Below are 72,089 nucleotides of genomic sequence, written 5' to 3'. Positions count from 1 at the left end.
ATTTTTTTCCTCTCCTGAAGATTCTCTATCTGATCACTTATTAAGATCATATTTTCTTTCAATTTTTTAAAGATGTGATTCTTTGGTTCTTTGAACATCATTCTGTTAACTGCCTCAAAGTCTGTATTTAATTAATCCGATGTCTGTTGGTGAATTGGAGTCATCTCAGGTTAGATTTCCCTTGTTTTGTTTTGTTTTTTACAATGAGTTCCATTTCCCCTTTTATTTATATGACTAGAAATTTTTGATTGTGTACTGGACATTGTTAGTGGACTATTTTTAGAGAATTTGAGTTCTGTTAATTTCCTTTGAGGATTGCATATTTTTGTTCTAGTAGGTAGTCCAATTACCATCTTGAACTTATTTAGGCTTTATTTCATGCTGTGTTAGAGTAAATTTGTTGAAAGACCAAGGTGTTTCTCAAGTTCCTCTAACTTTTGGGGACTTAACTTCCAAAATTTGTCTCCTCTGTTTATGTTGTTAGAGTTTGTTTTGAGGCATTGTTTGGAGAGGCCTAGAATAAGCTCTTCTTTAAAACATAGTCCTTATTCCTATGGCATGGCCTTTCTGATTTCTCAGCCAGATACCATGTATGGTAACATGGTCTCTTTTCTCTGGCTGAGCCAGAAAATCAATGTCTCCAACACTACTTAATATCAATATTTCTGTTTCTTTCTCAACCTCATATAATCCACTTTCTGGTGAGCTTCTTCTAGTCTCTATGTAGACAGAGGTAGCCCAGCTATCTGCCAAGGACTTGGTTGGAAAACCCCCCACAGTCTTGTGGACTTCCCTCTCCCCTGTAGATTCCAGCTACTTCAGCTGCCACAAACCATGGGTCCTTGCCTCCTCATCTCAATGTGATCACCAGGTTTTGCTTGAATTACAGATCACTGTGCCACAGCTGGGTTTTTCTTTCCAAGGCAGAGAATCAGCATATTTGGAGAGCATGGCTTACAAGTTTCCTTTACTAAGGAATTTAAGTTTTATGCTTCCTGTTGTCCTATACCTGAAAATAGTTGCCTCATATATTTTGTCCAGTTTTATGTTTGCTTATGGCAAGAGACCTAGTCTGGTACTAGTTATTTCATCATAGCTGGAATGCAACTTCAGCAAAGGATTTTAAAAATTAACTTCACATATTTTCAAACTGGGAAATATAACATAAAAATCTGGATTTCTGCCTTCTCTTTGAAAACGTGGCAAATATTTTTTCTGGCGAGCCCTAACTAGACAAGAGTAGCAGCTGCCTCTCTTAAGAAGAGCATGATCTCTGCAGCTTACCACAACCTCCAATACTGCCTACAGACACTGCGTTTGAGTTTCACCCATCTTTGGATTGCATTGTTGTTTAATTTTCATCTAGCCCATTTCACTTATTCTTTTGTACCTGAGCGTGCCTTTGGGTTGTTGAATTTGAAAACCTTGTCATAAAAAAAGAATGTTTGTTTGGTAATATTTTTTATGACTCCATATCAATGCGTTTTTATTATACTATATTGTCTCTCCTCATCTGAGTTCTATCCCACAGGAAGCCAGACAGCACCCCATGATGTTTTCCATGAGAAAGGTATTTTTCGTAAGCAAATGCTAAGATTATAATCTGCCAAGCTAAACTTTTACAGTTATATTTAAATGTGCTATTTTTTCAATGTTTTGGGCTTTGGGTTGTTTTACCATGCTGCATAAAATTCTGTTACTTTCGTAATCTGAAGGTTAAAAAAAAAAAATTGCATATGTGAGTTTAAAAAAGTGAAGACAAGTATTATTTTAGTTTTAATATGACAACAGAGTTTGTAAGTGATTTACTAGCTGCAAACTGAGTACAAATATGCCTTTCTATGCTACTATGCTACTCTGATAAGATCTAAATTAAAACAAGTGTTTAATAACATCACACTGAATATCTATAGCTTTAAGGATTTTTTTTTTTTAAAGATTTTATTTTTTTCCCTTTTTCTCCCCAAAGCCCCCCGGTACATAGTTGTATATTCTTCGTTGTGGGTCCTTCTAGTTGTGGCATGTGGGACGCTGCCTCAGCATGGTTTGGATGAGCAGTGTCATGTCCGCCCCCAGGATTCGAACCAATGAAACACTGGGCCGCCTGCAGTGGAGCGCGCGAACTTAACTGCTCGGCCACAGGGCCAGCCCCTATAGCTTTAAGGATTTTGAAGGACTTATAGGATTGGACATGTCTCTTCTTTCACTCCTGGTGCCAACCTCAAATTTTGCCATATACAGAAATGAGGATATTCCCATACAAAAGCACTGAATGAATCTTGATAATATATAGAGAGAGCAATATTCCTCAGTGTGAGAGAAAAAAGTTACAAATAAGTAAGGAAGAGAGATTAGAATGAATCCTATGATTATATTACAGCCAGAGTTATTCATATGAACTCATATATATTTATGTATATGTATTATAAGGGATATAAATCATTAATATAATATTCTATAATGTACTATATTTTAGACAGTAGAGCCTAGAGCACCTTATAACGCCAGAAAATCATCTCAAAGGAGCACAGGAATAAACCTAAAAGAGCTCACAATGGTCATAACTGGAACAGTTTCAGAAAAAGATGATAGATAGATAGATAGATAGAGTTATAACCCAAAGAATAAAATAAATTTGTGCATAAGTACTGATATGAATAAATGATTGAATAAAAAAATAAGGAAGAAGGGACAAATCTTCCCAATTGAATAATTCCAAATTATACAAGTAGATACTTCCCCCTTTGGAGATGGAACTTAATTTTCCTCCTCTGTAGTGTAGGCTAGACTTACTTACTTACTTACTTCCCAAAAATAGAATATGGAAATGAAAAAGGTAATAACATTACAGTAGAAAAATGTGGTAGATACTACCTTAACCAAGTGACCAAATTTAATCCCACCAGTGATAATTCGTGGTTATCTGTATGCCCTGATAGGATGCAGTGAAAAGGACACTTTACCACCACTTCTGTGGTATTCTTCCCCAAAACTTATAACCTGACTCTATCATGAGAAAATATCAGACAAACCCAAATTAAGGGACATTATTCAAAACATCTGAACAGTATTTTCTAAAACTATAAACGTTATGAAAAACAAGACTGAGAAACCGTAACAGACTAGAAGTAGCTAAGGAGATGATGACTAAAAGTGTGTTGTATACTGGAACAGAAAAAGGACTTTAGTGGTAAAATTACTAAAAATTGCATAAAATTTGCAATAGAGTTAATAGTATTGTACCAATGATAATGTCTTAGTTTTGATAACTATACAATGATGATTTAGAAGTTAACATTAGGTGAAATTAATTGGAGATTATATGGGAATTATATGTACTATTTTTGCAACTTTTCTGTAAATCCAAAATTGTTCCTGTATTTAAAATTTAAAAACGAAGGTAGAGATGTCTTATTCTTCAAAATTATCAATGTCATAAAGAACAATGAAAGCTGTAAATATTCCAGAATAAAGAAATCTAAAGTGACATTGACAACTAAACACAGTATCTGATCCTAGATGAGATCCTGTATTGGAGGGGAAAAAATGCTATAAAGAACATTATTGGAATGTGAGTGGTCTATTAGATAAAATTAATGCATCAATATTAAATTTAGAGAAGTTGATTAGTGTTCTGATTATTTAAGAGAATATCCCTATTCTTAGGAAATACAATCTGAAGTATTTATGGGTATAATGTCATTGTGTAAGCAATGTACTCTCATATGATTCAGAAAAAATATTATGTGTGGCAAAACATTAACAATGGTTGAATTTGGGTAAGGGGTATATAGATATCTTTTTGTGAATCTACTCTTGCAAATTTTCCATAAATTACAATTATTAAAAAAATGTTAAAGATATATTTTTGCTCCTGATTATGATATTTTGCTCCTGATTATGTCAAGATATATTCTTGATGCCTTATTTTCAGCATATATATATATTTCATATTCATATATATATATATATGCTGAAAAAAATGTATACATATATACTTTTGCTGAGGAAGATTACCCCGGAGCTAGCATCTATTAGCATCTGTTGCCAATCTTCCTCTTTTTTTTTTTTTTTTGCATGAGGAAGGTTCGCCCTGAGCTAACATCTGTACCAATCTTCCTCCACTTTATACGTGGGTTGCCACAACAGCATGGCTGATGAGTGGTATAGGTCTACACCAGGGGTCCGAACCTGCAAACCTGGGCTGCCAAAGCAGAGTGTGCTGAACTTAACCACTACACTGTGGGACAGCTCCCTCAGCCTATATATTTTTAAGGGAAATTGATGGCACTGAAATAGATCCAAAGGGATTAGGGTTTAGTAAAGAAGATGTGAGATCTAGAAGCAATGATCTAGGAAAGAAGTTGTGCACTTCCTCCACACAGAAAAGACCAAGACGCTGAACTGGAAAGGGACTGGATATAAAAGATGGCAAGAAGCTCAAGCAATTATCTTTAAAGATTTCTTACTGAGAAAGAAAGGAAAGAGGACTGAAGTGTTTGACGTTCTACTAAAGCCACCATGCTTCCCTAGCTGCCTATTTTAAAGTCAAAAGAAAATGATATCAATTACCCTTATAATTGGACGCCCAGATCAGAATTTACTAGTGCACTCAATCCTGAATGCCCTGTCATTGGAGAACTAGAAGCTATGCAGGGCAGTCTACATAAATACAAAATAATGTGAAAGGTGTGACATAGGAAGAGGATATTAGACCATATAAATGTTTAGTTTATAGAAAAACACACTGAGAGAAACATCAAATATTTGAAGTATTGTTATCTGAAATCAGCAAAAAAAAAAAAAGACCTATCTTCTTCCAGACAATATACAATATTTCTCTGAAGTGTCACATCAACCTTAAGATGTAGGTATTATCCTTGTTTTATAGTAGAGAGCTTAGGACTCAGAAATATAAAATCACATATATAGCAAATAGCAAAATCCAAACCACACATATAGCAAATGGCAGAATTGAGATTTAAATATTGTCTGACTATAAAATCTAATTCCTCATTACAGAAAACACATTAATCGTATATTCAGAGATTAGAAAGGGATGAATTGATAACAGTTACAAAAAAGTAAATTTCAAATCGGCTTGAATAAGACTTTACTTTTGATTAGGGGAAGCCATTAATAGAATACACAATTCTGTAATCTGATTTCTGATGCTACATGGAAGAGAGGCTCACCCTAGTAATGTTTATGGTATTGTTGCCTTTGCTTATAGGATCACATACACCCAAAATGAGACACCGCATATCCTGTGCAGAAATTCTTTCTGAAACATAGGTGTCCCCTCAGCTCTCCTTGGGAGCATCCAGTGATAGTTCCATCACTCTTTTCAAAAATAATCTTTTCCAGGGTTTTCAGCATGTCATTCTTACAATATTATCAATTTTGCATTTTCAGTGGCAAGTCTCACACATACATATGCATGCATGCACACACACATGCGCAGACCACCTAAAAAGATTTAAGTAAAATGGGAAAGTTGATGAGCTAAAGGAACAAATATTCCGAGGTAGGCCTAGCTTAATTTGGGCCCAAAGTCAAAAGCTCTTTTTCCACTGAGTGTATTTTACTTCAAGCTCCTCAAGGCAACCTCAGCACCTTTTGCCAGCCATCATCATCACAGCTCCTCCTTCAGGAGAGAACTTTTCACAAAAGTCAAAGAAAAGTCCCAGAATTGAATCTCTGGGGCCTGATTAACTGGCTACAGTCCTGTGTCCATTCCTAAATCAAGGAACCTATAGCGTGAAGGCAGCCTTATTGGAAGCAGATGGGCTGAGATAACCAACATTTCCGTCGCCCCTCAAATTTTTCTCATGCCCCTTTGTAACCTAATTCTGCTTGTACTCCTGCCTTTAGGCAACTGCTAATCTTCTTTCTGTGATTATAGAGTGCATTTCATAGAAATTTATAAAAATTCAATCATACATATGTATTGTTTCTAAGATTTCAATCAAGATAATGACTTTCAGATTCATTTATATTGTTGCATGAAACAATACTTTACTTTGCTTTATCACTTTGTATCATTTCAACATATAGGGACACACTACAATTTGTTTACCCATTCACTTGTTGATAGACATATGGATTGTTTCCAGTTTGGGAACCAGTTGCTATGAACATTCATGTGAAAGTCTTGGTATGGACATATATTTTCACTCCCCTGTGTAAATAACTAGGAAGAGAATTATTGGATCATTTGTCAAGTATATGTTTAAACGTTTAAAGGAACTGTCAAACTAAGTCCATCTGGTCTAATGTGCCATTTAAGGCCAATCTTTCCTTATTGATCTATTTGGAAGATCTATCCATTGATGTAAGTGGAGCGTTAAAGTCTTCTACTATTATTGTGTTGCTGTCTATTTCTCCTTTTAGGTCTGTTAATAATTGCTTTATTTATTTTGATGCTCCTCTTTTGGGTGCATAGATGTTTACAAGTGATACATCCTCTTGTTGGATTCTTCCCTTTATCATTACGTAGTGCCCTTCTTTGTCTCTTGTTGCAGTTTTCGTTTTAAAGTTTATTTTGTCTCATATAAGTATTGCTATCCCAGCATTCTTTCATTGCCATTTGGATGGAGTATCTTTTTCCATCCCTTCATTTTCAGTTTGTGAGCGTCTTTAGGTCTGAAGTGTGTCTCTTTTATGCAGCATACATATGAGTCTTGTTTTTATATCCAATTAGCCACACTATGCCTTTTTATTGGAGCATTTAGTCCCTTGACATTTAAAGTAACTATTGATAAGAATGTGCTCATTGCCATTTTGTTCTTTTTTTCCGAGTGTTTTAATAGTTCTTCTCTGCTCCTTTTTTCTTCTTTTGCTCTCTTCCCTGTGGTTTGCTGTTTCTTTAGTATTATGTATGGGTTTCTTTCTCTAAATTTTTTGTGTATTTATTATAGGTTACTGGTTTGTGATTACCATGAGGTTCATATATATTATCCTACGTATATAGCAATCTATATTAAGTTGAAGGTCTCTTTAATTTGACTCTTGCTAAAAGCTCTAGTCTTTTACTTCCCTCCTCCCACATTTTATGTTTTTGATATCATATCTAACTTCTCTTGTGTGTGTGTGTATCCATTACCCTTTTATCACGGCAATGGGTAATTTTGTACTTTTGTCATTCGACCTTCATGTTAGCTTCATAGGTGGTTGATTTGCTGCCTTTACTGTATATTTGCCTTTACCAGTGATTTTGTTTGAGTTCTTTTGGATAATTTTCTTATTCCTATTTGTGTCCTGCTGCATGTGCATGTCCCAACCCATTGAAGCAGAGCCAATCACCCCACTGCAGAAGCCCCACACACTCTACCAATGCAGGCCCACCCCTTGCTCACACCCTGCCCCACAGAGGTAGACTCACTAGCCTGGTTCCAGGCACCCTGCCTATGCAAGCCAACAAGTCGCAGGAGGGCTTGCTGTTGGGTGGGTCCTGTCCGTTGAGTGAGCTGCCTGACCTGGCTGAGCTGGAGTAAATTGGTGCTTTAGTGGGTGGGTCAGGCCCCTGTGCTTACAATTCCAATGGCATCTGCCAGTATCCGGGTCAGCACACCTGTACCAGGTCACAATAATAGCGGCTGCCAAAGTCTCAGTCCCTAGGGAGGTGGTTCCAGCTTGAGGAGGTCTTAGCTCTCACTGAGATGCACCCAGAGACTATCAAGTGAGTCTCTTTTCACCAAAGGTCTGTGAACCTTTCTTTTGTGTGATTTTAGGTGGGTTTCAAAAACAGGTGAATTTGTGCATGGACCCTTTAAGAGCAGGCTTCCCCCACCCCCTTCATGTCTATAGCTTTCCTGGGTATTCCCTGTTGTGGTTAATAGCCAGCAAAGCCAGATATTGTGACACTTGTCTCCGTTGTGCAGAGTCCAAGTGCTGCTTATTGCGATAATGCTCCCCTGCTCAGATCCCCCACTCCTCAAGGAAATGCTACATACCTTAAGATTGCTCCCAGCTGGCCTTGAAGTGCTGTGACTAGAAAGTGGCCTTTTTCTCTCCAGAAAGGAATTTCTGCATCTTCTGCCTCAGTCAGTACTGTCCCTTGTTATGAAGGTTCTTTTTATCCAGTTTTCAGTTCTCTCTCAGGGGTAATTATTCCAAGAGTAGTTGTAAATTTGTTGTGTCAACGGGAAGAGGTGAGTTCAGAGTCTGCCTCTGCCACCATCTTGACACCATCTCTCTTTTTCTTTGATTATAATGTATCTAGGCATAATTTTCTTTAAATTTATCCTTTCTGATGCTTTCTGAGATTCTAGAGTTGTAATTTTTTTCCACCAAATTTGATATTTTTTTGTCCTTTATTGCTTTAAATACTTTTTTGGCCCAATCTCTTTCTCCTCTCCTTTGATGACTTCAATTATTCATATGTTAAAATTTTTTTACATTATTCCACAGGTTCCTGATAATTCCTTAATTTTTTCACAATCTTTTTTCCTCTGTTCTTTGGAATTAATAATTTCTATTTTTCTATCTTCAAGTTCACTTATTTTTTTCTCTCTCATTTCCATTTTCCTAGTAATTGCATTTACACAGCTTTTAATCTCATACACAGTATTTTTCAGTTCTAAAACTTTTATTTGGTTCTTTATTAGTGTTTCTACTTATATTCTAATCTTAGTTTTTCATTTATTTCAAGTGTGTTTAACTTCTCTGCATGGAACACAGTCATAGTTGTAGATTTAAAGTCTTTGTTTCATAATCCTAACATCTGTGTCATCTCAGAATAGGCATTTGTTGGGTGTCTTTCCTTTTGAGAATTGGTAATGTTTTCCTGGATATTTTGACGTGGAGGATATTTGTATTGTATTCTATGTGTGGTAAATGATATGTACTAGATGTGTCAGGTACTGTCATGATCCTCTGAAGAATGTTGATGTTTCTGTTTTCACAGGAAATCAATTCACTTTAATTCATACCATAAGTTCTGTCTCAGTTTGTATATTAGTATAACTGAGTTTTATATTAGTCTTTTCAAGGTGCCATACAAAACTCCATGGACTGAGTGACTTAAACAACAGAATTTTGTTTCTCAACAGAAATTTACTTCTCACAGTTCCGGAGGCTAGGAAGTCCAAGATCAACATACTGACCCATTTGGTTTCTGGCAAGAATTTTCTTTCTGTTTTCAAATGGGTGCCTTCTTGCTGTGTCCTTACATGGTCTTTCTCAGTGTGTGCACATGCAGAAAAAGAGAGAACAAGCTCTCTGATGTCTTTTATTATAAGGACAAGGATCCTGTCATGAGGATTCTACCTTCACGACCTCATCTAACCTTCATTATCTCCCAAAGGCCCCAACTCGAAATATCATCACATTGGAGGTTAGGGCTTCAATATACGAATTTGAGGATAAGGGACACAAACATTCAATCCATAACATTCCACTCTTGCCCCTCCCCAAGCCATGTTCATCTCACATGTAAAATACATTCTTTCCATTTCAACAACCCCAAAAGTCTTTAACTCATTTCAGCACCAACTCTAACGTCTAAGGTCCAAAGACTTTAAAATCTTGAAATATCATCTAAATCAGGTATGGGTGAGACTTGAGGTATGATTCATCCTGAGGCAAAAGTCTTCCCTAGATGTGAACTTGTGAAAACAGATGAGTTATGTGCTTCCAAAATATTATGATGGGACGGGCATAGGATAGACATTCCCGTTGCAAAAGGGAGAAATACAAAGGAGTTAAGGGTCTCAAGCAAGTCTAACCTAGGAAGGCAAATTTCATTAGATGTTAAAGCTTGAGAATAATGCTCTTTGACTTGACTCCATAACTTGCGGACCCATTGGAGTGATGGTCCAACCTCCTGTAGCCAAGGCTCTTCCAGGCAGTGACCCTGCCTCCACAGCTCAGCAAGACAGTCTCACCCCCAAGGCTTTGGTCTGAGGCTGTCTGGTCTGTTGAAGTCTAGGTGATGGCCCCATTCTTTGAAATCAAGGAGGCAGCTCTGATAATCTCTGAATCACCTTCAAGTCATTCTTCCCTTTTCTTGAAGAATAGCACTGAATTACAATGAAATAGTTCTATGATCCAGTCCTATAGGATCTAAGATGTCCAATAGTCTTCTGTCAACTTGTTCCGCTTTCTCCCTCCCCTTTAAATCAAACTGTCAGTGTCTTTGCTGGTATAATTCCACCTCTCTTCCTGGCCTCTGCTGAGATGGCTGATTAAGTTCAAGAGGCACACCTATAATCTCTTTCAGCCACAGGTGTTCAGTCCCACCCTTACTACTCTCTTCAGAACAAGCTTTCATATGTTTCACAATATAGATAGACTGAGAATTTTCCAAATCTTCAAGCCCTGGTTCTTTTTTGCTTAAAAATTACTGTCAATTCATCTCTCTCTTTTCGTATTTTACTATAAACAGTCAGGAAGAACGAAGCCTTTTCTTCAATACTTTGCTTACGAATCTCCTCTGCTAAATGTCCAATTTCACCACTTACAAGTTCTACATTCTACAAAATATAAGAACACAGTTTAACCAAGTGCTTTGCTACTTTATAACAAGGATCTTCTTTCCTCTAGTTTCCAATAAGATTTTTCTCATTTCCATCTGAGAGCTAACCAGAATTGCCCTTAACATCCATATTTGTAGCATACACCTCTGAACTCTTCCAGCTTTTACCCACTACCCAATTCCAAAGCCACTTCCACATGTTTAGGTTTTTGTTACAGCAACATCCTACTTCTCAGTATCAAAATTTGTATTAGTCAGCTTTCTCCAAAAAAAAATGTACCAATGAGATGTGTGTGTGTGTGTGTATGTGTGTGTCCAGATAGACAGATAGATTGAATTCTTGTAAGGCATTGGCTTATGCAATTAGGAGGATAAGAAGTCCCAAGACTTACAGTCAACAAGCTGGAGACCGAGGAGAGTTGACGGTATAGTTCCAGTCTGAAAGCAGACAGGCTCGAGATTCAAGAAGAATTAATATTTCAGTTGAAGTCCAATGGCCAGAGAAGACCACTGTCCAGCTCAAATAGTCAGGCAGGAGGAGTTTCCTCTTACCTGTGGGAGAGTCAGCCTTTTTTCTTTTCCAGTCAGGCCTTCAATTGATTGGATGAAGGACATACATATTACAGAGGGCAATCTGTTTTACTCAGACTACTGATTCCAATGTTAATCTCATTCTAAAATAGCCTCACGCACACATCCAGAATGTTTAATCAAATATCTGGGTACCTCATTGCTCAGCCAAGTTGACACATAAAATTAACCATCACAGTTCACTTCTCTAATCTCTTTCTATATTGGTTTGTGTTTATTCCATGCACACATAGCTTATTGGTTAGTGTGAGACTTGTGCAAGTGTGTCACATTTCGGTTCAGCTCTGTGAGATTTTTCTATGCTAAACTGGATCTGTCTTTTATTCATATTGCTCAAGGGTGGTCAGTTTGAGACTTACATCATTTCATACTCAGAATTAGAGGATCTCCTTCTCTGGATGCCAGCTTACAATGGTCCTTTTTCCTTGTTTCTCTTGGACTTTTTCCTTTACACTCTAACATCTTACACTCTTAAGTCTTTCCATGGTGAGGGATCACCTTCAGGGCAAAGGCACAAGAGAAAACAAACAGGGGAAACACATCTGTACAGGTTGCTTATTTAAGTTTTGATTTCTCTCTATAATTTACCTACTTTTGTTAACTTTCAGGGCCTTCAGGGTGTTGCTTTTTATTTTGTTGGAATTTTCAGTTGTAATCAGCATTGGGCTGCTTGGGCTGTTGTGGGCTTATAAGCTCACAGAAAACCAGAACTCTATACTCCGTTGGTTGTTTTAGTGTTGTTTTTCCGCTGGAAAATAAGAACTAGTATCTGTTACATCTATTATTGTTTCTCCAGGGCTAAGAACAGTGTCTGGATACTAGGAATCCCTCATAAAAGTACTTTCAGGAACAATGCTTTTGAATTAATATTTCTTATGACATCCACTGCTCAATACTTACCGTTCAAAAAAATATATAATGTACACAGCAAAAACTACACCAATAAAATGTTAGAGTGGGGATAAAGTATAAAATTTTTGTTCTGAGAAGTCTTGTTTAAGTTATTAATCCATAGATACAACCAACTATATTTTATATTTAAAAAAACTTAAATTATGGAGCACAAAATGAAATGGGTTTAATAAAATTCACAGATGAAGAACTTTTTTCTTCTTTTAGGCCATATTTATGTTTGTACAATATGCAATGGGAGCTATAAACTACATAGTCTAGAACTCTGCATGTGCATATCTTGCAGACATTTCAAAGGCTTCTAAATAACTATCAGTACCTGTTGGTCACATGACATTCTTTTGGGGCCCTAATTTCTTTCATAGTAAAATGAGAGGGCCTGGAGGAAAAGATGTGAGTATGCTTTAAAATGGTATGTATGTAGGATCTAAAGAAACCAGGAAAAATCCAAAAATGATTAAATTTGAGAAGTCCAGGTAAAGATCAGCTTGTTCATGCCCCATAGTAAACAAGTGAAATATCTTCCCATTAATTCTCAATAAATTTTAATTTCATTACAAAATGTAAGTGTGTTAGACAAAACACTGCCCTGATTTTTATTTTTCATTACAAAAAAGTTATAATTAAATCTGCTATTTGAATGAGGTAACATGGGTATTCTTGTTTGATCATGAGAGTATAATTTATAATAAACATTTTTTTAAAGTTTTATGAGTGCATATCTGAATCTACATTTATGATATAAATATGTACATATATGAATTTATCAAAATATAGCTAAATATATATGTGAATAATGTATAATAAATAATAACTATATTGATGTAGTAAATTATATAAATATATAACAGTAATATGAAATAAAAAGATCAGTGCAATCCTAGCAAGTAGCTTGGCTGAAATCCAATGCAAGACCTTGACTCAGAACCCCCCAGTTAAGCTGCTTCCAGGCTCCTAACTCACAGAAACTAGGAGATTATAAATATTTGTTATTTTAAGCCCTGAGGTCTGCTGTAATTTGTTACATGGGACTAGATAACTAGAATTTCCTCTACCTAATAAAGAGCATCTTTGAAAAATATACAAGTCATAGCATGCTGATTGGTGAAATATTGAATCTTTCCTCCTACATGAGGAACAAAGTAAGTATGACTGCTCTCACCAACTAGAGTTTACAACTAGTGCAATAAGTTACAAAAAAGAAATATAAATACCCAGATTGTAAAGGAAGAAGTCAAACTCTAACGTGGTTTTTCTTTTCCATGTAGAAAATGCTATGGAATCCATAAATAAGCCAGTAGACATAATAAGTGAGTTTATTAAGGTTGTAAGATACAAGATCAATCTGTAAGAGTAAATTACATTTCTATTACTAGCAATGAAAAATGAAAAGTTGACATTTAAAAAATATCATGTACAAGAGCATCAACAATATGAAATATTTAGAGATAAATGTAACTCGAGGTTTGCATACTAATACACTGGAAACTACAAAACAGTGCTGAGAGAAATTAAAGACCTAAATAGGTGAAGAGATATATAGTGTTCATGGATTAAAAGACTTAATATTGTTAAGATGGCAATTCTCCCTAAATTGATCTATAAATGCAATGGTTTACTAGCCAAAATCTCAGCAGAATTTTTTTGTAGAAATTGAAAAGATGATTCCAAAATTCATATGGAAATGCAAAGGACCTAGAATCCAAAAGAACGTTGTAAAAGAGGAATAATGCTGGGGGATTTCACCACCCAACTACAAGATTTATTAAGGACTACCAAAGTCCAAACTGTGGTGTTGGCATGTAGATAGAAAAATAGATGAATGGAACAGAATAAAGAGTCTAGAACTACACACAGACACATACAGAGTTGATTTTGGCAAAAGTGCAAAACCAATTCGGTGGAGAGCAGTCTTTTAAACAAATGGTGTCAGAATCTTTGGATATCCATATACAAAAAAGGAACCTAAATTTATACCTCACATGGTACATAAATTAAGTCAAAGTGGATTAAAGACCTAAATGAAAATCCTAAAGCTGAAAGAACTTCTAAAGTAAAACATAAGAGAAAAACTTTGTGACCGTAGATTAAGCAATGATTTTTTTACATAGGACACTAGAAGCGTGATCCACATAAGAAAAACATTATAAATTGAACTTCATCAAAACCAGAAACTTCTGGGCCTGGCCCAGTGACATAGTGGTTAAGTTTATGCGCTCCACCTTGGCGGCCCGGGGTCCATGGGTTTGGATCCCAGGTGTGGGCCTACACACCACTCATCAAGCCACACTGTGGCAGCATCCCACACAAAACAGAGGAAGAGTGGCACAGATGTTAGCTCAGTGACAATCTTCCTCAGGCAAAAAGAGGAAGCTTGCCAACAGACGTTAACTCACGGTCAATCTTCCTCACCACAAATACAAAAATTTTAAAAAATTTAAAATCCCAACTTCTGTTCTTCAGCAGATACTGTTAAGAGAATAACAAGACAAGCTAAAAACAGGAAAACAAATACTACAAACCCCATATTTGATAAAATTCTTACATCTTGAATATTGTCAGAACTGTCAAAATTTATCAAGGAAATAAACATTCCTATAAAAGATGGGCAAAAGATTTGAACAGACACCTTTCTAAAGATGATATACAGATGGCAATATGCCCATAAAAATATCCTCAACATCTTTAATCATGAGAAAAATTAAAATTAAAACCATAATGAGAAAACTCTGCAAACCTATCAAAATATCTAAAATTAGAAAGACTGACTAGACCAAGTGTCAGTGGAGACATAAAGGACTTCAAAATCCCATGCACTGTTGATTGGAATAAAAGCGGTGCAAGCACTTTGGAAAACAGTTTAGCAGTTTCTTAAGTATTAAAACATCCACCTACCATACGATAAACATACTATCACTTACAAATGCTACTTCCAGATATGTATACAATAGAAAAACATGCAAAAGGCATGTGTAAGAATGTTCATAGCAGCATGATTCAAAAAAGCCAAGAAATTGAAACATCTCAAATGTCAAACAACAGGACAGATTCATACGTAAATTTTTCTTATTAATATAATCAAATAAAACGTAGCCATGAGAATTAATAAATGCAACACACAGATGAATCTCATAAACATAAAGTTGAAGAAAATAAATCAGACATAAATGCACAGATTGAATAATTTAATTTATATAAAGTTAAAAAATAGACAAAACTCATCTATGGAGTTAAAAATCCAGGGGCCTGGCCTGGTACGTAGCAGCTGCGTTTGCTTGCTCTGCTTTGGCGGCCCAGGCTTCCCTGGTTGGGATCCCAGGCGCAGACCTATGCACAGCTCATCAAGCCATACTGTGGCAGGGGTGTAAAATAGAGGAAGATGGGCACAGATGTTAGCTCAGGGCTAATCTTCCTCCAAAAAAGAGAAAATCCAGATATAGTTACCCTTGATGACATGGGGGAACACAGAGGCAGGGAGGAAGCGTGATGGGGGTTTGTCTGTACAGATAATGTTCTGTTTCTTCATCTGGATGTGCATTACACAGATCTTGTACATTTTAAAACAAAATAATCCTATTAAAATGCAATTCGCATACGATAAATGCAAATATTTAAATTGTACAATTGGATAAGCTTTGACATATGTATAGATCAATGAAACTATCACCACAATCAACTTAGAGAACATGTTCCTCCCTCCTGTCCTTCCCTTCCACTCGCCGGCATCAACTGATTTGCTTTCTATCACTAAAGAAATTAATTTGTTGGGCCAGCCAGTGGCCTAGTGGTTAAGTTCAGCATACTCTGCTTCGGCTGCTGGGGCTTGGTTCCTGGGCACGGACCTACATCACTCTGTTAGCGACCATGCTGTGCTGGTGGCCCACATACTAAAATATAGAAGAAGATTGACACAGATGTTAGTTCAGGGCAAATCTTCCTCCGCAAAAAAAAGAAAAAAAAAGTAGTAGAAATTAATTTGCATTCTCTAGAGTTTTATAAAAATATAATGATTCAGTATGCTCTTGTTTTTTGTCTGACTTCTTATACCCTGTCTAATTATTCTGAGATTCATCCATGTTGTTGCATGCATCAATAGTTCATTGTTTTATTTTATGAATATTATTCTCTTATATGAATATATCAAAATTTGTTTATATTTTCACCTGTTGATGGACCTCTGGGTAGTTCCCAGTAAGTGGCTATTACAAATAAAACTGCTAGGAAAATTTGTGTACACATCTTCTCATGGATGTATATTTCCCTTTCTCTTGGATAATTCATGTTTTGAAAATTCACCTTTCAGTGCGCTTATAATTGTGCTACCTCTGTATGCTATATTTTAAATAAAGGTTTACATTAACAAAAAGACTTCATGAGAAAGCAATCAGAATATTTAGCACAGAAGCAGTAATGAAGACATGCTTTAAGAAAATTTCTAGAACTAGAAAATAAAAATAACTATAACTGAGTATAAAAATGGAAGCTATTCCATTTCAATAGAAGTATTTTACACAAAACAAAAATTACACTCTTGTTTTTAAAAACTAGCAAAATATTTGAATTGCTCTAATAAAGAATTTTCTATAGCTGGTATACAAAACACTCACAGACACAAAATATGATGGACAGGGCGCCATTAGATGGATGAACCCTTAGATGGTCCCAGGTGAGTCCAGCCTTCCAGTCATCACCGCCAAGATGCCTGACAGGTGAGTAAAGCCGTCTTGGCTCCTCCAGACCAGCACATCCTCCGATAGAATAACTCCAAGTCATCTCTATAATGTTGCATGTAATGAAAGTTCTCCGCATTGAACTCTGCCCAAATTCCGAACCCATAGCATCCTGAGAGAGGATAAAATGATTACTTCTTTAAAATAAGAATTTTTGATGTAGTTTACTCCAAAAGGTAGCTGGAACAAGAGGCTTGGATTGGGTTTGCATGATGGATAAGAGAAGGAGGGCAGTAAAGAGAAGAGAGCAGAAACAAGAGGAACAGAGCACTGATTTTTGACATTAGCAGAACATTGGAATGACTTAGGGAATTTTGTGTTTGTTTTTCAATGTGGATGCCTGTGTGCCACCATCAAGTTTCTGATTTAATTGGTATAGAGTATGGCCTGGACATTGAGATTTTTAAAAGCATTTGAGGAGATTCTACTAATCAGCCTAGGTTTATAACCACTGATATGGAGTATATTAATTCCTCATTTTTGAAGAGGAATGAAAATGTACATTTTATTATTTTATTTTGATAGAGATCAGATATTTGATATTTGATCAGAGAATACAGATTACATAATATCTGGGAAAAACTTAAAGCTAGATATATTTAAAAGTCACTGAAAAAAACATACTTTTTACAGAAAATAGTAGAAAAACATAAAAGGAAAAAGAGTAATTATGTAACTAAACCAAAATCAGATCTATAAGTTAGAAACAAAACATTCTCATAAAATGCTCTTGTGAAACAACAAGGATTCTCATAACAAATTGTTAAAAGCAAAATCCATCAAAGGTATATCCAGCACATATTTTTCTCAAGGAAATGGAGATGAATAGAAAAAAAATCAACATTAATTTTTAAGAGCCTAGACAATCCACAAAACAGCAAAAAAAAAAAAAAATAGATTATTCATAATAAGTAAGAGTAAAAAAAAAAAGGAAATATTGCTCCTTAAATAACAAATAAGAAAAAAGAAATAAGACTTGAATACATCTCATTGGTTTTTGTCCTAAGGAGACAAAAATTAAGAATGAAGAATTTGAATATTAGGACTAGTGAGTTTAAATTAATAGATACTACGTCAAACTTGATATTGAAATGAATTCAATTTACCCTTACAAACCTCAAGCCAGATATACTGAAGTCATCTCTGTAACTTTACTTGTACTCCACATCCTGTCAACCACCAAGTACAATGAGTTCTACAACCCAAGCATCTCTCAAATGTACCAGCTTCTCTCCACCTCACAGTAATGTGTCACTGTGTGCCCACACCACAATTAGCTCTCGAGTAAACCGGTTACCGCCTTTGTCCCCTCTCCGGGCGCTCCACATTTTGACTTTCCCCTTGCCAAATTATTCTCCACATTGAAGCCAAAGTGTTTTAGAAAGGCAAGTCCTATACCATCACTTCACTGCCATTTTCCTGTGATGCAGTAAAAGACAGAAACATAGTTATATATGAAATTTTTATCTAAGTGTTTTTTTTCCAAGTGAAAAGAATGGCCAGATGAATTTTCACCCAATTTTCAAAAAGAGTTTTGATGCTCAAACTTGAAAAACAGTCTCCATGAGATAGAGGAAACTCACTGCAGGGACGCTCCTCAGGGTACGGACCTCAGAGAAAGAAGCATCGTTCTCCACAGCAGCTTGGAGCATTGACTTGCTCTTGAGCCGATGCTACACGCTGCCCTGTGCATACACAACTCCAGGATCTGAAGCAGCAGGTTTGTGATTCTACTCAGGAGCTTTGCATGTCTATAAGATATAAGTTAAAAGACTTGAATGGGTCTGAAATATCTTCTACCAACAAAAGTGAATAAGCACTGATGTTTGAGCTGGAGTGTTTATTCATATTACATGTATATATACACACACACACACACACACACAAAAGCATTAAATGTTCTGAACACCTTCCTATAGTAAACAAGACAGATTTATTCTTGCCCTCATGGATGTAAAATCTAAGACTGGAGGTTCATTATATACAAATAATTGTACATATACTTTATTAAATTACAACTGCTAGGAAGGATATTTATTTAAATCCTGATTCTCAGCCATATTCTCTTCTAATGAAATTGCTGCATAAGAAACATTTACATGACTATCACTATATTTGTTGACGATGGCTAGGTGGGGCCAGAGGATTCTGGGCTTTCACAGAAAGAAGATAGAATTGCCCTATCCCCAAGCTTATTATATCTATTACATCTCTGCATTTGATCCTGCATGATGTGTCTCATGATACCATTATAATGAAAAGGATATTTCAGAGTAAAATTATGAAAAAAGCAAGCCTCATTCCAATTCTCTCTAAAGAAAATAACACAGAAGTGTAGAACTAGAAGAGGCATTCACAAAAGATCTTTTCCTCCTTTCATGGAGTAACCGAAGCCCAAAGTAGGGAAATAGTTTGCCCAAGATCACTCAGCTGTTCTGTAGCAGAGTTCAATTCCATCAAAATAAATATCATGGGACATTACTTTTGGAGGGCACGAGTATGGAAATAAGATTACTTTTGAGGATCTCTAATCTTAACTTTTTTTTTTTTTTGAGGAAGATTAGCCCTGAGCTAACATCTGCTGCCAATCCTCCTCTTTTTTCTTTTTGCTGAGGAAGGCTGGCCCTGAGTTAACATCCATGCCCATCTTCCTCTACTTTATACGTGGGACGCCTACCACAGCATGGTGTGCCAAGCGGTGCCATGTCTCCACCCAGGATCAGAACCTGCGAACCCCGGGCCGCCAAAGTGGAACGCGTGCATTTAAGTGCTGCCCCACCGACTGGCCCTAATCTTAACTCTTTAATCTATTCGTTGAATCAGTAAGTATTTACTGAGCACCTAAAAACAAGGTTCTAGGAAGGCTAAAGTTGAATGAGACCTGTTCTGTGCCTTTAAGGAGATTACAGTGTAGTTGAAAAGATAAATCAGCTAAACAAGCCAGTTTAACAAACTGGGGATTGAATAATAAACACACAGTTTATTACCACTGTAAACTTGGGCTCTTTTTTATTCAGCGAGGGTGTGAGAATTAAATGAGATAAAATATATCAAAGTGCCTGAAATAGTAGGCAATTATCAAATGTTTTTCTTTAAAGTTATTAATTGCTATAAAATCATTAAAAGATAAAAACAACAACAACAAAGTCTTAGTAAAGGACAGCATATCAAAGAAGTAGGTACCTATACATTTTAATTGAAATGCAGAGTTGAGCTTATTCTCCAGATAATTAAGCAGGGCAACATATAAATCTCAGTGATCTGGTCCATTTCCCTGCCTTTGAGGCAGCAGTTTCCCTCCAGAGTGGAGTCCCAGAGCTCCAACCTTCATTGTTTACTGATTTGTCTGATGGACAAGGCCTCAGCTTCCACGGTAATGCACTGATTGCTATTTGCTTCTAGAAATAAACGTGGCTTAACTGGGCTTTATTGATTGATTAGTTGGACTAGGCCCAAACTGACAATAAAGTCTGTAGGAGGAAAGCAAGGCAGCCCGCTTTCAGAAAAGGGAATGTTAAAAAGGCCCCTCTAGCTGTGTTGGTGCTGAAACAAATTTCCCCGTGCCAGGAATGCCTTGGGAAGCCCCTTTCACTTTTGTTTAAACCAGTCTACACAGTTGTAACAAGAAGAGAACAAATAATACTTGAAGACACAGAAACGCATTCGGCAAACTCCCCCACCACTTCGGAGGCAGGAGAGATGATCCTGCAGATGATAAATTGCCTGACATGTACACAAGCTGACAAGGGTTCCAACCTCCAATGATTATACAGAATCATTTTCTCTTTAATGCAGGATTCCCACTCCAGAACTTCACTTTATATCATTATTTGCTGTCGGGCTACTGTCAGCTTCAGGGCAGCACTGCTTACGAGACTATAGTGAGCCGCTTAGCCACAGCTGCCTTCAAAACCAGGAAATAAGATAAAAGTGGGGGATAACTCCACTTGTTCAGGGGATGAGCTGTGGGTTAGCTCAAGAGAAAGAACAAGCCAGTGTCAGGAAACATTACAGATGTCTCTCCATATTGAACTCTCCTGAGAGGACTGCAGACAAAGCAAGAGCGATAGTAATGGTAATATCTACTACATACTGAGAGTTTTCTATGTGTGAAAAGCTTTGCATCAATTATTTCTCATCCTTACTCAACTGTGTGAGATTGGTAGGATGATTCCCACTTTACACATGAGAAAACTGAGGCTCAGAGAAATGGCTCATCTCCAGCTAATAAGTGGTTGATCCTGGAAATAAACACAACCTATCTCATTCCAAATCTAATGCTTCTTTCAAAAGATCATATTATTATAAACATTTCTCCTATCTCGATGCACACCAAATTCAGGGGAGTGAATACCTCTGGGTAAGAAGGCAGATGGACAGATGAAGCTTCAACTACAATCTATAACGTTTTATTTCTTAAAGTCTAATAATATAAAACAAACATATGGCACAATATCAGTATTTACAACGGATTTTAGTTGTACTGTTTTCTATAGTTTTCGGTGGGCTTGAAGTATTTCATTTAAAAACTTGTTCCCACTAATAAATGGCAAAGCTGCAGTTGCTTCTTTGCTAATGGAATTATGTCAGGAAACCAAAACATCGCTCATAAATGAAAATAGGATGGCTCCGATAAGAAATTAAACCCCTTCTGTCCTCGTTCTACTGATCCAGATCAATAACTGCCGTGAATACAGTCAGCTCCCTTCACAAAGCATACAGGTTTTCTTTGATAACAATTCTTTAATGTTAGGCAGTTCTCACTTTGTGCAATGGTTGGTTTGTGCTTGGTCAGGATTGTTACCTCTCTGTGCATCAAGTTCTCATCTATAAAACGGAGAAATTAGTACCTATTCATCTTATCTCATGAGTTTGAGGGAGGGATAAAGTACAATAATGTACATGAACGTATATTAAATGAAAGATAAAATCAGATTCAAGACTCAATCTGCAGCTTGTTTACTGTGCAACTTTGGAGAATCCACTCAACTTTTATGACTTCTAATTTCTGCTGTGAAAAAATGAATATATTATTAATATCTAATTCACATGATTGTGTGTCAAAATATATATCTGATGTGAAAGTGCTCTGTTAAAAGCAAGCCCCAAGCAAAGTTCATTTCTGTTTTGGTGTACTTGTCATCATAGGATCTCTATCATGAACTTTTGCTGTGCCAGTACTTTCTTTTCAATGCTCTCTACTGGAACAATAGTACCAGATTAAGATTCCTTGGGACCACTGCTCTAAATTATGGTCCTCGGAGCAGCAGCAGCAGCAACACCTGGGAACTTGTTAGAAATGGAATAGTTGGGTTTCACATATCTAGATCCTACCAAATCTGAAACTCCAGATAATGAGCCCAGCAATCTCTGTTTTATCAAGCTCTCCTGATGAGTCTTAAACATGCTACAGTCTGAGAACCACTGCTTTAGGACAACTTTGGTTCTAAAACTTGCCTTCATATTAGTACCAACTAGAAGTGCTTTAAACAATATTGATACCTGAGTTACATCCTCTGATTTTAATTTAATTTGTCAGGTGCAGGCTAGATGGAAGGCAACACTTACAGACATAAAACAATAGTACAACAAAGTACTAAACTTAAATATTTGCCAAATTCCATAATGACAAGCATATCAGGGGTGCAGAGATTATGGAAACCAGGAAAAGTTCTTCAGAGAAGCTGAGATTCAACGTGACCTAGAAGGAAGGGTAGACTTTTTACGTGGAGAGGGATAGCTCTATACGGGTGCAGGAACATTGGCGTCATGAGGATACGAAATGACTCTTGAAAGAAAGCCACAAGGATATAAAATATATAAAGATATGTCTATTAGTCCATCAGTAATACAATAGTTGATAGAATTTATTCTGCATTGGTAAAGAAGGATTTTTTAAATTATTTTACAAAGATGCTTATAAGGCAAGAAGTTAGAAAATACAGTAAAGTCCTTTTTCTCCAACAGAGATATTGGACCAGTTGGGGTTATTTCAGGGATGTAAGCTTGTTTTAATATCTTAAAATTTATCAACATAATCCACTGTCTTAACAGGAGAAGAAAAATTCCATGAAAATATCACAACATAGAAAAAGCATTTGACAAAATTCAACACCCCTTTATAGCATAAAAACTATCAGAAAACTAGGAATATGGAGGAAATTTCTCAAATCGATGAAAAGCATCTTCAAAAATACTCATGCTACCATCATATGTATCTGTAAAAGACTGAATGTTTATCCCCTAAGATCAGAAACAAGGCAAAGATGTTCACTCTCACCGCTGCTATTCGACATAGAAATGGAAGCACTAGCCAGCATAGCACGACCAGAAAAGGAAATGAAGGCATGCAGAGCAGAAAGGAAGAAATAAAACAATCCCTATTTGCAGGTAATAAAAACATCTATATGAAAAACCCCAAAATCTACAATGAAATCACAAAATGTTATTGTAAATCCTAGCCAGTATCATAAGACAAAGAAAGAGAAATGAAATGTATCATACTTGAAAATAAATCAACAAAAATGCTCCCTATTTGCATAAAACATAATTTCTACAAAAATGATCAAGGTAAGACAGGAAAATTTAGAGCATTCACCAGTCTTTCTGGTAAAATTTCACTCTTCAAATAACGATAGCATTCTTATTAGTCAGTAATAGCCAGTGCAATAATAATAACAATAATTCTGATTTACCAAGTAGCATCATTATGAGATGTCTACAAATAAATTCACAGAAAGATGTGAAGATTTTATTCAAGAACATAAAAAAAATGAACAAATAGAGATATATATTATGTTCATGGAAGAGGGGATTTATGTCACAAAGATGTAAATGTCTCAAAATTAATTAATAATTTTATGAAATTATAATTTTATAACACTGTAATTATAAATAAAATTAATTACAATTAATTATTACAATTATAAAATTAACTAAAATTAACACAATCATATAAAATTAATACAATTATAAAATTGTACAAAATTAATACAATTTTATACACTTGAAGTCTGAGAACCACTGCTTTGGGACAACTTTGGTTCTAAAACTTGCCTACATATTAGTATCAACTAGAAGTGCTTTACACAATATTGATACCTGAGTTACAGCCTCTATAAAATTAATAAAATTATAATTAATACTTCAATAGGTTATTGACTTTTTGGTATAGCCCCAATCATAAATTCATATAGAAGGTGAAAATAAAATAAAGTACAATTTAGAAGAATCAGGTAGTAGGGTTAATCTTACTAAATATCATTTTGAAATAAGGAGGCCAGAAAGAGAGCAACACCATTGTACAAATTTGATTTACAACATTAGTAGCATTAAAAGTTAGTAGGAAATTTCAGATTATTCAATAAAATATGTTGGTTATCCTTATGGAAAAAGTAACCATACATTTAAAATAAAGTATTTCAGATGGGCTTAAATATTTACTTTAGTATTTAACTGTTCATGTTTAAATTTTTACTAAGCCAGTATAAGACAACATTTTTATGATCTTAAGATGGGAAAGTATTTCTTAAAAAAGTCATGAATAGTAGGTCATATAAAGAAAAACATTAATAAATATCAGTACATTAAAATTTCTGTGAACAAAAGAAAACACTAAAACGTTTTAAAAATCAAGTAAACAAAGAATATTGCTAACAAAGGGAAAACGTCAATAATTTATTTTTAAATACTCTACAAATCCTAATGAAAAGGACAGACAATTCAGTGGAAATTTGGCAAGGACTAAAACAGGGCAATTTATAGAAAAGGACACCAGAACAGCTAATTATCTCATAAAAATATTTTAATTCCATTGATATCCAGGAAATGCAAACTAGACAAGGTGCAATATTTTTTAATATCTAGCATGTCAACAAAATTTAAAAGTCTGAACTTTTCAATTAATGAGGAATATATGAAGAAGTAGGATATCACATACATTACTAAAGGGGTTATAAATTAGTGTAATATTTGTGGAAAGCAGTTGGTCAGTAAATGGTAAAATGCAAGCATTTGTATCCTTAGACCACCTCTGTACCTGTGGATGTATACAGAAACCCTAGCACACATCTCCATGGAAATATGAACGAGGATGTTCATGTGGTTAATAATAAAAAACGGAAATGATTTAAATGCTCATTAAAAGAGAATGAGTAAATAATGGTGGCATATTAACCCAATGGAATAAAGTAGAGCTAATACGTCTGTACAGAGAATTCCAATAAACATTATTTAAAATGAAAAACTGGTATCAGTTTTATAAATTTTGCAAACATCCATTCAAAAACTGTTATGAATATGCAACATAGAATATCATATTGTATATTTTTATGGATATATGAGTATGTAGAAATTATATGTGGCCATAAACTTTGTCTCTCCCTTTCCGTGATAAACAAAATGAATTTAAGATCTTAAAGTTCTGTGAGGAAAACAGGAAATGAGACCAAGGAGGGTATCTTGTGGGTTTCACTTTGATATGTAGTTATTTTGCTTCTTAATAAATGAACCTGAAACAAATATGGTGAACATTAATATTGGAGAAAATTGAATGATAGAAATGTGAATTTTTGGTATATCACTCTCTGTTCTGTGTGTTTTATATATGTTATAATAAAAATCTATTAATAAAGAGAAAATAATAATTTAAACCTCTCCCATGAACCCATTTCTTTAAAATCTAAGTTTTGCCTTGTACAACATCCCCTTTCTTCCCTCTATAAAAGCCACTATGATTAGGAAGTGTGAGACTAATGCTGAAAAGCAAAGTTTTCTTTTTTTCTAGAGGCAATTAAATTTAACACCTGGCCGCCTGTTAATCAAAGCCTTGAGCTCAGCTGTTCTCCCGACAGATCTTTCTTCTCCGGGTTTCCCATTTCACATAGCAGGGAATCAGCTTTGCTGAATTCCACAACTAATTTCCAGAGCATAGCAGAACTGCTTTATCAAAAATCACACATAACCACTTTTTCTAACCCACAACAACAACAAAAGCTCTAACTCTTCACTCCAGTTTTGCTGCAAAGATACATGTTAATCACATCTATATGAAAATTGCGATAAGCAATTAACTTTCTTAAACAAACTAAACATGTCTCTCAGCTCTAACGCCAACACAACCCATGAATGTTTTTTTTTAATTTAAATTTTTGGTTTCTAAATTCATAAAACTAAGCTAGAGACACTGGTATGATTTCTTACTTTTATCTCTGCTTTATGCTCCTTATCCTGTCTTTCTGTCACAAAGTCCAATAGTAAGGACTTCAACACATATCACTGACTTTATCAGCCTCAAGCTAGAAGGAAGCCTAGGAAATATTGTAATACAGACATGTTGATTCAAAATTTCTGGAGTTCCTGGAGTGAAATCTGAAAGTGGCCCTCAAACAGAGGGCAGACAAGACTGAAGAAAAAGGCAGACCACCCCAGATCGGTAGGCGGCAGGTTTAATGAGCAAAGGAACTCATGAGGCTTGTCTAGGGTGGCTTCAAGACAGTAGACCTCCACACCCTCCCACCAAAAGTCTTGAAAGCTTATGCAGATGCCTTAACTGGGTTCAATTATGTATACTGTCGAGATGGTCTCAATAACACGAGGCTTTCTCAAGGCTGTGTCCTTGAAAACAGTTCCCTCTGTGGGAACTGTGGTGGAACATACATTCCAAAAACAGGGCAGAGGAGAAGCCTCTGATTGCATGAGTCCAGTTCATAGGTCAACCTCCTCCAACAAGACAGCATTTTGAAGATGGGCTACGTCCCAGAGAAAATAAATGGCTTGCTCTAGGATGCTCTACTAGATCAGAGCAGGGCCAGGGTTAGAACCCAAATAAATCTTCTGTTCCCGAGAATTACTCATTGCGTGACATCTTATATCTTCAGGCTTTTTTCCATACTCACAGCCATCGCCTCAAACTAAAATCAGTGTTTTAACGTCACTTTTAAACTTCCATATGGTCTGCCTCACTGCAGGCTACCCTTACCCTATACTAAATTTTTCCTTTTTATTCTATTACTTCCTTACTATAGTTTAGGCTCCTCTGTTAAACTGCCAAGGTCCTTTATAATCTTTCCCCAGACTTATTTCCCTCGTTTCTCTAGTCTCCTCCATCTTGAACTAAATGTTCTCTTTAGTAAGGACAATATTATGTATGACTTTACATTATATTTAATATTCTTTCCTGTAAATTCTGGCAGCTCTCCCCATCATTGTAGGCACATATTAATTCCTGTCCACTCCATGAAGTCTTCTCAGACAGTTCTCGCCCATAATTCTACTACCATTTAACTATCATACTGATAGCCTATGCTGCAGAATTGAATAATTTGCTTACTGGTTATCTCAAATGCATTGTTTGTTTGTTCCCCGACTATTGTCTAAGCTCCTGTAAACCTAGCAATATATCTTATGATTGTTTTGTAATCTCTTCAGGGTCAAAGCTAGTGATGATCCACAATAAGTGCTCAATTAATTGACTAAACTTAATTTAGAAAGTCAAATTACAGAGGATGACTAGTAAATGAAATGGACAGTAGATGCCTAAATTATTTGGATTAGCTATGTGTAACATAGCTAAGTATGAGAATCAATTTCCTTGCCCCACATAACTCCAGAGAAGAGCAGCACAAGTGAGCGCACATCTCCACTGAACACAACTGCTAACATCTAAATTTAACCACGTCTAGACACTCCATTAGCACAGTGGATTCTTCCACTTGAGAAACAGAACTAGAAGACAGATTACCCACACAGTACTGTGTTGTTCTATAGATAAAAATCCATGTATTGTTGAGGTCAGAGTTTGTGCCAAGACAAATCATAGCCACAGTCAAGTTATAGTTATGGGGAAAATGACATATAGAGTAAGCAGAAAAGGTGGTTTCCAGAAAGGAGAACGCAACAGACAAGCTCCTAGAAAAGGAGGGAAGGAAAGAAGAAAGGAAGGAAAGAAAGAAGGAAGGAGGGAAGCAGGGAGGGAAGGAAGGAAGGAAGTTATTTCCTATTATGTCATAAAAGGAAAGAAGGGAGACCATGGTGTGTTTGTGTGTGCCTGTGTGTGTGTGTGAGAGAGAGAGAGAGAGAGAGAGAGAGAGAGGGAGAGAGAGAAAGAATGAGAGAAAGATATTAGTTCCTGAGAATCTAATTCCAGTCCCATGAGGCCCAGCTATACTCTGTTCCTTGTTATTAATGTCAATGAGATTGTTTGTCATGTTTACATAATAACCCAAATCTCCCCTCATCCATATTTGAGCAAGTTTTGTTGTGTTTATTTTCCTTGCAACCTAAATTCCCTTATCTATATGCACTCTGTGCAATGGAAACTAAATCTGAGTTCTAAGATTATCTGTCCTATTTTCCCAGCTAATACTGATATTTAGGTGGATGTCCTGTCCAACGACTCACAATATTTCTTGGCTGTATATTTGTTTACAGCTAGTCCACTACTCCATCAATCCTCTTTATTATACCTTACCTCTGTGTAGGTAATGAAGGAGAAAATAAACAGAAAGCAAAGAAAAAATTGTTATGCCGCTTGCTATCCATTTAAATTTCGGAGGAAAATATTTGATATTAGCCCAAATTATTTAAATTTCATTCAGTGAAATAATTTTATTGAGGAGAATTATTTCCAATTCAGAGCCTCTGTCAAAGCATCCAAAACAGCAGGTTTAATTACCATGAACTCATGCATTTAGAAGTGCCATCCACTGCTTTAGATATTAGTCATTCCTGATATTTTCTTTATGAGTACTGTGTCAGTCATGTCATGACATCAGTTTCCAGAGTAATTTTAACACACCTTGGCTCAAATTAATATGCCTGTGTCATTTGGTAAGAAAAAAAAATTTCCCAGAATGGAAGTGTGTATGAGAGACTCTTGCAGATAATAACACAGATATGAGTCTGTGTGAGTGTATGATATTTGCATACATCGATGTGTGTATGCGTGCGTTTATAATATGTGAGTATACACACCAGCACACGCACACAAACGTGTACTGAATCTCACGGGCTTTTATGACTCTTTACTTCTATTCTTTCAAAAAGACCAGACTCCTTTCACAACTGATGGCACATGCAGAACTCCAAAATATACCATCTTTTCATTGAAGTTTTTGCTGGAAGAAATGAAGTTATCAGTGAAACGGTGAGTCCCTCTTTTCCCAGCTCTCAGATATCGGCAGAGGTCATCCATCTGTTTTTTAGTTCATACTGATATGTCAAGACTGTATCAGTCATTTTCTCTTGACAGCAGCTCTTTTCAAGATTTCAGCTTATGGAGAAGCATCTTTACTTCCCCATAAATTGATCATATGTGAGAGAATTTTCTCTGGCTGTAAACCAAAGCAGATAATCTTTGTTTTCTTCATATCATCACCATCATCACACTCAGCAACACAATCACATACATGGGTATAACCCTTTATCCTTAGTAAAGTATTTTCACCTACTTTTTTTGGAAGAACAATGTGTTTACATGAAGCAAAAAGAACCAGAGCATTTTTCTTACATCCTAGACCACAACCCAGATTTTGATTGTGGACAAACTCACAACTGTGCAATGTAATGCGAATTATTTTGGGACTCTGAGAGCTTTCATTTTTCTAAGAAACAGAATATACACAAAGTAAACATAAAATAAATGCTTCTAGTGAACAGCTTAAGCCTCATGAAAAGGAATTTAAACCAGATCTTGCTGTCTCAATGCCCCTGCCATTGTGTGTGCTATTCCCTGCTCCTCGTGAGTCTGGAACATTTGTTTAGTCACAATTATCATTTACTCTAAAAGCCTTCACTGACTCCATTTTGAGACTCACCCTTGTCTGTCTCCAGGCAATTAGAGGCTCCATTAGTGTTCATAGCACACAGTGAAGATGCATTTTCTGTAGTACATATGACATTGTTTTCTGTTTATTCACTTAACTTTCTTGTCAGTCACTGGGCTTCTTGAGGAAGGTACCATATCTTTTTTTTTTTTTTAGCAAGATTAGCCCTGAGCTAACATCTGCTGCCCATCCTCCTCTTTTTGCTGAGGAAGACTGGCCCTGAGCTAACATTGTGCCCATCCTCCTCTACTTTATATGTGGGATGCTCACCACAGCATGGCTTGCCAAATGATGCCACGTCCACACCCGGGGTCTGAACCGGGGAACCCCAGGCCACTGAAGCCGAACGTGTGAACTTAACCGCTGTGCCACTGGGCCGGCCCCAAAAACATATATTTTAAAGCATATCTTGGGACTTGACAAACCAATGGTAATAAAAATAGATAAATTGAGATTATACTTTGCCTATTATGTGTAGATCTATAGATGGAATTGTCGTTTAGAAAAATGTTTATAAGGAGAAAAATAATTTTGCTTTCCTTAACTGCTGAGCTCTTTAAAAATTTAACTTTAAAAGAATAAAATGTGTTAAGACCTTTTATAGGCTGAGCTACATGCTCCCCAAAATTTGTACAATGAAGTTCTAATTCCCAGTATCTCAGAATGCGACTGTATTTTGAGATAGTGTCTTGAAAGAGATGATTAAATTAAAATGAAGCTGTTAGGTTGGGACCTAATCCAGGCTGACCGGTGTCCTTATAAGAAGAGAAACTGTGGACATACACAGATACACCAGGGATGCATGCATGTGGAGGAAAACCATGTGAGGCCTCAGGAGAAACCAAACCTGCTGACACTTTGATCTTAGGCTTCCAGTCTTCAGAACCGTAAGAAAATAAATGTCTGTTGTTTAAGCTGCCCAGTCTGTGGGATTTTGTTCGGGTAGCCCCAGCAAATGAATACCACGCCAGAAATCACTAAAGTACTGTGGCAAGGATTTCTCTACTTTTAGATCTACAGCAGAAAGGCCCTCTCTCAAATTCTCAGGATAGCAAATTCTTAAAAGAAGGTTTAGATTTTGTCAAGTGGTTAGTTTTTGGCTGTGACTTCCTCAGAAATGCAATTTATATTCCATTGACAATTTCATTCTAAAATTTTAGTTTCCTAAAGTAGGAGAGAATTACAGGTGATGTGAATTCGGTGTTTTAGTAATCCCTAAGGCCCCAATAGCCTAATTTCAGTGTCCTCATTTATCCACTCTCTAATCCTCCTTCCTTTTAAAAAGATTATGCACCCTCACTTGTTGCTGTGAAGCTTAAATTGCCACCCCACCACACACTCCACCCCACACCATTCCCTCCTCATTGATATAGAGCTTGACTATGTGAAACGCTTCAGCCAATTGAATATAGGCAGATATACACCCCAGCAAAACACAAGTTTTATAGGACCTCTACCTTTCATTCTTGCTTTTTCTCCTCTGCCATGAAGACAGCCTGCCTCAGATAGAGAATGCTCCTTTAGGCTGAGGCTGGGAACGAGGTCACACAACGAGCATCTCTAAAGCAGCAGACCCACAGCTGGAACCTGGTAAGAAATAAATGTGCGCTGGTTTAAGCCACTGAGACTTTGAGATTGTTTGTTATTGTGGCAAGCCTGATTTATAAAACCAAGTTAATAGAATTAAGTGATTTGGACTTAGCATAAAAAAACTAAATGGCAATATTTAATGAGTACTAAAGCTTTATAAACCACTTAGAAAAATGAAGACTACAAAGATGATTAGGATAAATTAATATCTTCCAAGAAACTCAAAGTCTAGCTAAGACATAGGATAAGTAAATATCTAATTAAAACTCAAATCTGAATAAAGTAAGTGCTATGGTGGCTAAAAATTATTTGGGGGACAAAGACAGGAGAGTTCATTAATTCTAATTCAGGAATGATCTTCAAGACTGGTTTGAGAGTAGAATAAATCACTTAGTTTTCAGTCAAGATAGATTGTCTAAGGATTAATATTAGACAGAATGGTCCCAAATTCCCAGGCTGGGAGTTCATTCTGAGGCAGCAATGTCACTGCTTCTTTAGAGGGAAGGAAGTGCTGTATTCCCACTTGTTGCCTGCTTGCTTTCTATCTGGGAGATGCTGTTCTGAGTAGTTTGCGTGTATTACTTCCTTTAATTCTCAGAACCTCTGTTAGGTAGGTATTCATATCCTCATGTAGCAGAATATGAAAGTGAAGCCCAGCTTAATCAGTGATTTTCTGCCAGTAACTGGCAAAGCCAGAATTAAGTCTGTCCAACTTCAAAGCTCTCTCCCTTAATAACCACAGGATTAGAGCATGCAGACTCCTAGGGAAGTCTGAATATATATTTGCTTGCCTAATGTCCAGATTTGACCTCCATTGGAACAAGTATCTAAGAACTGTGACTTTGGTCACCTTGCACCTACTCTTGCCTGTCTTTTTCCCTGGTCCGAGTAACTCTTGCTCTTCTCACCATAAAGTCTGCCTCCAAACACACGCCGGCCTAGACTGTTCCATCTTCATGCAGCATTGCTCTCAGCATCTTCTAAACAAACACAGTGTCAAATGCATTACTTTGTTCACTTTTTATAAGCCATCTGAAATTGTTTTTGGAAACAGTCGGAATAAAACTAGATAGATGGATGATAGATACATAAATAGATTAAAAGAAAATATCTAGTGATTGAAAGATAGGTGAAATTGGGCTAGCACCATATTTTTTATTGTAACCACTTCCTATGCATATTTATCATGTCCTTGTTAGCTTCATAACTGAAGATTGATGATGGCAACTCACAGTAAATTATTATTTTCTAAATAGAAGCATCTTGGTTTTTATCATCTTAACATATTTTCTCAGTCATGCAAAAGACTGCCTGCTACATGTAAGGCACTATAATAAGAGTCAGGTGTGCAAAGACAAATAAGGTACAGAGACTGTGCACACAAGCGAGCTGAGAGCTACCTCTACAGCACACACTGTAATATGTTATGTCAAGGTGGATATACAATGAAGCTAAAAAAGAAAACCTTCAGGTTTCTTCCCTTGCATGGATGTCTCTCTTGTACCCCCTACAAATATTATCTTCGTAATTTTATATTCTCTTTCTTAAAAGAGTTCTCCATATTTATTTAAGTTCCAGGCACCACAGAACCCAGAGTAGAACCCCAATAGATATAGAAATTAGTAGAAGTGGAAATTAGGATAGCGGCTTTGGAAAATTCATTAGCAATATCTATTATGCATAGCCTTTGACTCAAGAGTTTTACTTTAATATAACAGAAATGAATATACTTTTCCATCAATAGACAAGTACAACAATGTTTACAAAAGCTCTGTTCATAATAATCTAACTGGAAACAAATATGTCCACCAGCAGTGGAATGGACAAAAAAAAAACAAAAAAAACTGGTAGCATATTCACAGCAATGGAATGAATAAACTACAACTGTATGTAGTAACATGGATAAGTCTCCCAGTCTAACGTTGAGCTAAAGAAGTTAGATACAAAGCAGTACATCCTCTACAATTCCATTCATATAAAGTTTAAAAATAGACAAAATTAAACTCTTGTGTTATAAGCGGTTACCATTGAGAGAGAGAGAGTCATTAGACGAGGTATTAAGGGGTTTTTAGGATGCTGATAAAGTTGTTTCTTCATCTGGTTTCTGGTAATATGAATGTATTCATTTTGTGAAAAATTATGGAGTTCTATTCTCATGATTTGTTATTTTTTTCCCTACGCTATCTACCAATAACTAGTTTGAGAAATAAAGTAAATGAATTTCGAGTAATACTATCAAGTGTGTTGTAGAGAAACCAGAGAAAAAGTCTTATAGAATAAGAAAAAGAAGGGAAGAAAAGGCAAAAATGATACTTCAGGTAGATTTTGAAGTATGTAAAAAGCTGTTACATGTGTTCACTGTGGTAGAATCCAAGTGAGAGGGTTTAGGCAAAATGAAACAATGGCACTAGATACAGGAATAGATTTCTGCAGGATACTGTGACATCTTTTCTAAGAACAGTAAAAAATTTTGACACATCATCAGCACGCAGAGAAGACTTCAACCTGTGCTGCACCCAGCCTACTTTGAGCAAGCTTAGTTCCCTCTGATTTTGGACACTAGGCGGGCTGGGTTTATGTAGTACTTGGATGAGATGCTTATATTACAGGAAAGAAGCAGCTGACTTCTCAAGATTCCTTCAAGCCTGAGATGTCCACTTCTGTGACAGGGGCTTTCCCCTTTACTCTGAAGAGAGACAGAGGTGGCAACCTTCTCTTAAACTGAGCTCTAGATCGTAGAATTAAGGCAAAAGACAGTGACTGACAAGACTTTGCAAATTATATGGACTAGGTTAATAATTCAGGAAAACGAATTAGGAAATTGAACGAGACCATGTGTTGTGGTACCTATCTCTCAGAATATGAGTTGGCCACCTCCTGGAAGATGTAGAGCCTCTGACTTCTATGCATTTCCTCTCATTGCACAGCTTTCCAACAAGAAAAAAGAAATGAAGATGGGAATCACATTCTTGTCTTTTGCTCAGTATTTCTATCATTAGATTTTAGTTAATGAGATAGCCACAAAGATGGTTGCAGTTTTCTGTTTGGAATTTCCCCTGCAAATTCTATATAATAAAAATAAATGTTCTTCCATCTCACAGTGATCAGAACTTCTCCAGCAGGTGATGTGTAAGCCTGGTCCTGAATGCGGAGGCACAGGGGTGGGACAAGAGGATCAGAAGAGATCAAAGAGGAGGGAAGACTGTAGTCCAGGGTTAGATGTCTTTTTGCCATTGAAATCTGAGCATAATTTTTTAACAAATTACAGTAAGAAGTGAGGCAGGAGACGGGGAGGAAATGGTGGCTTGCATGAGATACTAAAGTGTTCTTACTCTTGAAGAAGAAAGGATCTATGGGAGATTTTTAAACGAAAAGATGCCTTAATCAGAATTTTGTGTTTGAAATATCCTTCTGACTGTTGTATAAAGAATGAAATAAAGTGAGGGCAAATGGATGAAAAAAAGTAACAATTTTGCCTTCCGGGTGTTTTGAGTTTGGGGTTCTGAGTTCATTCTAGAGGAGACATTAAGAACTTTGGCCTCGGGGACTAGAGAATAGGTGAGGGTCATAAACTTGATCTCTAGATAGTTTGATTAGCTGTATATAAAGAGTACTGTTTACAGAACTGGGAAGCTGATCAGCAGAATGGACAGAAAAAAAGGATAAGACTAATAAGTGATCTCTGAAAATTCAACCAAGGGGCTACAACTCAGAGATTTCATTTTAATTTCTTCTTTAAGGCCATTTCTGCCTCTTGACCCCTCCAGCCCTCCCTGAGATCAGGCATCAGTACAAGAAGAGAAAATAAATATTAGTGAGGTACACTTCTTGAAGGGTAAGAGATGGAAAACTTGCTGCGTGCCTGTGCTACACTCAGGAACACGGTATTTAAACCTCAAACTAAATAGTTTAACATGTGAGTGAAGCGAGAATCAGAGAAGCTTAGTGACTTCACCAAAGTAACACAAAAAATGAGAAGCAGTGTTAAGATTTTTTTCCCAGATTTGTCAAAAAGCAAAGCCACTCTGATTTTCACCACTCCACACTGCCAGCCACAGGAAGTTCCATCATCGTGTGGCACTGACTCATGTTCCCAGGAAAAGAAAATTAAATTAGAACCCACCTAAAACTGCCAAAAGGAGTACAACAAATCATCCACTGAGCCTAAAGGCACATGAGCCTTTTAATCAAAGAGAAAGATACATTTATGACAGAATATCAATACTCACAAAATACGTAGCTGTCGTTATCTGATGCAGAAATTCATTTGAACATGAGCTGCTATGTTGATGTGCAGGCAGTTGCATTCTTCTGATTAACTAAATATATCTTGCATGAGATCAAATTCTTTGTTTTTTTCATAATGATTTGATTTAAAGGAAGCATACATGAGCTTCACTGGTAAGTATTTTGGGAACAGAAATGGGTTGTATCTACAAATCAGGAGGAACAGAGCTCTATTAATACCTCAACTCAAGGCAGTCACTCCCCAGTCAGGGAAAAGCTGCAGAAAAGCATTAGGTACCCAAGTCAAGGCTGACTTTCCACCTCCGACAAAGCTGTCCCTGAAAGATCCTGTAGGATTCAGCCTGCGGAATCTAGGTCAGTGCTCTTATTCTCCAGCTTTCTCCTACAGCTAGACTTCTGTAGGATTTCAAACAGATCTGTCTTTTTACTTAGACTTAAAAAGACTAAGTATGTGGTAAGAAATCAGGATCTGAGAAGAAAAGTAATGCAAAATCATTTCCTTTAGGAAAATTGCAGAGATTAATTAAATAGTGTGGTTGAATGGTACTCCTTCTGATTTGTTATTAGGGAAGTGTGTATGTGAGGTGTAATATTTAAACAAAGATTCTAAACAATGATAAAATGATATTAACTGCTGCTTTTCATTGGGCCCTATTCTGTGAAGAACACAGGTTCCGGGCCAGTCAGATCTGGCTTGAAGATTAACTCTTCCTGCCGCTGTGTGACTATGGGTAATTTACTCTTTCTTAACACCGGCATAGTAATGCCCTTCTTAATGGTTATTGGAAGGTAAATGCGATATCACATGCAGATATGTATGTCTGACAGTACATGATATGTAGTAGTTGCTCCATTTGTGCTAATTATTGACCCCTTTTCTGGTCTCATTCCTATTTTATAATGGTTATTTGTACTCTTTTTGTTTTCCTGCTAGCTTCTAGGTTTTCAGAGTCACTACTAAGATTTTTAAACTTTGCTCCTGCACTAGCTTATAAAGTGTTTGCTCTATATTTATTGAAAGGCAATGGAAGGGGTAAAGTCCTGATTTGGTTGCTGCTACTAAAGTACATTCACAGGGTGACAATGGGCTCTTACTAATAAGCAATTGCCCTTAACAGTCAAAATATAAAGTTCCATTGAGCACATTAGAAAGCATGGATATGAAGAAAACCTCTTTGATACCCTCTTTTAGTTATGTTGTCAGGATAACATGAAATATGTTTGCAAAATGCTTATCTCACTTTGGCACATCATAGGCCCTTAATAGATGGGTAAGTTTTTCTCCCTCTGTTCATAAGGTTCGATGCCCATCTCCACATTGGTGCCTTTACTTATATTTTTCTGCTTGAGATAAACACCATTCCCTCTTTCTAAAGTAGATCTTATCCCACCTTCTCGAAGAGGCTTTGTGATAAGCTCTCTCTTCTTCTGAAATCCCACATCACTAATCTCCAGTGTATGGGCTGAGGCATATCTGTGGCAAAAGGTTGACGCCTGAATCCCTGTCCCAGCCTGCCTGCTGTGTGCCTTTGGATAGGTCCCTCTGTCTCTCTGTGTCTCAGTCAGGTCCTTTCTCCCTCTCAGTACAATCTACAATCCTATGAGTCTTATGGTGTTTGTGTCATTCATCATTGTTTCATGCATGCTAATTTTGTTTCTTGATTATCTGCTTTTCAAATGTCAGTCTCTGGGTCACATCTACTTGAATGTGTCCTTCACAATGCCAAGCTGATTGATACTTGAAAAGCACTTGCTAATTGTTTGAAGTGGGAAGAAAAAACGGCTCTAAGCAAGTTTGGCTTTGTGGGAATTACAATACCTCTACCGGCGGCCTTGGCGTAGAAGTGCGGGTCCCAGTGTCTTGAAGAGACATCAGAACGGAAATTGCAGAGCCCGGAGGAACTCAGGGGTGGGCGGTGAAGAGTGGCCCTATGGAATCCTCATCTGGACTCTACAAGGAACAATAAGAAATGTAAGAAGAAGTCTTCTGAGACCTTTGGAAACTGCTTTCCAAAGACAAGCTTCGCCTCTGCATTTCACTAGTGACCTTGATCAAGCCAAATCACTTCCCTGAAGGCCAATTTCCACACACATAAAATGGCAAAATATGTGTTTTTGTTTAGCAGTGATCAAAAAAATGTGCAGAAACATACCCTAAAACTGTAAATCACAATGTAAACTTAAGGTATTATGTGATTTCTCAGCCAAAGTCTAGCATTTATAGAGAATGTGGGTACGGAAAATACCACTAGGCTAAAAGATTACAACTTCAGTAATGATGTAGATGCTAATGTTCCAAGATAAAAAATTAACTTTGTAGCCAAAGCACTTAATAAAACATGTATATTATATCATAAATATTTTAGGGTGAAAATAATTTACCATACTATTTTAAGGGGTAAAAACACTGTAACATGCTTAATAGCTTGCAGCTGACATTGTGAAATTGGAATTCAGGGTTAGCTAATGGTAATTATGGGAAAAATAACCGAATTAACTGTGCTATACATTTCCATGCTTGAGAGAAAGTCACAAAGACATTAGTTATTTCTCTTCAAAGTGGAGGTTTCTTGGGACCTAGACGAACACGCTCATATGCACATGAGCTTGTGTGTGCACATATACACACAAACACACACAGAAAACTAAAGCAAGCAACTTCAGGAATTAGAAATATTGTAACTTTTCAGATAAGAATGCAGTCAAAGTTCTCCAAAGCTACTTTTGTGTTTCTTTGGGAAATGAAAGCCCAGACTGGGCATGAGGTGGGCTCTGCCCCAAAATCTACTGATGGGAGGAGTGGGAGGCAGGATTAAGTGGAATTTGTAGTGAAATTTAGCAGCCAGAAATGAACCTTGCTGATAAAGAGTAGTTGGGCATCACTTCCTGGGTGAGAAGCCCAGGTAGAATGCAGATTTTGTCATTCTTTATGGAGAGGAAGTACAATCCAGTAAGCACAGTAAGTATCAGAATCTTCTAGACCCAAATTCAGGCAAAATGATAGTTCCAGGTGGTCAGTCTATTTATAATTATTCCATTCAACAAATATTTATCAAGTGCCTACACTGGATAAAATGAAGAGGAAAAATAGACATAGCCTTGCTCTCATGGAGCTTATAGTCCAGTCGGAGATATGAACGTTAATCACATTATCACACAAGCAAGTGAGAAAAGAATTTCATGGCAATTTATAATAAAGGAACTAGACCTTGTGTGTGTGTGTTGGGGGGGGGGGGTTGTGGTCAGGAAAGACTTCTCTGAGGAGGGGATTCTTAGGCTAAGTTCCTCAATCAGTGAGGGTGAGGAAAGGACTGGTACTATTATCAGCAACCTTAAATACTAGTGGCTAGCCTTACATAAAGCCAGTATGGATATTCCTGGTTGAGAAGCATTATTCCTGGACATCAGGACTTCAAACAGCAGCTCAGGCACCAAAGCTCCTTGTATCTGATAGTCCGGCTACCTTCAATATGTGACCTCCAAGAAACAAAAGAAAGAGGACATGAAAACGACATGCCCACTCTGACTTGCCTTAGCCAAAAGTGACACATAGCTTCCACTCACATTCTGTGGGGGACAACTAATTACACAGTTCCACTCTAAATGTAGAGAGATGGGGAGATGAGTTTTAGCTATGTGAAAAATAAGCTGATTTAATGGGCATCTTTCCAACTCTGTACCGCATATCTCAAGGATGAGTGGGAGTTAGTTCATTAATTGGTTGGTTGGAGGAGGGAAGGTGGAGGAACGCATTCCAAACACAGGATACAGCACATGTAAAGGTCCTATGGCAGAAGGGCGTAGGCAACGTTTAAGGAAAAGAAGGGTTATTGTGGCTGAAACACGAAAGCTGTGAGTGGTGATGATGAGGATTATTTCAGGCTGGTTACTTTTAAAACTGCAGATGAGAAGGGGGCTGGTTACTTTTAATAAAAGCAACTCTGAGGAGCTTGCCCTCAGCGCTTGCTTGCCCTTTGTTGGGAAACATTTACATTTGTAAGGGAAATCTCCATCTGTAAAGATGCCACCCTCTCTGCACCAGGAGGAAGGTGGGATGGCCTTATCTCTGGAAACTCTTAATGGGGAAGGCAAGGACTTAAGTTGTTTACTGTGTGGCAACCTCATGTAACTGACTTCCCCCACTCAACATCCTCTTTAGCTGAAGATAATATTTAAGTGGTGGCTTCTGCCATTTACTTAATCCGGTTTAATTCTTATCTAAAAGTTATAGGACCACCCAATAACCAGAATCCTGCCGGCACTGACACCATTCTAACAACTCTTTTTACATATTCTAACAATTCTTTTTACATAACTCTTTTTACATTTCCTTTGTCTTATAAAGAGATAACTCACATACCCATGCCTTAAATTTAGCCCTACTCTCAACCCATGTTTGCAGCAGCAGCTCTGACTGCCCATGGGTCCTGTCCCCATGCTATTCCACACTATTCTCTAAATAAAAGAGCACTACTGCCAGATCTTGAGAGTCCAAGAAATCTTTCTTTCAACTCCTTGGCTCACCGACCCTGCATCAGTGAGACTTGGGCGAAGGCTGGAGAGGGAGGTAGTGTCCACATAATTCAAGGCCTCTGCGATATTGTGATTTATAACAAGAAATATATATTTGATCTTAATCCCCATTTCTGTCACAGAGGACCTAAAACAGTTGGAATTTTCTAAATGATGAGAGCAAGAAAAGCGTCTTTGGTTATGGTAATGAGGTGACTTTTGGTCCACACCTAAGGATGTGGGCTGGTTGCCAGAGGAGACAAACTTGTGATTAGAGGATTAGAACTTTTCTTCCCACCCCCTGACTTCTGGGGAGGCCAGAGGGGCTGGAGGTTGGATCAATTCCCAATGTTCAATGATTTAATCAACCATGCCTATGTGATGAAGCCTTCATAAACACCCAAAAGTCAGGGTTCGAAGAGCTGGCAGGTTAGTGAACACACAGAGATTTGAGGAAAGTCACATGCCTGGAGAAGCATGGAAGCTCCAGGCCCCTTCCCACATACCGTGCCCTATGCATCTCTTCCATCTGACTGTTCATGAGTTATATCTTTTTGTAATAAGCCGGTAATCTAATGAGTAGATGGGTTTCCTGAGTTCTGCGAGATGCTCTAGCAAATTAATGAAACCCAAGGAGTGGATTGTGGGAACCTCTGATTTCTAGCCAGTTGGTCAGAGGTACAGAAGTAAAGTTTGGCATCTGAAGGTGGGGGTGGGGTGTAGCAGTCTCACAGAACTGAACCCTTAACCTGTGGAATCTGATGCTATCTCTATGTAGATAGTGTCAGAATTGAGTTGAATTGTAGACACCCCACTGGTATCAAGAGAATTACATATTATTGGTATGGGAAACCACCCCAAATCACATTGAAATTGGGTGCAGAACTTTTAACCTCATAGGCCATGATAAGAATTTCGAACATTATTCTAACTGTAGTGCAAAGTCACTGAAATGTTGTAAGTGAGGGAATGATGAATGTATTGCTAGAATTGTGCTCATTATTCGGGCTATATTGTAAAAACTGACTGATTTGAGGGGGGCAAGATTTGAAGGAGGAAGTTCAACAAAGAGGCCATTGCATTGATCCAGATGAGAGAGGACTGTAGTTTGAACCAGGATAGCAGCAGTAGAGTTGGACAGAAGTGGATAGACTCCATAGAAATTGAAAGTTGGCCACCAATAAATGGTTCTTGTCTAGAAAGAAGAGGTTCCAGTTTCCAAGTAGAAAAGCTTGCAAAGGGATAAGTGAAGATCATGGTCCCAGTCAATCAAGAGAACGTTCCAGGATTAACTTAGCCACCCTAGCAGAAAAGTTAAGGTAAGGCAGAGAAATCAAAACAGAAGCCTGCAGAGTAGGCTAACTTGGTGAAGAGAAAGAAAAGGGATGCAAAAATGATGTGGTTACATGGAGACACGAGGGACACGTCCGGCTCACATGACATCTAACTTTTTGGCGGGAAAACCTAATTGCAATTCTTTCTAGACAGTTGGATGGAGGCTGTCAGTAAACAATGTATAAGCTCTTACAGGGCGTGGGCCTTGCCTTTTTCATCCTTTCATCTTCAAACACTCCTCTGCTTCCTACCGTGAATATATACTCACTATGGGTGTGTTAAATGATGTGCTCCATATCCCTATCTTTAGTCAATGAGGAAAGACTTATACAAGAAGGACATCAAAGAATTCAGATATATCTCAAATTATATTTAAATGTGTTTTAACCATATTATCTTGGGTAAGTTATGATGAGGCCAGACTCAGATCAAGAGAGAGAAACCAGGCTGGGCCAGTGGTGCAGCGGTTAAGTGCGCACATTCCACTTCAGTGGCCTGGTTTGGATCCCGGGTGTGGACATGGCACTGCTTGGCAAGCCATGCTGTGGTAGGCATCCCACATATAAAGTAGAGGAAGATGAGCACAGATGTGAGCTCAGGGCCAGTCTTCCTCAGCAAAAAGAGGAGGATTGGCAGCAGATGTTAGCTCAAGGCTAATCTTCCTCAAAAAAAAAAAAAGAGAGAAACTGGAAAGAGTTTCAGTTTCGTTACTCACAGCTCCTTGGGGAGAAAGAGCACAGGATGCTGCTATTCAGGAGAAGCAGCAGTTCAGTCATGAGGCAGGGGGAGAAAGTGTAACTGTGGGCAAGCACCTTTACTGTGCTTTCCACAGGAAAGAATGGGCAAGGCAGGTGAAGTGGGCTTAGGATTGACTGGCTATGTTTAAAAATGGTGCTCCACGAAGTTCAGATTTACTAGTACTGTTAGCACGTGTGGTTTGGGGTTATCTAAAGTCTCCAGATGTCAAGGGTTTGCCTTGAAAACAGCTAGTGGCCATTTTGTAGATGCTAAAGTATCAATTTACAGAAACTAAAAGCAAGCCCTGAGAAAGAAAAGCAGAAATACAAAGAGGGTTGTGGCATCAGATATGAGATTGTCCACCAAACCTGAAGCTGAACTCAGAGATAAGCAGAGCGAATACAACGCAAAGCACCAAAAGTGTTGGCCACACTATCACAAACTGTTTCCTTTTTTCATACCTCCAGAAAATTTGAAAGTCCAGAAAATTTAAAGGAGATGAATGATATCATCTGATCTTTTAAAAAATAATTGGACCTCAAGGACATTGATTTGAATTAATCATATTTTGGGTTCATAAGGTAATCTTGTCATGGTTTCCTCCATGGCCCACTTTCATTCAGTTAGTTATTACTTATTTATACTACTATTATAAGTAACCATCAACCGTTATCTAAAAGAAGAGTTAACACTATGATACAACCATAGAATTCATCACCAATTCTCCCACGCTCTCAACAACAACCATTGAGGCACCCACTACCCTGAATTGAGTGGTTTTGACGCCTCACTTTGCTATTTTTATAGTTTCTTAGTTTTCCATCTGTGTCTTCCTAAAATATATGTACACAATTTATATTTGTTGTTTTTACCTTTGCAGAAATTATTTTATGATCTATGAAGTATTTAGGAAGTTGCATCTTATTGTAATATTAGGTGGTTAAAAGTCATCCACGTCAATGTAAATCGTTTGTTCTGATAGCGATACAATTTTCTGTTGTGTGATTATGAGATTTATTCTCCTTTTGAGGATTATTTGATTGTGTACAGAGTTTTACTGTTGTGCACGCTTCTGCGACAAACATCCTTGTATTCATATCTCCGTGAAACATGTACGAGAGTTCCTCTTGAGAATACCCTAAGAGCAGAACTGCTGAGTCACAGCAAATGCGATTCTTCACTTTTGAGTTGTAATTCCAATGTGTTCCAATGTGTCCTTTGGACATCTCAAGTTTGTCTTTATTCGCAATAACTCAATGGCTGAGATCCAATTTTATCTTTTTTCCATACCAATAATCATTTTTTCTAGTTTAATTTATTGAACAATACTTCCTTCCTACAGTGATCTTCCATGCCATTTCTCTCTTATACAAAATCGCATGACAAGTGAGTCTGCTTCTAGACTTTCTGTTCCTTCAGTCACTTTTTCTTTCCCTCTGCCTATCTTCAGAAGTGTTCTGGTTGTCTTGACCTTTACTCTCCATATAAATTTTAACATCATCTTGTCAAGTTCTATGAAAAACCCAATTGAGATTTTGACTAGACTATAAATCAACTTGGGAAAAGCTGACATCTTTATAACATCTTTCAGTCTTCCTTTCAATGAACATGGTATATTTCTTCATTTATTTAGCTATCTTTTAAAATCTCTTAATAAAAGTTTATGTGTTTCCCTGTAGAAGTATGGAATACTATTTGTTAAATTTATCTATGTACTTGATATTCAAAGAATATATTGATATATATTTATATTATGTATACACTTAATTCTGTAACACTATTAACATTTTTTTCTTTTCCTTTTGTTCTATATATCTTTTAAGATAATGATAAATTTTATTCAGGTATTTGATCACTTTTACTTCATATGCTTTTGCATATATGCTGAATTGTTTCTTCCTCTTCTTTAAAAACTTCATTCCAAAATATTTTCAGTCCAGGTCTTTGTCCCACAAAACTCCTGAGATCTCATCTGCCTAAAATATTTTATTATGCCCTCATATTCTAAGATCTAGTTTCCTTACATTCAATAATTTGTGTGGATGGAGAGATTATTCCATTATATTCTCACATAAAGCGTTGTCTTAAAAAATCTAAATCAATACCTATGTTAATATAATGAGCTTAGGGGATAGGAGTAGGGGTCATCAGTGAGCTTCTGGGTGTACAGACGCAGAGACCAGAAAACCACAATCAATCCTTCCTCACTTCATAAAACATCTATTTAGATCAAACCTTCACTCTTTGCCTTCTAGGAAGAAATGTCATTAGAAAGAGGTGCTATTTAAATTGTGATGCTCCAGGTTTAAGAATTTGGAAAGGGAGAGTTAGAGGAGAAATTGCCCAGATCAATTATTTGCCAGCAGTTTTTCTCAGTTCCTCACAAGCACAGCATTCTGAGCTACCCTGATTTTCCTCTTGGGGACACTGGGACAAGAGGCCTGAGTCAGCAGGTGTGGAGGCAGACATTGCTTGTTATGAGGGAAAATGGTGAGGGGGGAGGTGGTGGAGCGAAGCAAAAGCAGAATTCCAACTTTTCCCCTCCCCTAGCCTAGCTGGACTCCTCCCTGCTCCAGGACAAAGGCATTGCCTGTACCCCCACCACCTCTCCGCACCACAGACACACGCCAGTTCACAACACCATCTCTCCTCAGAAATCTGGATGTTGGGTTTTCTTTTTAAAAAAAAAACAACGGTTGTTTTCCATTTTCTCTCTCTGTTCTTCTAGAGTTGATGTGGATTCAGCACCTTGACTGTAACTGGATTCAAGTGATCCACTTTGATATTTTAAATGCTCACTGTGGCTCTTTTGTGGAGAATTTACCGTGGCCTGGCAGCTGAGAGAAGATGCCAGCTGGGGCCAGCATGGTAGCCATGGAGATGGAGAGAAGTGGGTGTGATGCACTTTGGAAGTTATTTTACTAATCTAGGCAAGGTGATAATGAAAACCACTAAGCCAAACACTGTAATGTGTTAGTGAGTGCTAGGGTAGAGTGTTTTTTCACTCTGGGAAAATCACCTCTGAAGGTGGTACCTCTGACTAGGAAAGCACCTGTGAAGAAAGACATTAGAGCTGAGACCTCATTGCTAAGAAGTTGTCACCCACACAGTGATCTGGGGAGAGCAAAGTCCAGGAAGAGGAAATTGCAAAAGTAAATAACCAGGAGATAGATAGGACGAGATTGAGGGTATCTTTGATTAGGATGGTCATTATGAAAGTGTAGAAAAACTTAAATTCAGGATCTATTTGGAAAATAGCAACAATGTGACTTGCTGATGGATTTAAACTGAGGAAAAAGGAAAAAAGAAGAATCATAGACAACTCTAGATTTTTGTTTTAAGTAATATTTATTTATCTGAAATTTTCATTCATTCATTTGCTTATTTACTATTTATTTCCTCTATTTGTTTTTCTTTCAGTTTTATTAAGATACAATTGACATACAGCATTGTACAGCATAGTGACTTAAATATATGGAGAAATCATTATCACGGTAATTTTAGTCAACATCCATCACCTCACACATATACAAACAAAATGAAAAGAGGAAAAAAAAATGATTTTTCCTTGTGATGAGAACTTTTAGGATTTACTCTCTTAGCAACTGTCAAATACACCATACAGCAGTGTTAACTATAGTCATCATGTTGTACATTATAGCCTCAGTACTTATTTATCTTACAGCTAGAAGTTTGCAACTTTTGACCACCTTCACCCATTTCCCCCACCCTCCATCCCCCACCTCTGGTAACCACATGTCTGATGTCTTTTTCTATAAGTTTGGTTTGGATTTTTTTGTTTTGTTTTTTTAGATTCCACATATAAGTGAGATCGTACAGTATTTGTCTTGCCCTGTCTGACTTATTTCACTTAGCAGAATGCCCTCAAGTTCCATTCACGTCGTCACAAATGGCAGGATATTCTTTTTTTTATGGCTAAGTTGTATTCCATTATACATATTTTTTATCCATTCATTTGTCAATAGACACTTAGATTGTTTCTACGCCTCAGCTATTGTAAATAATGCTGCAATGAACCTGGGGATGCAGATATCTCTTCAACATAATGGACTTGTTTCCTTTAGATATATACATAGTAAATGGAATTGCTGGATCATACGGTAGTTCTATTTTTAAATTTCTGAGGATCCGCCATAGTGTTTTCCATAGTGGCTGCAACAATTTACAATCCCACCAGCAGAGCATAAGGGTACCCTTTTCCTCACATCCTGGCCAACACTTGTCATTGCTTGTTTTTTTGATGATAACCATTCTCACAGGCATAAGATAATGCCTCATTTAGTTTTGATTTGCATTTCCCTAATGATTAGTAATTAGTAAACTTTTCATGTGCCTGTTGGCTATTTGTATCTTTTCTTTGGGAAAATGTCTATTCAAATCCTTTGTCCATTTTTAAATTGGATCATTTTCCTTTTTTTGCTACTTAGTTGTATGAGTTCTTTATGCATTTTGGATATTAACCTCTTATGAGATATATGATTTGCAATTCTCTTTTCTGTTAGGTAGATTGCCTTTTCATTTTGTTGAGTGTTTCTTTTGCTATGCAGAAAATTTTTAGTTTGATATAGTCCCACTTGTTTAATTTTTATTTTATTGCTTCTGCTTTAGGTATCGTATCCAAAAAATCATTGTAAAGACCCATGTCAAGGAATTTTTTTCCTATTTTCTTCTAGGAGTTTTATGGTTTCAGACCTTATATTTAAGTCTTTAATTCATTTTGAGTTAATTTTTTGTGAGTGGTGTAAGAAAGGGATGAAGTTTCATTCTTTTACATGTGAATATCCAGCTTTCCCAGCACTATTTCTTGAAGAGATTATCTTTTTGGCATTGAGCATTCTTGGCTCTCTAGGCAAATATTTCCTCATTTATTATTTATTTACAGTTTCATTTTGAGAAGAATGAAAACTCTTCAAGAACAAGGTCTTTGATATGATTTTCACTATTATACTCTCAGCACCCAGTGTACTCAAAACACAGAAGGAGCTTAATCGTATTTGCTAAATGAATGAAGAAATGAATAAATGATGCAACCCTTCCTTAGGAATCTTCCTAGATAACAAAAATCGGACTTTCCCAGAAAACAAAAATCTCTGCCTTCCAAGAACACTTTGTTTTAAATTATCTAATATCACAATTACTAAATTAGATTGATATTATCTATGACTGTAAATATCTACTTTACTAGACTGTAAATTTATTAATGTTAGGGTCAAGTATTAGTCACCTTTATCTCCATGGAAATATTCCTTCATTGATTTATTTGATAAATATTTCCTGGGCACCTACTATGTGCCAGGTAATTCTCATGGCAAAAGGAAGCAAAAAGGAAGTCTAATTATAACTGTCCTCATGCAACTTATATTTTCTAATGAGAGAAGACAGACAAATAAGCAGGAAATTGTAAGAGCTGCAATAAGGATATGTGTCTCACCTCATCCATGTCACCTAGCACTGAGCACAAGTTTGTCAAACTGCTTAAATCCTAGAGAACAGGGAAAGTAAGCAATTGACAGAAGCTGTGGAGGAGATTTAATGAGTCTTACTCCAATAATTATAATGGTCATCAGTTGACCAGTTTCAAGACAAAGGGGGATGAGATAGTCAAGGACTAAGAATGAGATTTTCTAAGAACTAAGGATAAAATAAAATATCAATAAAAAATGTAGCCAAAATGCATAATAGAGTGGGATCCTTTCAGAACCCCCGGCAAAGGTGAAAGTGTGAAGAGGTTCGGAAAACAACCTGGCTCTAAAGCAGAGGCTTTTTAATTCATTAAAATTAGATAAAGGAGTAAGTCAAACAATAAAGTCTAGACAGAAGACAAGGTTGGATGCCCTGAACCTGGGGAAGATAATTCTAGAAGACAGGGAAAATAAATACATGGAACATAACAGCAGATAGAACAAAATATATGGGAGGCTAGGAGCAGTGTTAGTAGGCAATATATAACTGTCATTTTCAGAATTCTGGTTGGGACTCAAGTGAAGGATAAATGTGATCTCTGACTTTTCTGAGGATGGCATCCTTAAAATATTGCCAACGGACAAAGAGAAAGCACGTAAAACATGGTTAATTGGCATAAAACAGCACAGCAGGGTAAATTTCCAGTCGGTCATAGATTTTTCACAGGACTCTGATAACCACAATCTTTTTGTTAACTCAAAAACCTTACCACCAAAATCTAACAACCGTTATTACCAGTCTGCAAATGATTGTCAGTTGAGTATTTTCCAGAATGTTTGTTCATTTCTATTTCTGTGTCCTTTGCCTACTTCAAAAAATGTATCATGGTTTCAAATTAAATTTACTTTACAACACAATGAAATAGTTAAAATTAAAAAGTAAAACACAAAAAGCGTCAATTATAGGAAATAAAAGAGAAAAAAACATTAGATCAGAAATCGTAGTTTAAGGGAAGCTATTGAAAATTAGAGTTGATTAGGATGGGAGGGTTAAGTAGGATCTAAAAAGTAGCATCTCACCCTGAGAAGAAAAATTACAAAGCCAAATTGACCTTGAAAATCTCTTGAAATATTTCTAGGTGACCAGAACCAGGATACTTGGAAATTCAAAATATGATATTTGTTCTTCTCTTCCCTAGCCTCTCATTTTGTTGACCATCTTCACTCCAAATATTTTTCTTGCACTCCATTTCAGCCACATAGTCACGTCAATAGTTACACAAACACCAGAAGCTCTTTTTCCCACAGTTCCTCTCCAGTTACTTTCTTTAGCGCTACACTCACTCTGATGCTATCATTCACCTAGATGGTAGGATCTACACTTCCTTCCTTACCCAATTAGATGCCGCAATCAATTTTATAATCACCTCTTGAGAAAATAGAATGCTGATTCCATTCACATACGTTCAACTATTATATCCACGTGTGTATGTGTATATTTGAGCAAGAAGTTAGAATTTGCAACACACAAATTAATGTTTCCACTATGACTGACCAACGCACATGAACTAACCATGCGCCTCCCTATCTGAACCCTGCTGTTAATTCCTAGGTAACTTTCACAGTTAACTTTAATCGCTCCTTTGAACTTCTAATCATTCTATTTATCTTTTTTTCTTCAGGACTAGATAGCCTTAGATCTTATTGGCATTCTCCCTCTTTTTGCTTTTATCAGACACATAATTTTCAAAATTGACAAGTTGAACAAATTTCACCAGACCTGAAAATGGGCAGAGAAGGCAGGGCTATAATGAAAGAAGCGTTTAAAGCTAAAGAAATAAGTAGGAATATGCACAGGAGCATAAGGTCCATTGCACACTGAGGAAATTGTTGGCACAGTGATATAAGTGGCCACATCAACTCCTTTACCTAGGGATCCACATTCTCTGGTTCTATTGAGAGTTTAGCATTAAGCCACACACATTCTTCTTATCCCATAAAATAGACTTCAGAACTAACTGGTTATTATTATAAATAGACATCAACTTTACTCAATACCAGGAGATCAGTTAAAATACTTGCCAACCAAACAATGTATCCTGCTAAGTGACAAATGTGTCTGCCTGACATCCTCCCTGAATATGTCTTTAATGATTTAAGGAAAAGAGAATCAAGAAAATAGAAACAAGAAAGGAATGATGTCGAGAATAAAATGAGTAGTAAGATTTGTTATTGTGAATTCCTTAACTATCATTCACCTTCAGTGAATTTAGTTCCCTGAACAGTGCTATTTAGTTCTTTTCAGACTGAGTAATGAATTGGCAAAATCAAAGTTCTGTTTAATTAGTTTTTTCCTCTGGTTTTAATTTCAGCTAAAAATTGAACAACATTTAATTGCTTATTATACTCAATTATTGAGGTCTCCATGAATCACCGAAGCTAATGTAGAAGCATGAAATCATAGTCCAAGGAGCTATGAAGAGCTTGGCCCTTTGCCTTCTCTCAGTAGGTGAGTTTGGAATCTACAAACCAGAGACTGACTCACAAATCAACTATATTTTAGGTGTGCTCTGCTAGCGCTACTCAAGACAGACTACAACTCTTTCACTAATTACTTAAACGTCATTCACCACAAAGGGAAACCACTCATTTCTTCCATAAAAATACTTTTGATAAAGAGAAAACAGTAAAATACAAGCTGTTCATCTTTCTAATTAAATCGTGATAGATTCTTGCATTTTCTTCTCCGAGTTGCTTATTTGGTGTCACTTGCCAATGCCTCTGTCAGTGAGACATTTTTACCAGCTCTCACCTTTATTTCAGAATCCCTCCTACTGCTCGTCATAGTGGCTGCTCTCTTATAACATATATTCCCTGAGCTAGCTGATTTCCTTGCTGACTTTTTGGTATATGGCTACCTCCAACAGCCATGTGTTTTCATTGATCGTATGTTTAAGCCACATGTTCTCTTTTTCATTCAGGTGCCATTCTTTTAAATCCTTGTATTTTAGAGTTCAACAGTTAAAATTCATAATAAAAATAAATTGGAGCAACAGGGAACAGAATAAACCTTCTCTACTGCTCCTTCCCTCAATATATCTAACACAGAGGATCTTCATGGTCTTTAAAGAATGCTCCTGAATTTAAAAATCAACAGTGACAACAACAACATTTCAAATATTTTTAAAATTCTTGGAGAATGGGTACAGTTAATATATTTTTAAAAGAGTGTATCTTATCTTGACTTAGATAACCAAAATCTTAATCAGTTGAGTCCAGTGATTTTGGAGTTATGTTGGACTATTTTTATACGGAATTCAAAGGCATATGCACAGAATATACTGAAGCAAACTTAAGCTGCAGATCATTTATTTTGTTAAAGTGAAGATATTTTGTAAAATCCTAACATTGTCTCTTGGGCAGAAGTTCATATCTTCTCTTTGCTTTTTGGGTATGTATTATCTAGAGACATATTTTGATGGACCAGCTTAGTGTTTTGCTTGAAGAAGTTACAAATAATTCTCTATCAAGAGATTTTGCATAAAAATCTGGACTCCGAATATATTTTGAAAATCATAAGATTTGGCCACATTGGTTGTGCATTCCCATGTTGCACAAATTGCAGGCTCTGAGGGGCAGCTGTTCCTTTTAGAAAGGCCAAGTCCTGTCCAGAACCCTCTCTGCTCACATACCTGACACATTCACTTACTTGAATGTGAAAATGCCACCATATCGGGGCATTATTTATGTGGTGTACGTGATGTACACCAAAGTGCAAGGTACCCCCATAGACTTTGCATTGTGACTGTACTAAGGCTTTGAGTCCACATAGGGAGACTCGCTGCATTCCTTTCTCATTCAAGGTTGGCAGTGAGATGACTTTGGGCAAACTCTGCCTGCCTTAGAAGAGCTGGCAAGGGTGAGTTAGAGACAACTTCTCAATAGATGCTAGAAACATTGTCTCTCTCTCTCTCAGCATGCATTTCAAAGGATTTGACTTTAGTTGCCATAGGAACCAGAAGTAGGTGTAGACTCATGGGAATAGAAGTCTAAGCACGTCTCTAATCTAGTTCAATGTGACTCATATTAGTTTTGGGGAAAAATCTTCATTATAAATAGTGTGGTTTTTTTTTCTGGTCTTGATCTCCACATATGTCTATCTCTTCCAGGATGGTGTCTAGATGATGGCAGAATGAGATTCAGATTCTATATCCAAGCCAAAAAGCATCAATCCAGTGAAATTTAAAGTCAGTCAATTTATGTAGATATATGCATGTAATAGTTATAGTGTGCCCTACAGTGATAACCAAGAGTTGTTCATTATTTATATCCACTCCTTCATCACAATGATGAATCCTATAGTTGAGAATCCTGAAGAAGAGACCTTGTTCTATCAACTTTTCTGAAGAGAATAGTCAGTTGGTATGCAAATACCACAGTGCTGAGCAGAAAATAAGAGCATTTTCATCTGAGACAATGAATAAGTGACTAAGATTTATATTAAAACCAAAAAGGAAGAATAAGAAATTCCTGGGACAGAAAGTTTGAGAAATTGGGGGTGAGAAAAAGTTACAAGAAGGGAAGAGAACTGGCTGGTATATGCTAGACAATTCACAAGGGTCATCTCATTTAATCACCACACCAGACCTAAGGGGAAAGTATGGTCACCATTGTAGAGATGCACAGAAAGATTAAGTGATTGAGTCGTGACCATACAGCCTGTAAGTGGTTACCTGACTCCTAACTATGCTCTCTTCCTATTAGACTACGATCGAGTAATTAAGTGGCATTTTCCAGGGAGGGTTTTCTTATGAAATGAGGGACCTTAGGAATTGCTGCACGTAAATTACTCATTTTGTTTACTCAATTTTTTCTAATTTATGTAACAATAGACATTATTTTTAGTCTTAAAAATTCACTGACTAAACTTGAGAAAATGCTTACATACTCTAATATCCCTCAATTTACAGATGATAAAATCGGTCCATTTCTGCTTACCTGACGCTCGGAAAAGAAGACCAATACATTGTTAAGAGCAGAACAGAAATGGGAATTTAAGTTCTCAGATTTGCCTTGAGAAGTACTTTTCATAAAATTATTATCTTCAGAGTCATGAGCATATTTTATATCTTGATTAGAAACTATATCAGAAAGGTCAGACTAGATGTAGTTAGAATGAAAGATTGTCCAGAAAAAGAGAAGTTTTCACAAGGACTCAAAATTGTTTTCTGTAACTTAATATTACAACAACAGAACAATTTATCATTTCGCTTGTTTGTATTAGATCTCTGAACAGTCTTACCCCTTAAGAGGAACTGATTTTAAATCCAAGAGCTTTTATATACAGAGGACAAAATATGTAATTTTCTTGATGGCAAAATATTGTTAATTGAAACTTCTATTATTGACCTAAATTGTAGATGTAATTCACTATTTTTAGAATCAAACAATATATTTCTAACATGGGGAAAAAATTTAAAAAATGGAATAACTGTAGATGTAGGAAAAGAGGGGATGGGAAGGATTTCTGAGAGATTCATGGATATTGGCTGCAGGTCCCAGGGAATAAACAGAAGGATAAATCTAACCCATCAATATACCTTAGTTCTTTTTTGATTTATAGAATTTACCCACTTGTCCTTTAATTTGTGTGGCTCAGCTGTCATCTAGCTCTACCCATGAGTCCTATCCTTTAAATTTATCCTTACCTCCATGTCAGGGAAAATCATGAATGTGAATGGGAAAATGCAGCATATGTACTAGTGTTGAATTAAAGAAAGGAGGCTTTGTAAAGTCACCTCAAATTGGGAAGGGGGTCAAAATTATGCTATCATAGAGGATATGAATACCCTAATGCAGGCAAGAGGAAATCAAGTGGCCAGAAGTCAAGACCCACAGTGTTAAATCTGTCTGTTTTTAGAAAAAGATACAGACCATCAAAGAAGAGAGATTGGAGAGCTTCTACCCAGAAGTAAAAAAGTAACTCAATATTTTTCTTCCTTTCTTCTACTTCTTTATTTGTGAGGAAGATTGGCCCCGAGCTAACGTCTGTGGCCAATCTTCCTCTATTTTATGTGGGGCACTGCCACAGTATGGCTTGTCGAGCAGTGCTAGGTCCATGCCCAGGATCCTGCAAACCATAGGCCACTGAGGCAGAGCACATGAACTTAACCACTATGCTACCAGGCCAGTCCCTTTCTTCCATTCTTAAAACATAAATTTTCTCTTTTTTCTCAAAGCATAAATGAAAACAATTATAGGACAGAATGGTTATGCCATTAAAAAAAATTATCCTGGGCCAGCCTGGTGGCACAGTGATCAAGTTCACACATTTTGCTTTGGTGGCCCGGGGTTCATCGGTTCGGATCCCATGTGCGGACCTACACACCACTTGTCAAGCCATACTGTGGCAGGCATCCCACATATAAAGTAGAAGATGGGCACAGATGTTAGCTCAGGGCCAATCTTTCTCAGCAAAAAGAGGAGGATTGGTGGTGGACGTTAGCTCAGGGCTAATCTTCCTCAAAAAAAAAAAAAATTATCCAAAAGTTGTAGATAGGGCAAAAACATTAAGATGTGCCCTTTCAGTGTCATATTGGAATGGTCTCCAAATCCACACCATAGAAAAAAGTAACTTTACTTGACTTACTATTTACTATTTATTAAGGCCCAGATTCTATAGCATAAGATATTAACTTCTAGAAGACTGGTAAGTTGCAGATAATTTTTATCTTATACAGATATAAATGATTTGTGTGTGGTATAAAGGTAATCTCCAATTTTCTATTTATTGTCCTCAAGGATGTTGACAGGTCTTAGATCTAATGCTCTCATAATGGAAGTGTCTGACTTTCTTCAAGTATTGTCCTCTTCTGGATATTTACATGAAAAGAATAAAAACCCTTATTTTATTTAAGCCAAAGAATTTTGAATTTTTTCATTATTAAGGAATCTCATCTCCAACTTACAAAGTAAGCTTGTATTGGCTTCTTACAGATGTCAGACTCTGTGTAAGATGACAGGATTATGAGATGATCTGAGCTTTCAGACTTCAAGGATTTCTCAATCAAATGAAAAAGATAGACACAGAGACCCCCAACTACATCATGAGAAAGACTATGCAGCAAGCACAGAAAAGGACATATAAGTAAGTCTGAGAATCAAAGAAGCATTTCCAAAAGTGGTAATATTTTACTTGTCTATTCAAAGAGTAGAGTGAGCCAAGCAATGAGAATTCCAGGCTGTGGGATGAGTGAGAAGAAAAATATAGTACCAGAATTACTTACTTGTTCAAAAACTGAAGGTAGAAAAGGATGTCATGAAAATGTTTGGAGTAGCTGTGATCAGAAAGATAGTCCAGGACCAAGTTCTAAAAGGCTTTATGTTATAGTAAAGAGTTTGAACTCTGAAGCTCATAAAAGATATTATGCAACAACATGCTGTGAACAGATCTTTATTTCAGAATGTTCACTCCCACAGCCCAGATGAGAGGACCAAGTGTTGAAGGGATGCAAGACTGGAGGTAGGGAGACCAATTAAGAGATGATCATACTATTTCCTTTTTTTTTTCTTCTTCAATTTTATTTATTTATTTATTTTTTAATTACGGTAACATTGGGTTGTAACATTATATAGCTTTTGGATGTACATCATAATATATTTCGAATTCTGTGTAGATTGTATCATATTCGCCACCCAAAAACTAATTATAGTCCATCCCCTCACATGTGAGCCTAATCACCCCTTTTGTCACCCCCCCAGCCCCCATGGTAACCACCAATCCATTCTCTGTTGCTATGTGTTTGTTTGTTTTGTCTTTATCTTCTGCTTATGAGTGAGATCATATGGTATTTGAATATCCTCAGAAAATTAAGAATAGATCTACCATATAATCCAACTATCCCACTGCTGGGTATTTATCCAAAGAACTTGAAAATGCAAAGGCATAAAGATACCTGCACCCCTATGTTCACTGCAGCATTGTACACAGTAGCCAAGACCTGGAAGCAACCTAGGTGCCCATCAAGGGACAAATGGATAAAGGCGATGTGGTATATATACACAATGGAATACTACTCAGCCATAAGAAATGATGAAATCCAGCCATTTGTGACAACATGGATGGACCTTGAGGGTATTATGCTGAGTGAAATAAGTCAGAGGGAGAAAGTCAAATACCGTATGATCATAGTATTTCAAGAGAGGTAAAGGAGTCTGACCTGAAGATTGTGGGCAGTTGCTTTAGAGATGTTTAGGAATTAAAAACAACAGTTCTCACTGACCCATTAGATGGCAGAATGAAGGGAATTAGGAGCTGACCCAGGGGCTCACGTGGATAGATGTACTTTATCAAGTTAGAAAGAACACAAGGTGGAGAATGCTTGGTGTATTAATTTTCTATTGCTGTGTAATAAATTAGCACAATTTAGCACCTTAACACAACACAAATATGTTATCTCATAGTTTCTGTGGGTCAGGAGTCTGGCCTATTATAGCTGGGTCCTCTGCTCAGGATCTCACAAGGCTGAAATTAAAGTGCATGCCAGCTGCATCCTTATCTTGAGGCTTGACCAGAAAGAATCTTCTTACATGTTCTCTCAGGTTGTTGGCAGAATTCATTTTCTTGCGGCCATATGACCCAGGTCTCCGTTTTCTTGCCAGCTGTCAGCTGAAGGATGCTCTTATCTCCTAGAGCAGTTTACTCCTTCAAAGTCAGCAAGAGGGTGTCTGCTGCTGCTCTGAATCTCTCACATCTTTTAACATTCTAATACGTCAGACTCACCTAGAATAATCTCCTTTTGATTAACTCAGCTGATAAAGGAACTTAATTATATCAGCTAAATCCCTTCTACCATGCAAGGTAACGTGATTACAGGACTGATATCCCATAGTATTCACGAGCTTCTCTCACCCTGAAGGGGAGGGGATCATGCAGGACACGCACGCCAGAGGCAGGAATATTGAAGGGCATCTTAGAATTCTGCCCATCACGTTGGGGAGGAAGATTATGAGTGGGATTCAAAGCCCTATTAGAAGATGTGATTGCTTAGGAAGAAAGACGAAAAGAAAAAAGGCATGGACAGGATTGAACATGGGGTAGAAAAATTAATAATTAGGCAAATAACGTAATTTAATCAATCAAGTTACTTACAGTTCTGAGTATTCAGTGTCTAAAATATGGACCCATAGAAACCTCCTAAATTTCAAATTCCATACAACTTGGTAAAAAAAAAAAAAAAAAGCAAGTAGCAAGGAAGATGTCTAACAAAGAGAATATGAAGAAAATAAAGTGATCTCCCCATTTCAAATCGCATGGCCCCTATTCTTTTCAGGTTTAAAGGAGCTCTTTGCTAACACTCTTATCACTGTTTTTACATTCTGCTGGAACTGCTCCAAGCTTCCCACATTTAGCTGAAGTCGTGAGACCCTCAAATGTCATAGCAATACAATAAAAGCCTGATGGCTGCTAAGTATAGAGGATTGTCTCCCAGTTTCTACAGACAATTCTCCTATTTATGCAGCCTGGAATCTCAGCCTCATTTGAAACAACAGTACCAAATTGCATTTGTTAACCTGCCCCAAATGCTTTTCTAAACATTTCTTCACCATTATTTTTATAATAATCTCTTTACTTCAATCAGCATTTCCATCACTGAAAACATTTACTGAAGCAGTGGGTCTCCGAAGTTGTACTTCATACACGTCAATTCAGTATGGGATCATTAGACTAAAAAAGATCTCAAAGAGGTCATATAGATCATCCTCTTGTTTCCAAGCAACCCCACAAGAGATAACCATCCTATTCTAGAAATCTCTCCCCAAACGGAAATTCCACAGTCATTCCTTCAGCAGCTTGTTCCTGTGTCTAATTACCCTCGCAGTTAGGGACTTCTTGTTCTAACCTCTCTGGACATGTAGAACAGCTGGTAACCACACTCCTTATAATGACTGTTCATAAATCTGCAAATTTTCCTCAAGTCATCTTAATTATCTGTCTTCCAGACCAACTTCATTCTATGTTTAATAGTCAGTTTCATATATCTTCAGCATTCAAGAATCAGGCATTTGGCAAATTCATAAATGATGCCAAACTTTCCTAACTTCTTGTACATGTAAAAGAAAGAAATACATTTGAAGACGAATTAAGATGGCTCTAGCACCATGCAAACAAATTGTTTGCCTAATTATGTCTTCCCAGAAGCCCAAGTACATATGGTCATATTCACAAACCATGCAAGGAAGGCAATAACTAGATTATTACTGTTCACATCATCTCCTCATCCTATCTGGTAACTATATTAACTTCTGTTTCCGAGTCCTCCTTCTGCAGAGGATCTGGGATGCAGACAAATATGGTCATTGGGACACTCGGAGTTAGTAATCCTCCTGTGTTCCCTTTAGTTCTCTGATTGAATAAGTAAGTAAATTCAAATGCAGTGCCTTCATTCCAATATTATCTCAAGCTAATCTTGAAAATATATTTAAGAATCACTATACTTTCTCCGTACAATGTCAATTTCAATCATTTTTTATGCTCTGTTTCTGTCAATATTTCAACTTTTTCCACACAATAATCATTATAGCCCATTGCACCAGCTCATCATAGAAGCTGTTAAATTGACAGCCACATCTACTCTGAACTTCTTAAATACTATTTTTTGGCTTGGTATCAACACCTTCAAATAGATTTTTTTTCTTTCTACTAATTGAACAAGACAATGAACTACTAAAATTCAGTCCAACATGGCTGTTCATATTTATGTAGTGTGAGACTATTTTCATCAATATTGAGACAGGGAACAATGAAAATAATATTGTGTTTAGTATTTGCACTGACTTGGGATCAGGATTCTGTTTCAAACCCTCTCTTGAAAATAGAAAGTCGCATATTTTTAAGAAGTGCATATACATTAGCAGTATATTATTTTTAGTTGTCCTTTAGCTTTTTTGCACTAATTTCTACGGCCCTGAATTCTCATGTGTGTGAATAGTAAACTTACCTATAATATATAATTATATATGTAACTTTACTCTCCACGTAATTTTACTTTCCGTTGATATCAATTAAAATCTTAGTTTATATTCTTGAAGTATTACTCATCTTATTAATTTGTTAGAGCTTTATGTGCCATCTATGTTGCAAATATGTTTTCCAAATTCTTTCAATTGCCTATTGATTTTATTTATGATATTTTTTGCCATACAAATTTTTATTTTATACTATCAAATATGATTTTTCTTTATTATAGATTTTGAACGTCTTATTTGGTCAAGAAAGTCACTTCCAATATTAGGTGGTGCATGTGGTCTCAGATTTTCTTCTAACATAGTCATTATGTATATGACTGTAGTAGAAGGAAATGTATAATTTACTTAGAAGTTAGGTTTGTACATGGAGTGAAATAGGGATATGATTTTATTTTTCCAATGGACAATTGTTTCTTAAACAAGCCATCATTTTCCCATTGAGTTGAAATAATAACTCAATCATACACAAAATACTCAAATATATCAGATTTATTCCCGGAGTCTCCATTTTGTTACATTATTTTGTATTTTTTTGTTGTTGTTACTGTTGTTGCTTTGCTGATTCTCACGCTAATAAATATGATTAATTTGACTATGATGCATTTATAGAATTTTCCTGTACTAGGCAAGCAAATCACCTCCCATTTCTCCTTTCTGCCTTTTATAATTTCCTTGGTTGTTCTGGAGCATTTATTCTTTGACATGAATTTTAAAATCATTTTATCTAGTTCAAAGATAATGCATCTCCCTCAAAGAATCCGCTGTGTACTACTTGGCAGATAACTATGTTCGTATATTAATTTTTGAGAGAATTGACATTTAAAATATTCCCATTCAAAAACATAAACCATTGTTTTACTGTTTTTCAATAAAATTATTTAATTCCCTTCCTGTATCTTTCTCATTTCATTTATTCTTAAATTTGTATAGTCCTTGTTATTATTGTGAATGGATTTTTTTCATGTCTTTTTTCTTGGTTTTTACTTAAATGAAAAACAGCTTTATTTTTTATATATTTTCCTTGTGCCCAGTCACATTGGAAATTTCTTTATTAATTCAAATAACTTTGAACTAGAATCTCTTGATTTTCTAAGTATAAAATATATCAGTAAAAATAAACCACTTTACTTTGTCTCAGTTTTTTCTTCCTTAAAATGATGATAATGATAATATCCACTTTATAAAGTCTATATGAGGAATAAATGAATTAAAATATGTAAAACATTTTTAAAAGTGCCTAGCATACTAGTCCTTAATAATGTTAATGGTAATACTAGGCATTCCTGTCTAGTTCCTTATTTTAGATTAAATGGCTTAAGTGTATTTCCATATGCAAGGATATTTCTAGTGCTATTTGCTTTTCTTGTTCTTGGCCAGATTTGAAAGGCTGAGCCGTTTTCTTTTAAGCTTGTTTTGAATGCCAGTGTCCTAAAAGAAAAAGGAAAGCAGTTGTCCAGAGTCAACAAGATATAGTTAAAAATCACAATTTAATATCCATACAATTTTGGGCAAGTTACTTAAGCTCCATACCTTAAGCTTTTCTTTTATGTACTCAAAATGGAGCTAATTGCACCTCCTAATCCTGAATCTTGTGAGATTTAAATGAGATCATGATCACAAAGTGCTAAGTACCATTTCTGGTAGAAAGTAGATGTTCAGTGCATGCTAATACTTCCCGTCTCCCTCATTTCCACATTTCTACCATCTCAGGAAGGCCTCTTGTACAGAACCCTCAAATGACCGACAGAAATGTTGTATTGTCTTTTTTCCCAGCACTTAACCATCACTATCAGCTTATATCTGACTGATTAAAAACAAGACACTTGTGTTTTATTACCTAAACATGTCCCTATATATAGTCCCGGCAACAGACAAATTAGATCCAATATACATCTAATAGTCTGTGCTTAACAAATAGCAGGCTACAGAAACATAAACAGGGTATTTGACAGATCATTTAGAATGAAAAATATCCATTCAAAAATATATTAGAGTCTAGCATTGATGGTGGTACCAAATTTTAGTAATCAAATGATTCCAGCATTTAATAATTCAATTTTCCAAAATCCCTTGTTTGCACATTTAGGATGAATGCTTACATAATTTATTATTTTAAAATTATGTATATACACAAAATTGTTCATTCATCACAAGTGCACAGGCAACTCGAAACCAGAGAGCGAGAGCTAGCGTTTCTTTAATAAGCATCTCTATCCTGTACACTGAAAGTAGGATTACAATCACTAAATCATCCTGTCCCTGGGAACACATATGAACTGCAAACTAATGAGGTAAGCAATTTTGGTTAATTAGAATCAATAGTATCATCCTTTAATTAAACAATATTGATTGCATTATACAGAGGGCAACCTTTTGAAATAGTGTGCTCTTATGCAATAAGTCTTTGCCTGGCAAAAATATGTCAGCGGGTAAGTTTACTTTGACATGGGCTAAACCCTTTCTACTCTTGCCAGTATAATAGCATTTTACATTTATAAAGTCAGAACTGGAGAGATTTCCAAACAAACACTAATGATATGACTTTTGCTACCACAATATGTGGTTGAACTTTCTTTGAACTGACACAGAAGCTTCTTTATGGGAGGGGAAAGATATCATTGGCTAGTCAAGAAGAGCTTAATTTATTCTGGCTGTAACTAAAAAATATGATGAAGATTTAATCATCTATTAAATAATTTAGTCTTTTTCAAATAGAATTTTTCCTTCCATTATCTCAAAATTTTATGGGGAAGAATTATTTCCATCTGAATGTTCCACTATATTGTTAAGTTCTATGAGGGCAGGAACTGAGTCTACCCTGCTCACCATGGCTTAACTTTTGCTGAACACGTGTTTGATGCAAAATAGGCATGCAACAAAGATTAGTGAGTTATGCAGTTATTTTCTTTCTCATCTGATGTACATGAAGGCAATAGGAGCCAAGAAACACAAGGCAAACAGGAATGTGTAATGTCCTGTTGCCCGTGCCTACACTTTGCTTGACTGCATGGAGTTTATAAGGATCACTCCTGTGCTTAAAGACCTACTGCCTCATCACTCTCTACCAATCTACCAGTCTACCAATCTACTTTTTCCACATTTCACTTTCAGGAGATCTTGGTTCTTAAATGGAATCTAAATGTCTCATGGCATTTAGTCTATTTCCCTTTGTTCTGTCAGCACTGGAAATGGAGAATAGATGGGCAATAAAGCTATGTCTATTTGAAGACCATTATCATAAAGTCATCTTAGAAAGAAGAACTTAGTAAAATGTCTTAATATGTTACATTTCTTTGAAGTGAATGAGAAATTATGAGCGTATAAAAAGAACCAAACAAACAGGAGAATATTTTAAGAGCACACTTTTCTTCAGTGAATGAAATCATTCCAGATCCTTTATCATTTTCCCTTAGGCTTTATGTTACAATTGTTTGAAATGAGTCTTCGATAAATGCAATCCAATTGATTGTAATTGAATGCCGTCTTGAACTGACTCTGGGTCATGCACTGTGAGACAATGCAAAGAAAGAGAACAAAAATACCAAAGTCTAGCAATTACAGGTAGGAGGATATCAGAGTCAAAGAGATCAAGACTAAAGTCTTAGCAAGCTTTGCTATTTGCAAAACATATGACTTTAGGCGAGATATTTGACTTCACCAAAGTTCATATTTTTCATTTATAAAATGAGGATAGTGACAGCATACACCTTATTGGCCTGTTGTAAGAATTAATTGGAATAATGTACTAGAAGTTCTTAGCATCCTAGTATGTTGTAAATCTTAGCTACTTTTTATTAGCCATGCTTCTTCTTGAAAAGCTTATTTGCGGATAGAACCCTAGTCTACAGCTCCTTAGATCATCGATGTTTCTATCACACTCCTCAGGTTGTTATGCAGCCACTATTCCATTGTATTCCATAAACCTACTGTATCAGCAATTCTTTTGGACTATAGCTTATCATATATATGCAGCACAAGTAAAACTGCCTAGCTGACTGGTTTGGACCCTCTGCTGGCTTCAGAGGGTAAGTGGTCCAGGTGGCAATAGCATGAGATCTTTTACCCTCGAATTTGACAGATTAGGCAGCAATGCTTATAAATAGTCCCTTAACACAGGTAATTGGGTAAGAAAGCTTGGCCTGGTATGGAGACCGCAGGTTGAGGCTCAATTTATTACAAGGCACTCTGCTAAAGTCTTTGCTGGAACTGGGTCTATAGGGCAAATTATTTCATTTTAGCTACTGAACCAAGACCCCAAATTCTAAGATCTAATAGACCTATTAATCCCATCTGCTACTTAGGGTGAAGGGGATGGTCTTTGGTTACTCTCTTGATAGAGACTACTCAATATATTGTTCAGCATCATTAGGAGCTGAGCAGAGATATGCAATGAGGCCATAAGGCATAGTTCATATTACCATGCCCCTGCCACAAACAAGACAAAGGATGTGGCAGGATTTGACATAGTGTTTGCTGCAGAGATCAGGGCTCTTTTGAGATTGATGAAACCATGAATCTCCAACAGAAAGAGAGACAGACCTGCCATTTTATGGGGAAGAAGGAAAGACAAAGAAAACTCACCCTCCACCACAATTCCAAGTTTAGCTGTGAAAACGTGTTTTTCTTGCCTAGACAAGGAGAATCTATCTAACACTGCAATATTCAAAAGCCAAATCATGCCTCAGCCCAAACTGAGATTTCAGTATCCTAGATTTTATTTCTGAGATCTTCCCAAAAAGTAAGATTCTAGGTCTTCCCTCACGTGTCTATACGAGCAATGGTTCTAGTAAGCCAAACTTTACAGTTGCAAAAGAGGAGGTTAGAATCCTAACTACAAAAATATTCTGGTTTTGATTGATATGTGTTGAGATAAGATTTGAAAACATATTCTTCAGAAAGCTTTTAATGATTTGCAGCATCTTATTTTTATTGGGACCCTTAGGACAGACAAAGCTCATAGAGGGTTTGAGCTCACATAACATTCAGCTCAAATAACACATTCATAACAAACTCCACGTTTCATGCAACCTATGAAAGAAAGCCGGTACAAACCCTCACAGAACTGCCTTTGCTGCAACCACTGGCAGTTCTGGCTCCAAATCCATCGAAGGCAGGTCCTCACCATTATCTTTGAACTCTTGTTAATATGGAAGAAAACAAAGGAACTACCGGAGAATATTCAAAGTGAAATTGTTTTCTGAATGATCAAGGATCACAAATCTTTCTGAGAAGCAGATCTATATAACAGTCAATGATGAGCATCCTAGGAACAATTTAGACAAAATATGATTGGTAGTAATCAACCACTTTTCATCTGGTTGAAGGCCTGGTACCCTGGAGATCAAGGTTTTTGCTTTCATTTTCAGAAGAAGTGAGGTATTATTCAAGAAGTGCTTCTTGTCTACTGCTCTGTGCAAGGCATCATTCAAGATGCAGTGGGGATGTGGAGCAGGCCTTCTAAATATGAACTATAAATAATTAGAATGAGACTGTTACAAATTGGAGGTCAATACATGTAGAAAATATCTCTTCATTTGGGCTCAGTGTATTCACATAGATGATCATCAGGTACATATGAAAGATAATATTTTAGCAGGGTAAGTTGATAGAGGTCCTGGGAATGTTTCCATTTCTTGGAGCAAGAGATCTCCAAACAAATGCCTCCTTTTAATGGTAATTTCTTTCCTTGGTCAATAGTTACCCAAAATTTCTTAATATGTTACATATTGATATATAAATAGGAAAAACAATATGAAAATATTTTAAGAGCAGGTCTTCTCTTTAGTAGGCTAATTTATCCCAAATCCTTTATCATTTTCTCATAGTCTTCATTTTGCAAATGTGTGAAATGAGTCTTCAATAAATGCAATTCAGTTGATAGTAGCTGGATGCCAGCTTTGAATCGGTTCCAAGGGACATCCTCTGAGGAAATCCAAAGAAATGGAAAGAAAGCAGCAAAGTCTAGCAGTTATGGGTGTAGGGGATTAGTCCCCTAGATGGATGATGCCTGTTGCGCCTTCATTAATAATCAAGATGGGGCAGCTTCCTTATACTGCAGTTGTTGAAATGTAGGCATGACCTGTATATTTTATCTTTTACAAAGTAATTAGCTCTTAGGAATATCCTTTAGAAAGATTGATGGGTTATTTGTGCCTTGGGAAGAGGGACAGTCCATAATTGCTGACTGTTCCCCAAAAGAATTACGACTACATTAAAAAATTTTTTTCGGTGGTCCCTGGGATATTTTGAAGTTCTCAGACATGCACTTTGGTTTATGCTGCTGTTATGCTAGAAACTCTAATAAAACTTCTGTATTTCTCTTGAGTGGACAAGGTGGCAGATCTCACCACCAGGACCACGGCAAACACCTTCTCCATGCATTGTGCTTCCCCAGAACAATAACATCAACACTTGAACTCTGCTTGGGCTAGGAGGGTCCTCCTTCCTCCTCATCTGGACAGGAGGTAGATTTTTTTTGTTTTACTTATATTTGTTCATGTGAGTAGAGAAGGGGACATGCTCTTCTAGATGTAACTCTATCTTTTTTTTTTTTAGGGAGATTAGCCCTGAGCTAACATCCATGCCCATATTCCTCTGCTTTGTATGTAGGATGCGTGCCACAGTGTGGCTTGATAAGGGGTGCATAGGTTGGTGCCTGGGATCCGAAGTGGCAAACCTCAGGCCACCAAATCGAAGCGTGTGAACTCAACCGCTGAGACACCAGGCCAGCCCCTGGATGTAACTCTAGAACTCTAGGTTATCACTTTATTATTCAGATGAATTAAATGATCAACTAAATAGTAAACTGAATAGGAAATGAAAAAAAAATTAACGATTTTATAATGCTGGGTTCTATGGCTATCAAGTGAAAAGAAAACTACCGTAAGTACACCTTTGCAAATGAGGTACATTGTCTTTTCTAACGAACTGAAACATTTGCAATGTCTATGAATCAAGGAAACTATGAAATAAGTACATTATTTGCATGATTAGATTATAGGTGTTCCATTCAGAGAACAGGAAATGCATGCAGGCATGTATATGTGGAGCTATATGAAGCATAACTGTGTAATTACAGCATTTTTTATCTGGGAATAAAACACACCATTTGCTCACTGGCCATGTTCTCTGAACTTTAATTCCTTTTCCTTTATAGCTCACTGAGGATTCCTTCAAAAATGTTATTTATCTCTCTGACTTTAAACCAACTTGTCTCATGTTGCAAACTGATCTTAACAGAAGATTGAGTTTCAATATCCTTCACCATTTTTTGAGCATCAACAAACATTAGCAACAATGTAGGCTAAAAACAATATGCAGATCGTTCAGTCTTTAATGTTTTGAAAATTACATGATAATGTTAAGAACACATACGAAAGAAGCTGGAGGTTTAATGAGAATTTCTCACTCTATTAGTCACAAGGATATTGTAATTTTCATGTCATTGTTGTTGTTTGGTCCGTATTCCAAACCACCCTGTGAGGCTATTCAAGGCAGGAATTATTTCTTATGGATTTATGTTAAAGCCCCAGTACCCAGCGCAGTGTGTCACATGTAAAAAGTGCTCTGAAACGGCTCTCTGATAAATACTGTTTATCATACGTTTGAGGGTTTTGAACTTAGATTTAGATAACAAGAACTTGCAATTCAACCTAATTAAGATTGAAATAAATGTTATGAAGACAGATATGAATACTATGCATTATGTGTGCATTTAAATTGTGAATGTTGACTCTAATATTCCAGGCAAATTAGAACCATTAACATCTCTGTTTCCATCCGTTGCGCAGGTACCCTTATTTTCATTAAGATTGCATGCATTGATTAAATCTGCTGGTGGCTAACAGCAAATTAAAATGTTTGGATTTCTGCAAGTTTATTTGAGTTTCATTTGGCACAAACTCAACCATGTAACTTAACCTTTTTATTTATTTTATTTTTTTTCTTTTTGTCTGGCATATATAACTGAAGCACAAAGCCCTTCAAAATAGTGTATAATCAGAATCATGCTTAAACTATTAATTATCCTTCCCTGAAACAAACAACTGGAATTCAGTATTCCCCTGGACTAGACTCAGTTACGATGGGCAAATCGCTGTCACCAGAGTTGTAGGAGATTAAACAGTGAGTGAGAAAGATATGATTCCCAGCCTTTGGGAGTTTACCATCTAATAAATTGACCTTTTACAAACACACAAACGCACACAGAGATACACCACATGAATACATGTTGTTATTTAATCATGAGTAAACTTAAGTGTTGACCATTGTTCTAAAAGTGGGGCAGGGAGCATATCAGCTTCTATTTGACATCCACTTGGTGAAATTTTCAGATGGTTCAGAGATGAATTGTTTAAAATGTGCTATTTTCAGTAATAAATAAATCCGAGTCTTTTCTTCACTTTTGTGCTCTCTTGCCCTTGTTCTCACTGTTTCTTTCTCTTTTTCAGACTCACCTGTCATTCACACAAAGGCAAGACTAGGAAGACACTCGTAGAGTATGAATATTAATCTAGAGAGGCAGTGCCACCAGCCAAGATGACTCGAGGGAAGCCATTGAAGAGGCGAGTAAAACAAAGAGAAGTGTTTTGTCTAACTCTTCACTTTTGGTTACTTTGTTTCTGCGTTGTCTTTTACTGAGCATGCTCTTTTGTGTTTCATTGTGCTAACCTGGAGGAATTTTTTGTGCAAGTTAAGCAACAGCTTTAATGAAATGTGTACAACTTTCATTAAAGTTTTTAGAACTCTTCTTAATTTCAGAAAAGGTGTAGATTTTACTGTTTTAAGAAGAGAATTTGCTAAATGAATTGATGTGCATTTAGTTTCCTAACAAGTATATTCATGGAAAAATCGATTGTAAATTAGATGATTTTCTTTTGGCTTCACTTTGTGACTGGTCTCTTGAAAACAAAGTCTTTCTATTACTACTCTATACCGTTGCTATGCATTTCTCTGCCTCTTTTCCCACCGTCTCTCTCATAATAAGTAATAGTGGAATTTTTAGCATTAGAGAGACCATCCAGTCCCCAAATTTACAGTCTTTTCGCCATTAAGAACTCCTTTCAATATTTGCATCTATGAAAGTCACTTCTGAAAAAATTCTACCTACCAAGCAATGAATATAATAATTTTCAGATTTTTATTAAAGATATCTGAAATAAATAATAAATACAGTATATGTAAGCTGACTAACATCGTGCTACACAGGGAGAAATAAATTAAATGTTTTGAGGTTAGTTTGTGTAGCATCAAAAGGATTGATATATAACTTCTATCAGGATTTTCAAAACCTTGTTAGTATTTTGCATTCCTTCATTATTTCTTCCAAAGGGAAATCCTGGTATGGAGGAAACCTCAGCTGTGGAAACTCTGATCCAGTTTGCCAGCTCATCTGTCTGTAAATTAGAAGTTAAATGTAATCTAGCAACTCAAATAAGTGGCATACTGTAAAGAATGCTTTTGGAAGACAAAGTATCGTTATATTTTTAAATTATTTAAGTATGACACATATTCAGAAGTGTGCACAAAACATAAAGATATAAGTCAGTGAATTGAGACAGAATGAATATCTTTGTAAACAGGAACTACTGTCAAGAAACAGAATGTTTCTAGTACTCCATTTGTGCCTCTTCAAATCACTCCCCCACCCAGGAGCAAAAGGCATGTGTAATCTCAACTTTAGTAGATAATGCAAAACTCTTTCACAAAATCATTCTACTCATTTAAACTCCCACAAATAGAATGTGACAGTTATCTTGCATCACATCTTTTCTCTTACATGGTATTGTGAGTCTTTTTCATTTTAGTATAGAGTGAGAGCTCATTCTGATGTAATTTTTTTTTTTTTTTTTTGGTGAGGAAGATTTGCCCTGAGCTAATATCTGTTGTCAATCTTCCCTTTTTTTTTTGCTTGAGGAAGATTCACTCTAAACTAATACCTGTGCCAATCTTCTATTTTTTGTATGTGGGATGCCACCAGAGTATGGCATGATGAGTGGTGTGAAGGTCAACACCCAGGATCTGAACTGGCAAAGGCCAGGCTCCCAAAGTGGAGTGTGCGAAATTCACCACTAAACCACCAGGCTGGCCCCTCATTATGATTTAATTTTTGTTTCCCTCACTGCAAATAAAGTTTGTAACTTTTCATATGTTCAGTGGAACTTTCTTTTTTGACGTTCCACTACTAGGTATATACTCTATAGAAATGTGTTTACCTATGTCAAAAGAAATGTATACAAGAATGTTAATAGGGATATTATTAGCCAAATGCTGGAAATTACCTAAAAATCTATCAATATTAGAATAGATAAACTATGGAGAATTCACACAACAGAACATTATAGAGAAATGACATGAATTAATTTAACAAAAGATGGCAGTCCCTTGCTCATTTTGTATTGGGTTGGCTCTTCTCCTTATTGATTTGTGAGTGTTCTTTATGTATTCTGAACGTGGGCCTTTTCTCAGTTTACGTGTTATAAATATCTTTTCCCATTGTGTGACTTTCCTTTGCACTCATTAATGACATCTTTTGATGGGCATAAATTCTGAATTTTAATGTAGTCTAATTGATCATCTTTTCTTCATGGCCATGGCATCTTGAGTCTGATATTAAAACTCTCCTTATCTCCTATGCTGTCTCAAAATTTTATTATTTTGCCCCATTCCACCAACCTATTTTCCTTAGCTTCCTGCAGCAAAGTTACTGGTAGCTCCCATCTTCAAGATCAAGACATCACACTGCTACTCTACTGCTGACAAATGCAAGAGGTGAATGAAGATGTTGATCTTACAATTCAGATGATCTTGGAATCGTCATGTGCCAAGCCCAGAAACAGAGGCATCTATTAGAAATCCCTTCTCACACTGAGCCCTATTCCTTGACAGCAGCACTGAACTGATGTCCTTTCTTCTCATACATTTGCACATGCTGTTTCGTCTACTTAGAATTCCTTCTCCTCTATTATCCAGTTGGAAATATTAACAATTCTTAGTGTTAGCTTCCTCCATGTCCCCAGTCTAATGACCAGATTCTACCCAAAATAAATAGATTTCTGCTCAGCTGGCCCTCAAATATTATACTAGCATATATTGTACCTTTTAGCCAACATGATATTTTAAAATTATGTCACTCTTTTGCTCAAAAGCTCTCAATGATTTCCTGTTACCATTAGGGAAAAAATCTAAAACACTTTGCACAATTTCCATTGCTCTTCATGATCTGGTCCATGACGACTTCACTCACTTAAAGTTTTGCTGTCTCCCCTTTGTTATGCCCACGCTAGCTATATTGGACTTCTTTCTGTTCTCTAAACACATGAAATGCACTCTCACCTCCTGGTTGTTGAACAAGGACTTTCTTCTGTCTGGATGTTTCCCCACTCCAACTTGACCCCATTTGCTTAATTACAAATCATCTTGACTTCAGTTCCTTCTCGAGCCTTCCTGTGACCATGCCAGCCTCATCTTCCCAAGATAGACTACAATCTTCCCTGTTACACCTTCTCATAATACCCAGTGCTTACACATTTATTGCACTCCTTACTTTCGCCATTAGTTATTAAATATCTGTGGTCCCTGATTCTCTGAGCCTCATTAGGGCAGTAATAGCATTATTAATAAGGTAATGTCATAATTATAATGAAATAATGTTTGTTAAAAACTATCTGTAATGTGTGAAAATTGTTCTGTAAACAATATGAGAATATTCTCTACTGCTAGTTGCATTAAATTCTCAAAATTAAGAAATATCTTATGCTTTCATTTTATCCTTCTCAGTGCTTAACATAGTAGATATCCAGTAAGAAATTGTTAATGGACTGACTGAATTTTCATATGGCAATATTAAAACAGATAATTGTCTGGAAAATCTGAAAATCAAATAAACATCCTCCATTCTATTCCATACTACCCATTAAGAGAAAGCAAGCAAGAGAGGAAGGAAGGAGGGAGGGGTTGGGGGAGGGAAGAAGGAAGTAAAGGAGAAAACACTACAATTACAGACTGCTAGCCTTTTTCAATCACTGGTTGTAGACATCACAAGAGCCAGGCAAAACAGGAAACAGCATTCTGAATAAGTATGCTGTCTATCTTCTAGTTCACAAGCATTAAGACAGATGGCCTGGTCTTAATTATACCTATGCCTCCATTTACACTCAAGAAATGGATGTCTTGAGCCAGCCCTGATCACCTAGTGGTTCAAGTTTGGTGTGCTCCACTTTGGTGGCCTGGGTTCAGCTCCTGGGAGTGGAGCCACATCACTCGTCTGTCAGTAGCCATGCTGTGGCAGCAGCTCACACAGAAGAACTAGAAGGACTTAGAACTAGAATATACAACTATGTACTGGGGCTTTGGGGAGGAAAAGAAATCAATGTCTTCCAGTAAGCTGTTAGAGAGACCATGGACTCACATAGTCTAGGAAGTAGAATCTTTAGACAGGAACTTACATAGTCAGGAATGCGGCTCATTTTTCAGACTTGAAAGCAGACTCCATCCCCAAGCGACTGTCTTTCTCTTCAATTTTATCTAAATAGAAACCACAATAAACAACCTTTTCACTGCAATGTGATCCTCACAAAGATGTTTCTTGATTATGATCTCTGAGCACCATGATAACCCGGGAGGAGGTGAAATGAGATTATCTCCATTTTACAGCACTGAGGCTCAAAGAAGTTATTTAAATAGCCAAGAACACATAGCTAATAAGTGACAAGCTAATCTTGATGGACTTCAAATCCACTCTTTGCTATGCAAAATCCTGATCATAACTTTGGGTTTCTACTGCTTTATCCATCCACCTATTGGTCTGTAATATTATTTAATTATTTTTAGAAAAGCATGAAAATTAGCCCTCCTAAATTCCATAGATATGACTAAAAGCTTAGAAAATAAATTCAAAGAAATAATTATTTCCCAAGCAGCCAGAAGAAAGCAAAGATAGGTAAGAATACAGCTAATGCTTAATGAGTATCCGGTTATTGTCCTAAGTGACTGAGTTGTACCATCTCCTTTAATCCTCTTAATCCTAAGACAAGCATCATTACGAGCTCCATTTTGCAGATGAGTCCCACTTTGTGCAGATGTATTTGAATTTGCACAAATATTCAAGTGTCACGCAAGTTACACAATGAATAAGTGATGGAGCCAGGATATAAACCCAGGCCAAAGTACTTACCCCTTCCCCCGGGAGGCTCTACCACGACCCGAATAGAAGTTTCATCTGGCTTCAGACACGTAGCCAGCACAGAGCTCACAGTCATATGAAGGACTACTTTACAGGAGCGTTAGTAAGTCACGATGTTTCCAAAGCTTGCAACACTGTGCTCCACAGAGTTGTAGCATGAGGTCAGCCCTTTGTCACCTCAATTTTATCAGATTTATTATTGATGCTCCTTCTTTCTCCCATGCTCACAATTTCTCCTACTGAGAAAGATAGACAAGAAAATCAAATTGTGGGCCCCACACCAGAAGGAAAATTGTTTTGGAATAAGTGAGTTTAAAGAGATATCTCTGGTTCACTTTATCCTCTACAAAAGCACATCAGGGCCAATAATACCTACATCTTAGGGCTATGAGAATTCAGGCGAAGGAGCCAGCCCTGTGGCTAAGTAATTAAGTTCACGTGCTCAACTTTGGCAGCCTAGGGTTCACTGGTTAGGATCCAGGGCACGGACCTACATAC

General features: G+C 36.7%; 2 long non-coding RNA genes across 3 annotated transcripts; one reads left to right on the top strand and one right to left on the bottom strand.

Annotated features, from left to right (window-relative positions):
- Positions 1 to 13,277: 13,277 nt before the first annotated feature.
- On the bottom strand, positions 13,278 to 35,696 carry LOC139041118 (uncharacterized). Of its 2 annotated transcripts, none has more exons than XR_011495763.1 (5): positions 35,354 to 35,696; positions 30,992 to 31,121; positions 18,294 to 18,461; positions 16,588 to 16,822; positions 13,278 to 15,867 (listed from the first exon to the last, which is right to left on the bottom strand). It is a non-coding gene; the product is annotated as an uncharacterized lncRNA (long non-coding RNA). The 2 variants fall into 2 exon arrangements; XR_011495764.1 differs by having other exon boundaries at positions 18,321 to 18,461.
- Positions 30,988 to 70,150, top strand: LOC139041119 (uncharacterized). The gene is made up of 5 exons (XR_011495765.1): positions 30,988 to 31,124; positions 49,753 to 49,889; positions 54,377 to 54,527; positions 64,734 to 64,872; positions 66,859 to 70,150. It is a non-coding gene; the product is annotated as an uncharacterized lncRNA (long non-coding RNA).
- Positions 70,151 to 72,089: the final 1,939 nt, after the last annotated feature.

This window comes from Equus asinus, chromosome 20 (assembly GCF_041296235.1).
Source record: "Equus asinus isolate D_3611 breed Donkey chromosome 20, EquAss-T2T_v2, whole genome shotgun sequence".
In the NCBI taxonomy this organism is placed as follows: Eukaryota; Metazoa; Chordata; class Mammalia; order Perissodactyla; family Equidae; genus Equus; species Equus asinus.
The sequence above is the reverse complement of the archived record's forward strand: the minus strand, read 5'-3'. Positions and strand labels throughout refer to the sequence as shown.